This window comes from Gadus chalcogrammus, chromosome 9, assembly GCF_026213295.1.
Source record: "Gadus chalcogrammus isolate NIFS_2021 chromosome 9, NIFS_Gcha_1.0, whole genome shotgun sequence".
NCBI lineage: Eukaryota > Metazoa > Chordata > Actinopteri > Gadiformes > Gadidae > Gadus > Gadus chalcogrammus.
Window position 1 is genome coordinate 594,075 of NC_079420.1, and position 71,287 is coordinate 665,361.

Here is a 71,287-nt window from a genome sequence, read left to right on the forward strand (position 1 = left end):
CACCATGTTCTGGATGGGCGAGTCGGCGGTGAAGGTGGGGAGGTCGTAGGTCACGGAGAGGTTGAGCTTGGGGGGCTGGGGTGAAGGGTCGCACTCGGCCCCCACCCGGGGGCCCGCGGCCCAGAGCACGGCCACCAGACAGGCGGCGTCCAACCAGAGGAACTTCATCCTGCTCCAGAAATAAGGAAAGAGGGGGACACGTGAGAGGTGACTCGGCTTAGACATTCCTGCTGGTCCACACGGCAAAAAAAACATCCATCATAGAGACGTCCCGTCCAATTGGCCACGGTGTCAGGGAGGCAAGTGTGTGGGACATCTCTGGGAAAATACAAGACGGCATGGAGACTAGGAGGAGTCAAATAGTCTGAAATGTCCTCTATACAAATTGGGCTGTGTATTTGCGCTGTATAGTAACGGATAAGCACACAGAAACACGTGCATATTCATCAAAGCAGTAAAGCCACCAAACCCGTTATGAACGGATGACATTTATAGCGACACATTTCAATACTGAGTCGCCTCAGCGCTATGACTACACACTCAGAGAGAGCTGTGAGGAGATGACGAGCGTGAACGCAGCACAGCCTCGACCGCGCTGCACTTCTGTGGCCAGTGGTCGCGTTTTCTCCCGCAGCCACATTGCAATACAACGGGCTGAATCACCCAGCATGTGAGCTCGACACGAGCACGCGGCTAAGTTTAGACAGAGTCCCTTTGGGAGAGGAAGAAAAACTCAATAAACAACATGAGGCATTGAGCCTGCTGCGTGCACCATGATAAATAGCCCGAACGCCTAAATGAAACTCCACAGGGAGATGGTTTTACAGCGTGAGGGCCAAATTAAGATTGAGAGTAACTGAGTGAGTGAGTGAGTGTGTAGATCGAGGAAGTTACTTAGTGCAACTAATTTCCATGAGGACCTGGTGGTTATTCATAATCAAAGACGAGCAACATATTTCAATAACAACTACAACACGTATTCTTTGATGTTAAATAATGGAAACAATAAATACAATGCATAATCGCATTTTCTTTTCCAGAAATACTTAAAGGATGATAATGTACCAAACAGGTGCGCGTTACTGATAAACATGCTGAACTTGATCCTTTGTTTTTGATGTAAGAGCATGAGTAAACGGTGACTCAAAACGTCAACTCATGCAAAATGCGCACCTGCAGTTGGTACAATCGATTTACGGATAAAGTCCGTCTTTTTCAGCACACAATGGCTCCAGAAATCAGGGAAAGGTGTCTATTTGGGAGACAAATGAGTCACGGTCGAAGGAAACATGCTTTGGAGAAGGCTCTTTAACTTGTTGTTAAACACAAAGCAATTCGCTGACAACCTCAGTTCGACATCATTTATCTTTTGTACTCCGGCCAAAATTATGTTGAAAGATATCTCAGGTCTACGTGCCCAAATTAAATCTGAACTTCAATAACCCGTTAAAGTCAATTAAGTATGAGATACAAAATAAATAAATACAAAAAAGTACGCACCTGTAACTTGTAAGAATGCTTTGGTTTAAATCATATTCCGTCTGCCCCCCCGTCAGTGGGACTTTATTCCGAACTGATGCGGAGGAACGGCCCAATCTATGCTCTCCGTCTGCTTTTCTCTTTAAATTGAAAATGATTACAGCGAATCTCCGTCGTTTCCAGTCGCAAGACTGTGACTCTTGGCTTCACTTGTTTATCGTTGATCTCCAGCAGCAAAGTACGGACCTGTGTGACACGGGACGGGACTTGTGGGTCACCCTGGCTCTCAACCCGCTGATGTCGAAACTCCCCATCCAGAGGCGCGCGCGCGCGATGCCCCGCCTCCTCCCCAGAGGAGCGACTTTCAGGAGCGTGTCAGTATAGGATGACTTATGCGAATTTAAAAACAATGAAGAACGGTTGACTTGAAGAAATCATACGATATGCTTATTAACACGAGTATAAAAAAGTCTGAAGTAAAAATGGGCTAAAAAGGCATTGGGGATTCGACCCCATGAGTCACAGCGATGCTGGTGGTGTTAAAACGGCTCACTCGAGCGTAAATGATGAGGTAGGTTGTAAAGGCTAAACCATTCGAGAGTGTCTGGAGCATGAATCACACACAAACCCCTTTGTCCCGCTTCCTGAAAGCCGAGCAGTTGGCGGGGATTCGATTGGAAGTCTTGATAACAGGATAATACATTGATGCAACCTCTTGATGGGCTACAGAGTTTCAGTTTATGGGTTAGGGCCTACTTGGTTTTGGATAAATGCCCTGTGTGCGCAAAAAGATGAAGCGGGACCCAACATCGACAAAATGAATTAAAACATAATGCTACAGAAATGTGCAATACACAGTGCATTGCTTCTCACCTATAACCAATGCGCTTGAGACGCTACCGTGTGTGTGTGTGTGTGTGTGTGTGTGTGTGTGTGTGTGTGTGTGTGTGTGTGTGTGTGTGTGTGTGTGTGTGTGTGTGTGTGTGTGTGTGTGTGTGTGTGTGTGTGTGTGTGTGTGTGGCAGCGTGTGATGGTTGTGTTCTGCACTACCTCAGGGTATTTCTATCACTACTGGCGGGGTGTGTCTCGTTCAGGGTGTGTTGGTGCCATAAAGGTCACCCTGTGTTTATTTGCTAAATATTTGTCTGCAATACGGAGTTGTGTTTCCGATTGCATATTTTTGGTCTCATCTGGCTACCATAATCACTCGTTGGCGGAGCGGCCCGTGGAATCTGCGCCCCCGCCCCGGCCCCACCCTCCCCCCAACGAATGACACGAGCTGCAGGAATGAACCGTGAACGCTTAAGAAACACGTACGACCGCCGCGCCGCGAAGCGCGCCATAGACACCTGGCCTACATATAGCTTTCGGATATAGTTACTACACTTCGTGTGTGAGTTCATATGTTTGTTGTACTTATTTAAGTATGGCGATGATTGGCGCTTCAAACCGCGCTGCAGCGAGCGTAACGGCACCGTAATGGCGCCATCTGCTGACAAATGTTGGCTTGGGTAAGACAGCAAGAGAGAAAAAGTCAGTCATTTTCTGATGTACCTCAATACTGATCCTAGCCTGTGGCTAGGATTCTTATCACCCGTGTGTGTGTGTGTGTGTGTGTGTGTGTGTGTGTGTCTGAGTCGTGTTAGAAAGCACAGTAGAGCGTAGGGGAGGTCCTACACCAATGATTTATGTTTTTTCCCATTAGTTGATAGGTTCATTCTCCAGATTAACTACTCTCCTGTAAATATTTCTCTCTGTCTTTCTGTCTCTCTCCGCACCCAGAGTGTGGGTCCCAGATAGTCATCATTCCCTGGACACAGTTCAGGGAATGATTACAACACATAGTTTTTTTAAGCATGAAGATCACGTCCATAATGCCGTTACGTTAAAAAACAAAAACAAAAAAGAGCTAATACAGCAGCTGTATAAACTTGCACCACTACGTTTCAACATACCTGTTGCATTATGATCATGGCCAGAGAGAGAGAGAGAGAGAGAGAGAGAGAGAGAGAGAGAGAGAGAGAGAGAGAGAGAGAGAGAGAGAGAGAGAGAGAGAGAGAGAGAGAGAGAGAGAGAGAGAGAGAGAGAGAGAGATTTCCATTACTCACCAATGTCAATAGCATACCTGTAATACAACAGGAAATCAAAAGATGTCGATCTGAAGATGGTACTCTCTGGTGCAAAGAGGAAAGCTGCCTCACGGCTGGCCCAGTTGACCGCTGGCTGGTGGCCCGGGTATCAAATCTAACGATACGAGGAAAATAATGAAAGCGTGGTCAAGAGGCTCTGTGGTTGTAATAAAGGTCCAATAGAAATGAAAGAAGAAAAATAACAAGAAATCCTCAGGTTTATGAAGTAGGCATATAATCACTCTGGGAGATAAGAGTTTATATATGAGAGCATAAGGGAAGATTGATTTCAGTTTGAGTTGAAGAAAACTTGCCTAGGATATAAATATTTTTTAATACATTGAATACATAGCATAATTGTAATATTTTCCACCATCCACATATCTGAAGCCGAATGAAGTTTTTGATGTAAACAGACTCATTCCCTCACCACGTGTGTTACCCCCTCTGGGAAGTAAAGTGCGTGCTATCTGAACGGTTTTTGCACCCCCTGTAAGAGCTTCTAAACACTCCCATGCAAGTTGTTTAGGTGAAGGAGTCTGCTAAAATAAACCACACTCAACCCCAATGAAACCCTCCGGTACAACACCGAACTGACCCATGACTCATATTCTGCTGCTGCAATCAAAGTTGATATTTAAGTTTCATTATTAGTTTCTGGTGATTTCCTTGCATTCATCTTCGGACAGTACCCTTGCCTGACGGCAGACTAATCCAACTTTACATTTTCAGTCGCGTAGGTTTTTATCCTACTGTAGTTTTTATTTTATTTTATTCTCTTATATGGCCACCATTTGGAACCAGGTTAGGTCAATCACAGAGCACCATTTGGTGATCAGTGGTTTATCAAACCCACCGGGCTACCCCTTCTTGAGCTGGAAACAAAACAGTGGGGTTTCAGCGCATCACAACGTATCATAGGATTATGTGTGACCATACTGTGAGGACTCAAGAGAGTTGTAGTCCTGTGACCTAAATCAATGTCCATTCACCCTCTCGAAGGCTAATGGAAACTTTGTTTTTCCACTACTCACATGAGAAAAGCCGAGGCAGATTCACCCACAACAATAGCTCCCTATTAATAATCACAAATCATTTCACAACGAATTACTAAACACATTACCAAAGAAATATGACCCAGTGCCAACATACTAACTCACATTCAAACGCTCCTTTGCTCCCAGAGTGGCGCCGTTCCGTGCCATGTGACGTGACGTGCATGCCCCTAGTGATCTTTTATAAAGCACATTTCTTCATTTTCACATGATTTATCAAGTGATTAATATGTGTTGTTTTATCTCTGTGTCACCAACTTCTGCTTCTGCCCTGTAGGTATGTGGCAGTCTGCTGATGACTGATAGTGTTTATCAGGTTATTTGAATGGAACAAACCCCATTAAGCACAACCTTGGCACACAATAGAAGTTCATATGAAACTAAATTAGACTGAATAAACCATTTAAAAATAAAGTTTCACCATACCGGCTACTTGTTTAGAATTCATCATGAGAACATCCGAAATACAAATTTGAGCTCAACAAATGTTTGTTTTATTTACAGATACACTGGCAATGTAAGTTCTACAGCATTGTTGCCATCTTACAATATATAGTGATGGACGGTGGATAATTACAATAAAAAAGAGGGAAAATGTAAGTTTGGATGTAGGCCCAAAGTATGAACAGCCGATGTACATTGGCGAGTGCAGAGTATCACAACATATATACCGTTGGTTTAATTAATGTAATTTAAGGTAATATGTGCAGGGTGAACGGCACACGATCATATGTACAGTCGGTTGCGTGCAGTAACATTGTTTAGGTGGTTCAGTCTGTTCGACATCAATAACATGACTAAATAAACGAGTGGTGGCCTTCTGCTCTTCACCTCAACCTCCGTTGTGGTTCAGGCCACTACTCTTTGATTTATAACAGAGACATGCATCGTGCGTGACACATGTCTGTTCCAGGTGGAGGAGGGCTGACGTGAGGCCAGAGAACCAGGTGCTGGTAGGTAAACATCTGACAGGGGTGGTTTGGTGGTAGACGTTGACACCCTGGGAGCTTGGCTTCAGGCCCGAGCCAGGGTATCTCTGTGAAATCTTTTTTTTTTTAGTTCCCTGCGCCCAAAACGCCCAAAGGTTTTTTGCTTTTTTTGCGGACCCTGGAGCCGGTTGGGTACGTGGTCGGTCTGACTTGCACTCCGTACCTCCTTCGTGCCCGCACCTGTTGGTTCCAGAGATCCACGTCACGCTCAGCTGTCTCTCGTTATTTTGTGTATCATAACTCTCCTCATGCACGCCTAGTTTCAATACCGTCTGATGACACGCTCTTTGTTCAAGCCTCTGCCCATGGTGTTCTACTTCCTGTTGCGTCCCCCTACCTGGTCTGTAAATAGACCCATTTCCTGCACCTGAACCCTGCCTGTGGAGAGTGTGTAATTGCAGACTACCAGACTTGTAACATTCATCAGCCAGCTGTGTAGCGAGGAAACGGCATCGCCCTCTCTGATGTCCCTTGATTTGAAAGGCTAAACAGGGCGAGACCGTCAGATGTTACTGCATGTTAGATCAAACATGGCCCTTCTCCTCCCTCTGCCCAACGTGGTCCTCTTTAGATGGCGGATGCAGAGGGCGGCCGGAGGAGTCCTGGCTTGTTGCCTCTGCAGCTTATCCCCAATAAGTGGAGAGTGCGACTGTGAGTACTGATGTCAAACATAGCAGTCAGGAGGGAAGGAGCAGTGGGAAAGGGGAAAGGTGGAGAAGCCTCCCCCTCCAGGACCACACAGAGAGCAGCCATCCATTAGAGGTCGTCTCTCACTCTAATCCATCCCCTCTCAAAACAAAACACTAGAAGCCTAAAGTGACTCCGATCCGAGTCTCTCAGGCGCCCCTTTTAACCTGCCGGTGTTTTCGCCGATCTCGGCACGGCAGGGTGAGCTGCGCATTACCGCAAGCCAGTGTGACGTGTTGTTCACTTGGATAGGAAGCAGCTGGCTTAAAAGTACCACCTTCAGGGCACTGGGAAGCCTTCCATGTTGATGTTCATTCTCTCCCTCGTCTTTTCCACTGCAGACGAACCAATGGCACACACAATGAGTCATGGCAACCTGAATGGTAGCCCAAAGACTTCAGGGCGCACGCGCACGCACGCACGCACGCACGCACGCACACACACACAAAAATAGTTCAAAGATAAAATGAAGGATGGTCATTCATAAAAAACACTGAAAAGTAATAATTTGCATGATTGTTTATTTCGGTAGCAAATATTATAACACCTAGGCCTATATTGAGTACTTGTTTGTGCATCTTAGTTGCCTATTTTCACAGGCCATGGAAACCAAGAACATTATTTCAACAGATTATCTAAATCCATGGAAATGTATGGTCCAATGTTTTAGCAGAAGTGAAGAATTGGTTACAGTTAATGATTACAGATCCCGTCACAACTGGCATATATTTTGACTCGTTGAACACATGACAGATTTGACCATGACAAAAACATTCAAATTAGCCATGCTTACCGATTTTGTGTGTTAAATTACTTGTATTAAATCAGAACAAAAAAAAAATAGAGAGTCCATTGTATAATTTAGAGTATTCAAATATTAAAAGTATTTTCCAAGTTACCGTAGTTCGTCCAATTTTGTTAATTATTATCCATATGCGTTGCGTTCTCTATGTATACCACTAGAGGGAGACACTCTGCCGCATATCACAGCAACAACAATACAAAGATGTTAATCACACTTTCAGTTAAACAAGCCACTTAAAATCGTTTACTAGCCTTTTGTCATTTTACATTAAATATCAATGTTTATTTAAATAGTATTGGTTAGGTATTTTGAAAGAGCTAATTTAAAACTGTTGAAAAATATTAAATTAGGCAAGAATATTACTGCAAGAAATTCCAAAAATATCCTAGTGTGGGCGGAGAAGCCCACATAAAGAATCTGAACTGAACATTACACAGGGGGGCGGCTGGGGTTTCTAGGAGGGAGGATAGGGCCCTGTCCCATTTGGTCCGGGTGTGCCCTACAGTGCACTATTTAGGGTGTCACCATTAGTGTTGTCTGAAGTCTCAGGCTTACGAATCAGCTCACTTGTTTCCTCATACCCTTATAGTTCACTATTCAGGGAATATGCATACTACTATATAATATACTTTGACTTGTTGCAATAATATGAGACCTGGACGGTCACACATGGTCTCACAAGTCTCCCACTCAAAAGCAATTTCCCACCTAGGCGAAAGTTTCTTCCATGAGCTCACTCTGTGGCAACATAACTGTCACGGGGAGCTCGCATGTGCATGTTAAAGCCCAGCTTTAGCCCTGCCAGGCCAGCTTTAACCCTACCAGGTCAGCTTAAGCCCTACCAGGCCAGCTTTAACCCTACCAGGTCTAATTTAGTCCTACCAGGTCAGCTTCAGCCCCGTCAGGTCAGCTTCAGCCCTGTCGGCTGTGCGCGTCATTTTGTCCACTGAAGGCTAACAGCTCTACAACATTGTTTTTGTTTTACCAGGCTTTAACCATCCGGGAACAGGATTTGAATGTTCTCACCAAGGCAAGGACCTTCCCCCCCCCCCCCCGCTGTCTGACTCTCCCTTTCCTTTTTTCTTTTATTTCTTTGTTTTCAGCCTTAGAAAAGTGCATAGAGACATGAAGGCGACAGGGAAGAAACCTGTACACACGAACACCTGAACACAAGTTACACCCGGATGGTGGGGGTGTCATCATTAGAAATAGCTCCCTTATTTATAATAAGGTAGAAGTGACAAACCAGCGAAGACACACAATCGTACCTACAACAGACAATACTTGAACTGTTAACTTTACTGATATGAAGTGTGTGCTGGGCGCTACACACACGCATTTTTGATGATCACTTACCCCTTGTCGTTGATCCTTACCCATTATCGGTATAAACCTAATATATAAATATAAAAACCCTCTTCTGCCAACACACAATACACAGCAAGATGACATCGTTTCTCTCAACGATTGGTGTTAGCATCCAATCAGGGGCTAACTGGTACGGCCTCTGCCAGCTGTTGCCTTGTGGAGTTTAGCGTCTAGCGGAAACTGTGACGTAATCAGGACGTCGAGGGTCCCTTTCATGCCAAGGTTTATAAAGACAGGTGTGGTGAATAACATTAATATTTGATATGCATCTGTCACAAGCATCAGCATATCCAATTTGTTGTGGTTTGCACTAGTTGCCCTGTCCATACCGGTCATAGTCCTTCATTGATTGAGTAGTCTTCATTATAATGAATTATATGTTTGTTAAAACTGTGATTGTGCGCCCCCTCTTGGTACACTCCACTATCCTGAACCCCACACAGTGTACAGTTGTGTGTTCATTTGACGTTATATATATATGTGTATGTGTTTGAATAAAACAACAAACAAAAGACATACGATGAGATAAGATTATATTTTAATGTGCACAGCGTGAAACAGAAAAAAGCAGTAAAGACATATAAAAATAATAAAAGTATCACCTTTAATATCTCTTCATATCAATGACCAACTCACAGCCAGACCCGGGCGGCGGGATCGCAGAGTCCCCGACCCACGGGGTCGGAGTGGGGTGGGGGGCGGGGAGGGGGGTTTCCACAGTTCAGAAGCAGGACCGGGGACCAGGCTGTAGTCCACAGGACCGAGACACACCATTAAACACCAACTAAATGGACCGGATGGCCTCCTGCTGGAGTACAACAGCCCCCTCCCTGCTGGAGTACAACAGCCCCCTCCTGCTGGAGTACAACAGCCCCCCTCCCTGCTGGAGTACAACAGCCCCCTCCCTGCTGGAGTACAACAGCCCCCTCCCTGCTGGAGTACACCAGCCCCCTCCCTGCTGGAGTACAACAGCCCCCCTCCCTGCTGGAGTACAACAGCCCCCCTCCCTGCTGTAGGCGTGTGTTTGAACCCTGGCAAAGTGTTGTGACCGCATGACGACTCAGGGGGGACAATACTTGGTACATGGACATGTTGTTGGGGAGCCTTTAGGGTTTCTAATGCATAAGAGTTATCACACAGCGGTAACAGTACTTACTATGTACTCACAATGCTTTTCATCATCGTTTGACGCGCGTGTTCACTGGGAATAGTGCTGTTGCAGGACGCGACATCAACCCATTTGGTGCACACACACACACACACACACACACACACACACACACACACACACACACACACACACACACACACACACACACACACACACACACACACACACACACACAGACACAGACACACAGACACAGACACAGACACAGACACAAACACACCCACACCCACACCCACACACACACACACATAGCCACAAATATATTTAAAGTTAGCCCTCCTTTCCCCTTTAAAGTACTTCATGTTGAAAAGTGTAGGAAACACATGTTTTGCCGGGACGGCTGCAGATTCACTGAAACACAATACAGTTCAGATAAAAGATGAGTATACAAAAACAAAAATATAAGGTGTCCTAAAAAACTTGGTGAAATTGAGCGTGTTGTGGGAGATGCAGAGGACTTCACAGAGATACGAACGCTATCCTATAGAAGCGGAGAGTGAATACGGACCCCGAGGAAGAGGGCGTATCCACCGGGGGGGGCGCCAATGTCCGCTGTTGTCATGGAGACGGTGGAAACAAGCAGGAATGAAGTCACCGTGTCAGAATGTTGGGACTGGAGGTGGCATTGACCAGAGGGCTGGGGGGGGCAGGGGGCATTGACCAGAGGGCTGGGGGGGGCAGGGGGCATTGACCAGAGGGCTGGGGGGGGCAGGGGGCATTGACCAGAGGGCTGGGGGGGGCAGGGGGCATTGACCGGAGGTCTGGGGGTAGGGGGTGGGTGGGTTGGGGGGGGCAGGGGGCATTGACCAGAGGTCTGGGGGGGGCAGGGGGCATTGACTGGAGGTCTGGGGTAGGGGGTGGGTGGGTTGGGGGAGGCAGGGGGCATTGACCAGAGGTCTGGGGGGGGCAGGGGGCATTGACTAGAGGGCTGGGGGGGGCAGGGGGCATTGACCAGAGGGCTGGGGGGGGCAGGGGGCATTGACCAGAGGGCTGGGGGGGGGCAGGGGGCATTGACTAGAGGGCTGGGGGGGGCAGGGGGCATTGACCAGAGGTCTGGGGGGGGCAGGGGGCATTGACTGGAGGTCTGGGGGTAGGGGGTGGGTGGGTGGGTGGGGGGCAGGGGGCATTGACCGGAGGTCTGGGGTAGGGGGTGGGTGGGTGGGGGGGGCAGGGTCACATTCTGGCTGAGTCCAGGGACACCTGGTGGCTCTCCCCGTGGACCAAACACAGCCAGGGCCGTGCTAACGCTATGCTAACGCTATCGGAGCTGTGAGGGGAATAGCTTGAAGAATGGAAGGAATGTACATTGTGTCAGAAACATCCTCTAGCCTGGAGAAGTGGAGAAGGGGCCCACTGGGCAGCCATAACAATGGGGGATGAAATACAATTAAAATAAAACATGTCAAGAACACAAACAAATGAGCCAAGTCACCCTAAAGAACGACCACCTGACTCCCTGGGCCCTTGAGTTGGTGTAAACCAGTGATGGAGATTGAGGAGTAAAAAACACCGCTTTAGACGGAAACATGTTTAGTAACAGAACGCGGAGCGCGACGGGGAGGCCACAGACCAACACAAAACCAGTTCTTAAAAATTGTTTTGCCTCCTGTTTCTTCTTCCCAGGGGTACATTGCCATCATCTTCTCTGTTTAAAACAAGAACCCCCCCTCCCTCAGCGTTGTCACACGGTCAACCCTCCCCTCCCCCCCCCCCCCCGACTCTCCATCCCCCCTTCCTCCGCTTCAGACGCCCCCCCCCCCCCACCACCACACCCTCTGGAGAGGAGCAAGCGATCAGGTCGGCGCTTCCCTGGAGCCTAGACCTCCTTGATGCTGCTGACGCGGATGCTGCTGCAGCACTTGCCCATGGCCTCGAACAGGGGGTCGAAGAAGGTGTGCACGCAGATGGAGTACACGCGGCTCACGCAGTGGATCTCGATCAGGAAGCTCTTCACGCAGGGCACCACCGCCCAGATGTGCAGGAAGGACAGGATGGCGAAGAAGATGCCCCAGATCAGGGCTAGCGGGAGGCCGACCAGCGCGGTGAGCAGGCGGTAACACCAGTACTTGGTGACGGTGAAGGTGGTGAAGCTGGCCTTCCACACGCCGTCGAAGCTGTAGGTGCCGGGGGGCTCGGCGATCACGTCCTCGAAGTCCACCTGAAGGAGGTCGAAGGGAGGGAGGGAGGGGGATTAGGGGCCGTGGTTTAGGGCACGCACTTGGTCTAGGAATGGGACGGTTGGGGGCCATTGGTTGCTACTGAATGAGCGGCGGCGAATACGTTATTAGAAAACTGAACAACTACTTAAAAAGCAAAACTAACTTGTTAAGTTACCTGTTACAACAAAGAAGTAATCTGACTCTTAATAATAAGTAATGTACTCTCCCGTGTTACTTTGTAGCACGTAACCCCTACCACAACAATGGTTCACCAATGATACATTATGGTATAAGTATATGGAGGTACCGATACCTTCCCATACCAGGTTGGAAAGTATACAGAAGCAAATATTTATCGGCCAACCATTGAAAGGACCAACATATGTGTGTGTGTTTAGGTATGCGTATATATGTGTATATGCATCACCCATCTTGATGTTGGTTCTGTTTGTCTTGTTTTTGTCCCTATTTTAACTATAAGCGTCTACTTATGCATTAGCACTTTGTATTTATTGTATTTATTACATTGTTATTTTATCCTGTGTCCTTCCACTGCTGCTGGGCTGTTCTGCAACAAACACATTTCTCCTACGGGGGATTAATAAAGTTGTATCTTATCTTATCTTATCTTATATGACAAAAGCTTAACTATAACTGTCTAACTAAACATCAATGACTACTTAGCCCATAAACGCGATCAGAATAGATACCATCAGACATCGACCATGAGAGTGCTTGACAGTCAGTGTTCTATGCATGTGCGTGCTTGTGTTTGTGATGAGCTGTTACCATCCAGGGACTGGTACGGTATTCCCCCACCCACCCCTCCACACATACTTGGTGCTCCACACTGAATATCTTGCATCTGGCATGTTCCCATACCTGCCCCTCGTCTCTCACGTTCTCCTGCTCCTCCTCACCATGAAGATAAGATAAGGAAGAGACGGATGGTACAGGTCGACCGGTCACTTTGTTCTGCTCTCTGGCTCTCTTGTTCCACCCTCTCGACAGCCTTCCTGGCGTTTAGTAAATGTTTGTTTAAAGGTTCCCTAGTCCATGTGTCTTGTCATAAAGTCCAGGTGGTTGGTCTCTGTGGAAACGGATACTCAGGACTAAAAACCGCCCATAGGTCACATGGGTATGCTGTGATGAAAATGTCATCTAATAGCTGGGACCGGAATTCAGAAAATGGTCCCAGGTTGAAACAACGTCTGCTTCTACAATGGAGTGCGTTGTTATACTATCTAAAGAACTGTTTCCCACTTTTCTGTGGGAAATTGTAATTCAGAATGCACAGGTTGTTAAATCAAAGTTCATCCAACAATGCTTCGGGTTTCTGACCGTTTAGAAAGTATTTTGATTAAAAGGTCAGACAAGAATTGGCTTTTGCTCACATTAAACCATTTCAGAAATCTACTTTTGAGATATTCGTTTGAAGCTCTACCAGAACAGGGTGTTCCTTCAGTTCTTTCTCTCTGGACCGGCAGGTCGGCCCCATCAGAGCGGGTTCTCCTTCTCTCTATGCAGCCTTGTCTTATAAATAAAACGTCAAATCTCATAGCAGCCACAAAAACCAGCACGGCGTCCATTTTGTTTTTCCACAGCTCTAAATTTAAAAGAGGACCCACTTTTCCCCAAGTTTCCAAAACTGATTCAGAGTAAATGAGAGAGAGGGGAAAACTAAATGAATGCATGACTGAGGCAATTAAAAAAAGAAAGAATTGAAAACAAGGAATGTTTGGTGCCCATGATTTTTTTAATGTCTGAGCAGACTTCTATCTTTTCATGGATATCATCGGGAATAAAGAGCTATTCATGCCTTGAAGCTAGTTATTTAATAGCTCTTAAACAGCACATTGACTCTGCAAGGCATATGTTTTGTTGGTGCCGGCCAGTGTTTAAACAGACTGCAGTTTGCTGAGGGCCCATTAGCTGCTCTGTGGAGACTCTGCCACATTACTACAATAGGACAAAAAACTCACATCAATGATCTTCATTTGTGATTCGATAAGATATGCCTTTTTTTAAACATAGATTTTTTAAACCAGTGCCTGATAAAAATAACTAATCCCGAGGACCTCTGGCCTTTGTTATTTGAACCAAAAAGCACAATATCTACCTTAACTCTATACCTAACAAATAATTTTGTAATGAAAACAATTAAATCAGTGAATATCTAGATAGAGCCATGGTTCCCAATGTAAACGTAATAGTAACCGTTATAGTAATGTAATAGTGAGTAAAAGTAATAGTAGTAGTATTTTGCACTACAGTATGTTCACCGCCAAAAGGTGCGATCCCATTCGCACGTTGCCTTAATGTCCTGCGCCAGGGAACCAATCACAGCAGAGACATGAAACAATGGCAGTGTGTGGTGAGCATTGGACCAAAGCAGGGCGGTCACTGCCCTATCTGGAGACAGCTGTTTCCTACAGGCTGTCGGGCAGGACTGTGAGTGCATGTTTATGTAGGAACAGGTCGAAGTGTGTGTGTGTGTGTGTGTGTGTGTGTGTGTGTGTGTGTGTGTGTGTGTGTGTGTGTGTGTGTGTGTGTGTGTGTGTGTGTGTGTGTGTGTGTGTGTGTGTGTGTTCACACTGTACAGTGATTGTGTGTTGGAATGCCTGTGTGCGTGTGAGAGTAAATGTGGGTGTGTGTATCACGGTCAATAAGTGTGTGGGCTTATAGATGAATGTGCCTACATGAGTGTGTTTATGTGGTAGTGTGTTTTTGTGTGTATGCTTGCGTGCAGGCTTTAAGTACTAGCTAGGGTCAGAGCGCTAGTGGCTACAGCTAGCTAGGGTCAGAGCGCTAGTGGCTATAGCTAGCAGCTACAGCAGGGAGCTAAATGAGAACCGTGGAGGGGGCTGCACCGTCCTCCTCCCCAGCAGCTGAGTGATGTGGCAGGCTGATCGAGACCAGCTGCAGGGCAGAATACCACGGCTACATGTGTCCACCCAATGTGGGAATGATGTCAGGGTGTGTGTGTGTGTGTGTGTGTGTGTGTGTGTGTGTGTGTGTGTGTGTGTGTGTGTGTGTGTGTGTGTGTTTGAATTTGATAATGTGTGAGTCTGCGTGTGAATAGCTGTGTGATTGCAGGAGTATGCATGTGTGTTTGTGTGTATGACCATTATTGTGTGCGTGTGTCAATGTGTGTGTGCGCGTGTGTGTCTATGTGCGTAAATGTGAGCATGCGTGCAAAGCGGGGAGGGGGTTGGCAGTGGGGAGCGAGAGGGAATCCCTCCTCGGGTTTCACCGCGTCACGGGACAACAGGACACCCCTAAACCCCTCGCCGGAGCTTCCCCCGCAGCCCCGAATAACCCGGACTCCCTCCCCCTCCAATCCCCCAGCGCCGGGGGGCGCACGGAGACGCAGAGAGCCCTCTGCCACGAGCAGTCCTCTCGTTAATATGAGACAGAACGGTAAAGGCTGTGGAGCCAGGCAGTGTTTAAAAAGTCCTTTCAACTGTTGGTCAATATGAGACAACAGAGCTGGTCCTGAAACTTATTTTCAGGATTTATTGTTTTTGCATCGAGATTAGATCAGGTGCTTTGGTGATTGTTTGCTTGAGGAAGGAGTTCCCGATCAACCGTAAGAAAACTGTTGTTTTAGATGATAGACTATAGGTCACTGGTCACTGGTCACTGGTCACTGGTCACTGGTCACTGGTTTCTGTGGGCCTGAGACGACGTGTTCCTCAAAGCCCTCATGGGAGTTGCTGAGGCCAGAAAGAACTTTTAATAGATTTGCTATTGAAGAGGACTGGCTGAAAACGGGCATTGCATTTTGGTACTTTATTGGTTGTTTGGTAAGTCGATTAAAGTGGTCAGCCAATCCTGTGAGGCTGAATTCTATTTATAGTCAAAGGCAAGAGTATGACTCTCTTTCACAATGGAGGGGGAAAGAGAGAGGGGAAGAGAGACAATGGTAGAGAAGGAGCGCATAAACTGGAATGAGACAGATCATGAGAGATAGAAATAGAAGAAAAAGAGAGAGAGCGAGAGAGAGAGAGAGAGAGAGAGAGAGAGAGAGAGAGAGAGAGAAGTAGGCCTATGCACAGAGCGTGAGATAGCAGCCATTTCTTCAACCTCAAAAATATATTTTCTTTTCTCAGAAGATTTCCAAATTAAATGAATTACTTATTAAGTGATTAATTGTCCTATTATATTTCTATAGCCAGTGATTAATACATCTAGTATGCATGCATTCCAGTGGACCCTCATGGAGGTCTCTGCATAGGATGGCGGTGAGTGGGTGTGGTGCTCAGAGACATCGCTGCAGCGCCCCATCAGCTATCTGTTTGGGAGTTTCCCTGTTTTAACAAGGCATGTAAGAGATGTCAGGCATTTCAAAGCCAGAATCCCTGCAGCGAGGCGTTTGACCCCCGTGTAGATGAAAATGCATGCTCAGCATGACAAGGGGTTAGCGCCAGAGCTGCTGAAGGCTCCCGCTGAACAAGATCGTCAGGTGTTTATCAAGCATGCCACGCCTATTATTAGAGAGTCTCAGAAAATACTATGTAATATGTAGGCCTACAACAAAGTAGCATAAGGTAGTGCTGTTCGCGCTACACTGATCACGTATGGTGCGAATTTCGGTACTCCCGACCATTCGGAAACAGAATGGGTTGGCAAAAAAGGAGGAGGTGTGAAATTGAAAGTGCGTTTCGACATTTCTACAGGACATTTACAATGTTTCCACTTTTAAGACGTCGGGGAGAAGTCCATAGGATGTTCAATGTAATGGCGTTGGGACTTGACACGGTGGACAGGGCGTTATACTAAAGTCCAGACTTTGATACGAAATGTTTACCTGACGTGGAAAGGTCATTCGGGGTAGACTAGCGCGGAGCAGGAGCGCGCGTCCCGTGCACCAACCCGTGCGCAACGGTGCCGTGACGCGCCTGGAGCGCACGCAGCAGCTTTTGGTGAGGCATGTAACACCTACTGAATTTTTATTATCAAGACCTTCAGCATTTTTAAAACGCATTATAATAGTATTCCAAACTGAAAGTTTTAAAAAATTTCGTCGACACGACCCTATTTAAAAAAAAAAAAACTAAATGGACACTGTAACCCAAAACAGACCGTACATGGAGATTGTCAACTAAAGATTGACACTGTCAGAAGGTATAGCCTTCTATGGGATCTCAAGTAAACTGTTCCCTCGAAGTCCACATGTAGGAAAGAAAAGTTACAAAAAATGTCTTGCTCACCCTGACAACGTCGTCGTTGATGCGCTTCGGGTCCCGGTTCACCAGGTCGATCTCTTTCGTGTGGACGTCCTCCATCGTCTTCCCGTTCAAACTGTCGTTTTCCATCTCTTTATTGTTGGGTTTGTATATGTTCCCTTGCTTTCGGATGAACGGTGATAGAAAGTCCTGTAAAATCCGGAGGGGAGACGGTTGGCGTGAGAGAAAGTATTGAGGGAAGCCGGGCAGTGTGTGAGTGTGGTTGAAAGAGAGAGAATGGAGACAGGAGCGCAAAGTTAGTAGCCTGCCCCAGCCTGGGATGGCTTTAAACGTATTGAAATAAGGCACCACACCCCTCGATCACGGAGATCCCACTTGAGCCGCAAGGGGTCGTAGCCCAGCTGAGTGCGTTAGCAGCCAATGATAAAAGTTTTCTCCAAATTATATGACTGGCGTTAGCTCGTCATATTTGTCCGTCTAGTGTCATCTAACTGTAATAATCCTATTTTCTTTTGTGTTAAAACGCGTTTTTCTTTTTGTTGCCAACGTCATCGATAAATGCGCAGGTCAATCAATTTACAAGGAGTGACCAAAGCCGAAGAGGATACGCGCTCACACCCATGTGAATGAAACGTGTTCCAGTGAGCTTTCCCATACCTCACACGGGATCGCTGCGCGGAGCATCCCGTCCTAACCGGAGGTGCGGAGCTTTTAATGGCCCAACTTGCCATATAGAATGCAAAATAGCTTCGTAAAGTTTCGAAAGTCGTTTGGCTTCTGGTTAAAGTCACTCGCATGCATTCAACCAATCAGAAGTCAAATAGCCTGGGAGAATATTTGACACTGGTGTGAAAATTGCTTTCTGCTAAAAATGTAAGCACGCACACACTATGACGCGCTGCTGCAAAATGCCTGAAACGAGAAGGTGCCACTTCGGGATGTGTAGCCTACCTCGTCCGCCTCTCTGTCCTTCAGTCCGCCTGTCATGCTGCCCCTGTGCCTGAAGCGTAAACCCTGCGTCCCGTAAACCAGGAGACAATAAAGTGAGCTGCTAAAGTGAGGAAGCGCACGGACTTCCCACGGAGGCTCTTCCAAAATGTTTAATGACTAAATCCCTGACTTTTTTTTTTTTATTACGTAGGCTACGTGACACGCATATAATGGCAGCGCCGGTGGGAAACCTCCGTGCGCGCTGGGGTCCGAGGGGCGACTCAACGCATCCAAGGGGCACCTTGCGTGGAGGGCGGCGGCAACGGTCGACCCAAAAACGTAACCCACAATTAACCTGTCAATCAAAACATGCCCAAGCACGAGTGGCCGACACACTGACGTGATATTACTAAATGCTCTATTTGGTCTGTTGGATTTGGCAGTCATTGGAATTATGATGAGGATGTGGCAGTCACTTTTCTATGGTGCATAATTAGTAAATTCATCCATCCAGTAAATCTTCCGAAGCACAACTGAGTACAAAATCAACTGGAGAAGTCCCTTGAGGTCTATTTACATCTACCTGTTAGCCTCACAAATCGTTTAGTCTACTCGGTTGATAGGCATGTGCCATGGTTAATTTAGCACAGAGAGGGTGGTCATTCTTTGAGTGTCAACGTATACTAATCTCATGAGATTCATGAGATTAGTATACACTGACACAGAGGTCGCAGAAGGCCACGAGGATGCAGCAACGCCTGGAGGCTGAAGCTATAGGGTCTGAAGATGATTGGCTCCATGAGAACATCCGGGGGCCTGCCCAGACTCCTTTCTAATGAGAGTAATGGAGACTGTGGTGGGAATCAAACGGTGTGTTAATGGTGCTGAGTCTAGACTGGCAAGCTTTCATGTTCATCTCATTCTGTTCGGAATAACGAGGGAAACGCCCGGGTTATGATCCATATAGACTCGCGGTGTGCATACTCTGTTGTGCTTTTAACCCGGGTATGAAATGCAATATGGCTGTTGAGGATATTCAAATGTTTATACTAATCATCAATTTAGCATTTTCCTGAATTTTACTTCTGGGATAAATAAAGTGTTATGCGACAGCCCCATAGCAACAACAACAACAACAACATAAATCCTCATGATGATGATTAATGAATTGTTTAATTACTGTATGACTGTCTTATTCGTCATCACTGTCGACAAATCAAAACAGTCCAAAGCGCATAACAGGGGGGCTCATGAGGAATCCTCATGAGCCAAAGCAGGCAGGCTGAGCAGAGAAGGCTGCGCAGACCTGCCGGGCCAGCAGCAAAGCCCCTGGTCATTTTCCATTGAGCTACAATTTGTCAAGGAAAGTGTCTTGTGCAATCTCACGTAAATCACGATTTATGTGAGACGATCTGGCAGCAAGATGCCTACCATGCACTCCTGTCGGGGAGAGGAAATAGAATGAAGAGGTCACACATTATCTTCTGATGATACAAATATTTATTTTGGTCAGGACATATTTAGTTTGTCCAATGAGGAGGAAGACACTTGGTCAGGGGGAACCACCCTCCCCTCGGCTTATTGAGGATTGGTTCTTCAATAAATGCATTCTCAAAATGATGCACCGGACATTATACATGAGCTGAACCCACTGCTGTGGAGAGATTGGACAATATTGGAGTGAAGGGTTTGAAGGTTTTACACACACACACACACACACACACACACACACACACACACACACACACACACACACACACACACACACACACACACACACACACACACACACACACACACACACACACACACACGTCTCGGCAGTGGTCCAAGAGGCATGTCTGAGATGTGGAAGCCCTCTGGGTCTGTCACATGTGACTTGTTGTGTCTCTATCATCATCAACATCACTCTAAGGCACTCTTTGAAGTGTGCCACGTGGCAGCTGATAGGAGGAAGACTTGGGTTGCATTACAACAAACTCCAAATACCTGACGCAACTCATATAGTCTTCGACAAGGAGGAAGCGTTTTAATTCCACTGTGTGATGACTGTTGAATGGTCTTTACCTGCAGATAAGCTACATAAGCAAGCGGCACAATGCAAACATCCGCAATGTACCTGGATGCTCAGTATCACACAAGTTACATAGAAAATACAAAAAGCCGTAGTTACACACATTATCTAGAGACCATAGGTACTTTTAAAATCTTTATGGTAAATTAAGACTTGGTAGTGTTTGTAGAAAATAATAAATTAGAAGGCCATGTTTAAGGAAGAGTCAATATCCTGATGAACTCAAAACTTTAGATGTCATTCAACAAAATTCATAAAATCTTAAGAAATATTTAAATCTTTTACCTTTAGGGTAACCTTGTCTCAAACTCAAATGCCCCATTACACTTTCAACGGACTGTGACATCAGCACCCAACAATCATTGATCATAAAATAAGCCTGTAAATGTGTGTGCAAAAAAGCTGCATTTTAGCATCTAGAATTCAGCATGCTACTCTAAAGCCACTTCACCTCTCGGTAAAAGCCGCAGAATGTGCACAATAGTTCCTTTAAGTAAGAAGCAAGATCAGCATGTACAAATAAAATCTCTCTTGTCTAACAGTTTCACTGAACTTCAGTTCAGATTCCCTAACAGCAGAACTCTGTCCTTCCATACTCTGTAGTCCGACACCCAAACCCCCCCTCTGTAAAGTCACCGACTCATGGAATGACTGGAATTTACTTTTTGGTCACAGAAGGTAAAATCACTGGCAATCTTGGGGAGTTGATAACTTGTATTGACATACTGTTATCCGTCTTAACCAAAAATACTCATGATATCATTGTTGTTTCTTGACCAAAATGTTGAAAGGGGATTTAAAGGAAGTAGTGGATTATGCTGCAAAAAGTCATAATGGGCAATTGGGCATATAAGGAAAGCAACGTAAATATTTCGCAAACGTATCTCCCTTCCTCAGGGATGGAATAGATCCTTCATGCTACGACTTAGCTGGCTGCACATTACAAACAGCTCATAGACTCACACACAGCCCAGACACCACGTTAACCCGTCCCCTGCTGGGGCCAGTTCTGAGTCGGGTCCTGAAGGAGGAGGAGGAGGAGGAGGAGGAAGAGGAGGAAAGGGGAGGGGGGGGGGTTCAGTTATATGTTGTCTCAACGTGCACTGAGGACAGGCTCTTGCCCATGCTGTTGCAGAGTGGAGACACAAACATGTCCATCAGACTCCTCCACACCACCCGGGCGGACGGCAGCACCATGAGGAAGCTCTGGATCAGCGGCATGGCAACCCTGGAAAGACAAAGGTCAAAGGTCAACCCGGAGGATAGCGGAACACAGGCGTACTGTGTCGAGGATCAATGATCTCGCCTGAACTCAGGACGCCGCTAACATGTTTGTCTTGTGATTGAACGACTGAACTCTTAAGTCAACCTCCACCAGGTGAAGCAAGAGTGACCTCTTTGTACTGTCTGGGTGGAAGGAGGTTTGAGAGTGTTGCATGATGGGGGATTGGGGACAAGCTTGGCTGCTAATGCTGCTAGGGTTCGGCTACATAATCCAAATAATGTTATATTTACGTAATGCGAGGATATATGTGCCACCTATGCTAAGGCCTTTGAGGGGTCTCTATACAGGAATGAACAGAAGCTTTCTTTCTCTTTGGCTCTCCTGATAGACTTCGGGGCTATTCGATGACTTGGAGAGGCTATCCTATGGCACGTTTCCACCGGCGGGTGCGGGTCGGTTCAGTTCGCTAAGGTGCGGCACGGATCGCGTTTCCACCACCAAAAGTGGTCGTGACCCGGACTGAGCCGGAGTGAGCCGTACTCGTCTCGCTGTACTCGCCTGAAAGGGTGCCGGCAAGTTCGAGCTACAAACGCCGTACGTTGATTGGTTGACAGAATCGCGACTTGGGGATAATAACGAACAAACACAGTAGCCTACCCGCAAGGTATTTCTGGACGAGGACGAAAGCTTTGTTTATGGAAGAAAATGTCGCGCAAAAGTTTGCCGTCCTTCTTGGACGTCCTACATTGTTGATCTTTGTTCATTGTGCCGCGTTCTTCTTTTTCCTCGGATTTATTAGCAGGCTACACTGTGTCGGGCTGCTATGAGATCACGATGCCTAACTAGCTGCCGCGGCTATCGCCATCCGGCCTAAACCCCCCCCCACCATAAGGGTACTGTCGGCGGTGGAAACGCAGACTGCGCCGAAACGCACCTTCACTACTCCACCAAGCCGCACCGATCAGACCCGCACCCTCCGGTGGAAATGCGCCACTAGAGAATTTGCAGTGACATTAAGAATATTTTTAATGTAGGAACAGAACTGAGCAGGAGGGAACTATTGGGGTGGTTTTTCTGACTTCTATTCTCATATTTTTTTAATTTATGGTGTGAATCTGAACAAATAAATCGTCTGCCTCTTCTACAAAATTGGCTTCAGGGACGTGTTCTGTTGAAGCCACGCATGGAGGAATGTAAAACAAAGCATGTGATGTTGGCACTGGCCCAACTGACACAGGCTTCATTAAAACCAAACCAAAAGATTGTCTTTGTGGCTCTATCTTTAACTGTCAGAAAAGATTTGAAAGTTACAGAAGGAACGCTACTATTTACCAGCCGTGTTCGTGCTTGAGTCGCCTGGTTTACAGTTTACCACTGGAGTAGGTCAAGTATGTTACTTAAGACTGAAGTGGGACATTCTTCAAATGCAGAAGATAACTTTCATCACTGATGGCCAATCTTTTTTTTTTTCATCACATATTCAAGGGCTTCACAAAGTGTTGTTTACATGACGAAATAGGAGCTCTTTTGAGTCACAAAATGTGGCCTTTGCCCCGCATGTGTTGCTTGGAGCATGGCTCTCTTCCACCAACCGGCTCGCCACACGCAAAGTTCAAAGGTCAGCCCTTTGGCTACGACCCCACCTTATCCACTCCTCTATTGATCGTTCCCTACATTATGTTTCCATCTGGGGATCAATCCTTTAGCAGAGAGAGAGAGATAGAGCGAGAGAGCACAAGAGAGAGAGATAAAGAAAGAGCGACAGACAGACAGACAGACAGACAGACAGACAGACAGACAGACAGGCAGCGAGATGGATAGGTAAACGTATCTCAGAAGGACTAAAGGTTATGTGAAGGTAACCCTGAAGTTCTTTAGTCTATCCCTAGAATGTCACACATCTTAGAGAAGCTCTTCTGAAGGACCAGAATGCCTCCCCACTCATCCGGTCTGCTTAAGGTTATGAAGGCCTTTTTAACACCGCAGGTGAGACATGTGTCAGTCAAACTTTCATTAGAGTGCTCGCGTTAAGTTTAAATGTCACGTTCTTTCCTAAAAGTAATACAAATTAAAAAAAATTGCAGTGCATGGGAGCCAAGTGCATTGCCTTCCTGTAGAATCGGTGGGCAACTGCATAGCATAACTCTATACGTGGAAATGTCATGCCATTGAGCCATGACATCATAATCCAAATAAGAGCAACAGCAACACTTTTTAGGGGTTGCACGAGTGAGGTAACCTGTATCTAAAAGGGACAAGAACAAATACGAAGCAATGAAGCGTAGTGGAACACTCGGCATCGAGCCAAGAGCTCTAACAACAACCTTACTGCGTGGAGCAGCTGGCACACGTAAGGCTGGCTCAAAGCTGACATTTTAGCCGTACCATATGTGAATACAGCTGATAACCCCGAAGACGAGTCCCAGCAGGAAGGCCATGGGGATAGCCAGCAGGGTGCTCAGTAGGCGGTAGAAGACGTATTTGGAGAGCTCGAACACAGCGTGGCTTCCTATCCAGACCTTGTCGAAGCTCTGCGTGGAGCGCGGCTCTGCGATCACATCGTCAAAGCCAACCTGTCGAGTGATCAAACTGCTTGTCAGACAAATGGGGCTTCGACCGATCAAACACATTGAGGAGATTGAATCGAGCAAAAACAATCACACATTGAGAGGGGGCTTGACAATGAACACAGCTTACATGAACGATAACACATGTTGGAGAGCCTGAGATGATGCATTGGTGCGGCGCACATGAAAACGCAGGGGAAACGCGTCCGGCTACGCATGGCTTGAATACAATACGGGTAATCTCTGTGATCAGCGGGGGCATTGTTTCTTAAACCTATTTCAAACAAATGATAATATGTCTAGTTTAAACAGCATCTCATTCACACTGGCACAATGTGGAGTTTCGCTTTACCTTCAAGTGCGCGTTTATGTCGTTTGGATCTCGGTCCGGCTCCTCCACGTAGATCTTCCCTTTCTTGGATAGCATTGGCTCTATCGACCTGTTGAACTCGTCTTCGTCCATCATTATACTCGTGTCTGATCTCTCCTTTTCGACCCCCATTTCAGTTTAGCGGGAGATGGCTGAGCGAACTCGCGTTGACAGTTGCGCGCTGATTCTCCTCACTGTAGCCTACACGCTACAGACGCGCTTTAGTGCGCAGCAGGGAGAGACCTGACCCACGCCCCGTGCTGCCGGGCGCGGAACAGCAGCACTCTCACACACTCACTACTGTTGACCGAGAAAAGGTCGCTTGAGTAGATATCCTCAAGGCTGTGTGGTTTTTAAGATGAAGACACCATGTATCAACATCCAATACAGTGTTTCAGTTCAAGCAACTTTTATGCTGTTTATTCATGCTCTACTAAATATCGAGACGATGCACGGGAACTAGTTTGGTGTGATACACATCCTGAGTTATGTGATGCAAGCAACAAGTGTGCACTACCCAATGTTGCCCTGAACAAGTAATAATGCCCACTGGAATCAAACGAGCGGTTCCTCCCGCAGCTCTGTCGAGCTTGAACACAACGAGGAGCCGCAGTGCGTTCTCCATATTTGGTAGGAAACTCTGCCTGCACAACAAGCGCAGTCATATTTCCACTTGCACCCAACAAAGCCCTCTGAAACAGACCGCATTTGTGCTGTCGGTGGGAATCTGGGGGGGGGGGGGGGGGGGGCTGGCATTAGGCCTGACCCCCTGGCCGTCTCACTCTCCCAACGTTAACATTGTTCCAATCACTGGATCTCCTCCGAGGTCCAATCAACGGAAGCACAACAGGAAAACCCTTTTCCAAGCCGCCACCAGTGCCATTGTCTCGTATAGAATGAGCTCACTGTCACTGAGACCTGTAGGCTATGGGCTATACCCCGACCTCTCAGGCCACATACTTGCCCTCGGTGCTGCTGGGAAATACTGGAAACCTACATGTCTGTGGAAAATGTTAATAAATGTAGTGGATGGGCCACTCTGTCTGTCTGTCTGTCTGTCTGTCTGTCTGTCTGTCTGTCTGTCTGTCTGTCTATTTGTGCATAGGTTTCAGTAGAGCAACAACAGTGAACAACATCGCTGTGTCAACAGTGGGTCAACTGCAATGTTGTTGACAGTGGGCCAACAGTAAACTAGTATACTATGAATTGCATGGAAAACACACACAGACACACACAGACTCACACACAGACACACACAGACTCACACAGACACACACATCTCAGCAGAGAGATGCTGCCCCCCCCCCCAATAATCCACCTGGCTCAGCTAACAGGCGGCTGCCGACAGCCCTGCTTTGGTAGGGGCTAGCCCCTGTGTGTGTGTGTGTGTGTGTGTGTGTGTGTGTGTGTGTGTGTGTGTGTCTGTGTTTGTTTGTTTGTTTATATCTGTGTCTTTGTTTATGTGTTTTATTTTATGTGTGTGTGTTAGTGTATGTGTATTATTTCATGTGTGTGTGTGTGTATGTGTTTGTGTGTGTAACGGCATGCATGTGTGTTTCTGTAAAACAGGGAGTTCAGATATGAAGAGATACAGCATTAACAAACAATATTAAAGTTTATGAATTCTAGTTTACAAGCCTTGCTTTGTAGGATATTGAGGATATGTACAGTATATGTATGAATCATTTCAAAGCATTATTTGTCATTCGTTTTCAGCACGTCAACATGATGGCCAGGGAGGTCATTCTTATCTTGTCTTACCTGACAGATTGCATTTCTGTGACATCTGCTCCTGAAAGCACCCTCACTCTATAAAGTCATCAACAACAATGGAGTGTGCATTTGATTTTGTGTATGTCTACGTGTGCGTGTGCGTGTGTGTGTGTGTGTGGTCATTGTTTGAGTTCCTGTGACCTGCATACTCTTCTATCATGTTAATGGTTAATGAATTCTCCAAGCAGCCACATTCCAGATTGTCCAAAGGTTCCATGTGCGACTTGGCTGTGGAATTCTTGTGCGCCTTAATGGGGAACAAATTCCTTAATGTCCAATGTTTTCCAGGGGGAACAATGATATCAGCCCACCTGCAGTGGTGGGGGAACTTCCTGTTACACCCTTGTAGAATGATCTTATCTGTTAGGTAACACACACACACACACACACACACACACACACACACACACACACACACACACACACACACACACACACACACACACACACACACACACACACACACACACACACACACACACACACACTTTTTAAGACAAATACTTATACAGAATGTATGTATTGGGGACTATTTACGGAGCACTAGTTTTGAGCCCTCAGATGGACAGGGGCAAACTCCTAACAACACGAAGCAACCTTGACCAGATAGGTGCTACCAATGAGAGGATCCTTAGAATGACAATTTATGCGGATGATGCACACAGAAATACATGAAAGTGGATTACATAAAATAGATCATGAATACCTTCATTCTTATTAGCTTGCATAAATAGCTTCCCTATGCCCTCCCGCTTATTTGAAGAAGGGGGTTGCTTGTAAAAAAATAAAATAAAAAAGATTTCTCGATAACGAGGGATTAACCACATGAGCCATCCACCTCACTGACACCAATACCATCATTAAACAGCACCCGGTCTGGGTTGGGTGCTGGCAACACACCACAGTATCAGTTCTGTTCACGCCTTCACATTCCAACTACTCTTACTTTCACCCAGTGCAGACATGCTTAACCAAAAACTGGAAATGCGATTGTGTTGTCATTGCTGTCTCTAAATCCAGTCCTGCATGTCCATGTTACAGGTAGACCAGGGCCTGATGACAGAGGATACACCTGTGCACCAGATTAGTATTACTCTCTTTCACTGAATCTCATTTGATTCAAACTGGATAGCAGTTTGTCACCAATAGTTGTATTTTAGACAGACAGACAGACAGACAGACAGACAGACAGACAGACAGACAGACAGACAGACAGACAGACAGACAGACAGACAGACAGACAGACAGACAGACAGACAGACAGACACAGAGACAGACAGACAGACAGACAGACAGACAGACAGACAGACAGACAGACAGACAGACAGACAGACAGACAGACAGACACAGAGACAGACAGACAGTCAGACAGACAGACAGACAGACATAGCCACAGACAGACACAGAGACAGACAGACAGACAGACAGACAGACAGACAGACAGACAGACAGACAGACAGACAGACAGACAGACAGACAGACAGACAGACAGACAGAGACAGACACACACAGAGACAGACAGACAGACAGATACAAACACACACACACACACACACACACACACACACACACACACAGCGGTAATATTGTCTGAATAAATAGTTAAGTCTTAAATCATGCAACATGCTTCAGGCATGCAGCTGTGTTTTCTTAGCATTTAAATGAATCTAAGTAGTTTTTTAAATTTTTATATGCAATGTGATTTTGTATGCATTGAATCTTATTAATGGTTGAATGAAGATTACACACTAAAACCATTGAATCACTCCATTACTTTATTAAGCCCTCCTTCATGTTTTGGCCCTGGGCACCTTGTGTTTACAGTGCTCTCAAATTAGTTATAGGCTGCTTGATAACTATAATAACTATCTTTCTTTCTTTTGGGTAAGTCCACTGAACTGGTAAACCCGCCGGCCTTTCTCTGTCTCATTGAACCTCTGCCATCCCAGCCGCGTGAGGCAGGGGACATTCTGTCCAGTTCTAATGAACGCTGCCTCTTGGCACAGGACAGTAAGTTAGGCTGTACCCGGAAGAATTAACTACTGTTTGATGTCAGGCTAGCAGGTTATGAGGAGAGAAGTGAACTCCTGAGATTTGATTATACAAATATACTTATACAGCATTATACAATTTAAATCAAAGCCAAGTCAAATATACTGTGCATCAATATGTGTGCGAGAGACTTGAGTCCAAACACCATATCATTGAAGTGGTGTCCCAGGGGAGCTCTTTCCAGGGGAGGATTATGGCCAGGTGTGCCCAGCTAAACACTCCTCCAACACTCCTCCAACACCTCCACCACCACCACCACCTCCTCCACCACCAACAACTCCACCACCACCACCACCACCACCACCACCCCAACCACCACCCCCCACAGCCACCACCGTAACCCCCACCACCACCACCTCCTCCACCACCACCACCTCCACCACCCCAACCACCACCACCACCACCACCACCGTAACCCCCAACACCACCACCACCGTAACCCCCAACACCACCACCTCCACCACCTCCCTCACCACCACCTCCACCACCACCACCTCCTCCTCCACCCCAACCACCACCCCCCACAGCCACCACCGTAACCCCCAACACCACCACCTCCACCACCACTTCCACCACCACCCCCACCACCACCACCGCAAGCCCCACCACCACCTCCACCCCAACCACCACCACCACCCCCACCACCACCACCTCCACCAATCCCCTTCCGGGCACCATAACTTGAGGACCAGGGAACAGCAGGCTCCCGTCATACTGTTGAATGATGTGCTACAGGGAGAGAGTTCCTTCCTGTTCGCTTGTATGGGGGAGGGAGGGAGGGAGGGGGAGGGGGGAAGAGAGAGAGACAGAGACAGAGACAGAGAGAGAGAGAGAGAGGGAGAGAGAGAGACAGAGCTGCAGACGGCCTCCAGAGCTGGCCTGAACCACCAGCCCCTCCACCCAGCTCAGCGGAGGTCCCCCTGCAGGCTCTGCGGCCCTCGGCGGCAGCGCTGGGTGGCTGCTGAGTGCTTGGCGGGCCGGGCCGCCTGTGAGGCCTGCAGTGTTTATTATCCAGGCGCTCAGAGAGCGGGTGAGGAGTTCACCTGCCTGATCGGAGCGCAGGGAGGAGCAGCAGTCCCTGGATCAGTCCCACGGCCCTGCAGTCAAATGAATCATTTGCAATGCAAACAATGTGTTAGCAGAGCTTCAGGGAACAGCGCGGGTGTGTTGAGAGGGGGGGGCAGCCACTCAGCGCAGTACACTGTGACATTGAGAGAGCCCAAGAGGACCACTCAAATTAAGGGCAGTTCTGTCAATAGAACATCACAGGCAGCCAATCACACAGCAGCGTTTGATCCTGATCACAGCTTTAATGTGATTATTAATACAAGCAATGTCCTTGAAAGGGACCCCTTTATGGTTTGTTATGGACATAAAATGGAGCATTTTGTGACGGTAGGATGAGTGTTGAAGGCTTCACCTGCCAGGACCTTCATGTTCATTAAAGGCAGACGTACCTCTGGGGTCAGCCATCTCTGGTCCAACATTGGCCATTGTGTCTTGGCTGTGATTGCACCACTCTCTTTATCTTGATGTTAAGATTCAGTCGGGCTGACGTCATGTCCTGTTTGGCAGGAAGTAATCAGGTGTTTGGATAGCAGACAACAGGAAGCGGCTGTGCTCCACCGCCTGGCAGAGGTCCAAGTACAAGGCAAACACTGTAATGTTTTAGTAAGGAATATCCTGCTATGGCCGTTAATGTAACCCCACCTCTAGTGTTATCTGTTTTAGAATCCAACAACCCCAGTGATGCTTATGGTCACATAGTTAGTAGCAACGAGCAAGGCTGAAGGTGTGTCAACCAGCTTCAGCCATGATGGTTACCAGTTGAAAAAGGCATGGGACTCCAAGGCCTGCTGGACCTTGGTCATCACTTGATTTATTCATGATTTATTAATGACTCATTCATCATTTTAATTGTGCTTATTGAATAACCATCCGTTCTAGTATTCAATTGTGTGGCTCAATTCACGAAATGCATTAATGCAATACAATCATCCATAGACCAAACAGAATTAAGTCTCAATGGAAGAGGGAGTGCAAGTTGACTGCGTGACTCAGAGCAGCACAATGTCTTGTTTTGAGAATCTGATCAGAGGGCTATGCTCCGATAGGTTGCTAGTTCCAATCCCCTGACTCTTTGCTGACACAGTATCTCCAGGAACAGCAGGTGCGAGCAAAGAGAACTATGTGAATGTAAAAAAAAAAGAGAAGGGCCCTACCCTCTCCCTTCTTCCCACATCCTCTTCAAAAGACCTCTGTTCTCAGGGTTTGGCGTTTGTGAAGAGAGATATACTAATAATTGCATCACCACCCTTCTTCTTAAAATGGAAAGTATGACCTCATGCTCAGAGACCGCGAGCGAGGCAGGGTGAGCGAGAGAGAGCGAGAGAGAGCGAGCGAGACAGGGCGAGCGAGAGAGAGCGAGGGCACCTGTAACCCTTTTTTTATTTTTAACGAGTGGAACGATAAACACCCGCCTCGGGCATGGAACACAAAGGCCGGTGGTAGGTGTTATTACATCTAGCGTTTAGCCGACGTTTAGCCCCGAAGATCGATTGCTGAAAGAGACCAAAAAAAACAAAAAAAACAAAGCATGTGCGGAGCTCCGTAATGAGCCCGTCACGCACAGACGGGGGGGGGATTTCACGGCTGGCGTCCCGGAGGTGCAAGTACCTCTCACGGATGGCGGCAGAGGATTTGCACTCTTAGGAGTGAAGGGCCATGCTCTACTCCACTGTTGATGAGGGGTTTTATCCGTAGCCTACGTCTATCTACCTTTCTCCCCCAGTCCAGTGGTTTCTGGAGGCTGTGAGGACAGCTAACGCGAGAACGCCAGGCTACAGCTAGGGGAGGTATGCAGAGCCGCTGTTGGGTCATGTAGGGCCTGCGTTGAGAGGGTGAGGTACTGGAGAAAGACTTTAATTACACTGGAAAACATTCGGTGGCAGCTTCCCGTAAGACATTCCAGCAGTGGCGTCAGTTTGTTTTTAGAAGTGGTGGGGACAATAACCATAAGCTTGAGTGTGGTCTGAAAAGTGCTGGGTACCCTTATGTAAGCTATTCATCCATTCAACGCTGCATTACAATATGCTCTACAGTGTATTGTCAGGTGTTGAAATTATTAGAATATTCGAATACTGGTTCGGAAAATTAGTATTTGAAGCTTAAATCAGTATTTGGAGCTTCGTTATATATTTTTTTCCAAGTAGGCCTGATTCCAGTGATGAAAAAACACAAGCAAACCACGTTTTGGAGTGTAAATGATTTAAGAAGTCTTTCATTATAGTACGGCTATATAAAAATAAAAGCTATACAGCACTTAGCCTATACATATAAAAAAAACCTGCTATACAGATACAGAAATCGTTTTTGAGAGATAATTACATGTTTTTATCATACCAAATATGATTTATTTATAATTTAATATAGTACTATGTGGTTGTTTGAAGGAAATAACCAACTAACTAACAAAACATACTTTCAGCCTGACTTTAGCACAAGACTAAATGTAAATATGTGAAGGGGTACGAGTTCACTGCCATGTTCAACGACCCTTGACCTGAAGGTATAATAATGTGTACACTGTGGTTGTGCATGTACCCACTCAGCCCGTCACTTTAGAAACCTTTTGCCTGGTGGCCATATTTCATCCAGTAAACTGCATTAATGAGAGATGCCATAACAGTAGAGCATGAGAGACATCTTACACTGAGAGACGAATACATGCAACAAAGCATGCATCCAATATGTCTTACGATTCTCACAATGATCTTTCAATTATTATGTATTATTGTCGTGTTTCCTAATCATGCTCACCATGTGTTTTATGATAATACATGATGCTATGGGAACATTGGCTGAATGATTGCACAGCTCGATAAGACATTGCAGAAATGTCACATTACCTGTATTCATATCCTCCCCATAATGCAATTACACACACACATACGCACACACCCACACAGTGACACGCAGTCACACACCTCCCACACACATATCTTGTGTTTTTCTTGGCAGTAAAATGACAGGTGTCTCTAGCTAAATGCGTCTACATTACAAACATTGTTTCCAAAAATCGCACAGATAAGCCGATTTCCAAACCAGTTTGTTCACTGATTCTGATTGAGCACTTTGAGAGATAATTACCCTATTGTTGTTACTGCTTCATTACACATTGGACCTCAACTCGAGTTACTGACTTACTACTGCATTATTTAATAATAGTGCAATGTCACTCACATTACATGTTAACATGTTAACATAAAACATCATCTATGAGTGTGCGAGAGACCCATTCTGTGGGCCCTAACTCCACTCATACGAGTTTTAATCACCACTTCAAATGTGAATTATGGCGGAGCATACTTAGCAGAAGGAGAAGAGCTGCAGAGTGCTGTGGGCTCCCCCCTGGAGGGACCCCCCCGCCAGCCCCTCTGCTCCACGCTGACTCAAGTGTTTGGTTGTGTGGGACACACCCGTCTCCTCTGTGTCAGTCCCCCCCCCCAATCCTCCCACTAGCAGCCCCACCTTCTCCAGAACCGCGACCACAGCGTAGGGAGCTCACAGGCGCGCTGAGGGACCCGTTAAAGACGTGCGCGTGATGGAGCTCCATCACTCTCCTGTCAGAGAGACAAATTACATCGCTCGACAGCCTCGGCAAAAAACTCAACTATGCAGCCAGAAATGCCTCTGAGATTCCCACCCTGGACTGATTTATAGTTGCTGTTCCCAAACTGCTTGGGAGTTCAATGATTGTAGCTGATGACATACGAATAGCAGAATGCTGTAGGGCAGAATAAAACAAAACTATAATTTTGGTTGGTCTACAGGGCCCATTGGGAATGGATTAAATAAAGGACCAGAGAATGGCGTAACGTAATAACAGTACAGTTGATTTGTGGGTGAGTCTTGCTGCCGAGGTGACCCCAGATGACACACTGGGTAGGGGCTGGGGGGCTGGGGGGCTGGGGGGGAGGGGGGGGGCTGTGAGCCAACATGTTATGTCGGCATGGCTGCCTCCCCAGTAGTTTTCCAAAGAGGGGGCGGAGCGCGGCGAGGTGAATGATGCTTTCACTCGGCGGCTGGGAGGCGTTCGGAAAGCCACAAAGATTCCCTTTCAGCGGGTGAGGAAACCTCCGCTTCTAATAATGACCCTGTGCTCTCCGGGCGATCCTACGGAGCGGGGTACCTGGCTGCCTGGGCCGACGTACCCACACACACACCAAGGCCACTCGATGCCATCCACACTTCGCTGTGAAAGAGACCGATGTGATCAACGTGCTAAAGAATGAGCCAGAGCTGAGGTCGGACTGATTGCACGGGATTCTCATAACAAGGGAACGTGTTATGGCAAGAGGATAAAATACACACAGACGCTCCCCGGGCCAAACCTCGGGTAAGACACGCCCCGCTACTTCCAAGGGCTGAGAACCAGCGGCGGTTGCCAGGGTAACGGTGAGGACGCTGTGAGGAATGCAGGTCTCATTTGTTACAGGAGATACGATGTGCCTCGGAAGAATCTCCCCGCTGCCGGCCAGCGACCGAGGGGCCGTCGATACTCTGAATGGCTGCCATGTTGGAAAGCGACCGCCGGGTCGGAGAAACATCTCTCTCTCTCTCTCTCTCTCTCTCTCTCTCTCTCTCTCTCTCTCTCTCTCTCTCCCCCTCCCTCTCCCCCTCCCTCTCCCCCTCCCTCCCTCTCCTCCTCTCTCCCCTGGGGTTGACTAAAAATATATTTTGAGGGTCAACAACCCCTTCCTCCTCCCCTCTTCCCAAAACAAGCCCCGAGCCCGGCTTGTGGGAGCGGTACTCTGTAATCTGTGCTCTGGGTACGGTCGGACCGGGCCCGGCCCCTGGCTCTCTGCTCGTTACTGTTTTGGCTTCACAGTAGGTGGAACCATGAGGCTGCTGGGGGTCCTCCTAATGCTACCGCTTACAACGTCATCAGGTGCATGTTTCATTTGACCTTTGATCATTGGACGAAATCTCAAGGGTCAAACCGGCGTTTTAGTGTTTACTTTGACGCACACGATGTCGTAAACAAACATGGGCGCTCAATAATCAAGGTTTATGGATATATTACCGCGGAGGGATCACAGTATAAACACAGTGCAAGTACCACACACGCACACCCTCATCCCAAGCTTCAACAACCCAGTCTTTGTGCGTGTGAGGGCGTGGGTTGCTTCCGGGAGTGGCATTGTTTACGGCAGAACGTGGCGAGAAGAGGAGCATTCCAGGAACGCCGGGCGTGTCCTGGAATATGTATACGAGAGAGAGACACAGAGAGAGAGAGACACAGAGAGAGAGAGAGAGAGAGAGAGAGAGAGAGAGAGAGAGAGAGAGAGAGAGAGAGAGAGAGAGAGAGAGAGAGAGAGAGAGAGAGAGAGAGAGACAGAGAGAGAGAGAGAGAGACACAGAGAGACACAGAAAGAGAGAGAGAGAGAGAGAGAGAGAGAGAGAGAGAGAGAGAGAGACAGAGACAGAGACAGAGACAGAGACAGAGACAGAGACAGAGAGAGAGAGAGAGGACTGAAGCCAGACACCACCACGCCCGTTTACTCCCCACAGGAGGAGAGCCGGGGGGGGGGGGGGATGAGGGAGGGATGGGAGACAGATGTTGAGGGATGGGAGAGGGGGAAAGGTAGGAGGTTAGATGAAAGCTATTTAGAGTTTGGCTCCAAGCTTTTTATGTTCTTTCTTTCTTTCTGTATAAAAATAGCTTTTACCAGATGTTTACTTAAAACTCAGCACAAAAACAAATACCGCTTCAAGGGGTCTGTTTGTGGTATTTCCTGATTTACAGCCGTTGTAGGTCAAGTTGTTTCTTTTCCTAGAACCAAACGGGCCATTCTGTCGGATTAAACATGTGTTGTGATGCTTGTGAACCCCACTGGGCTATGAAGCTCGGCTTTGTTGGAGAAGAGGAGGCTAGGTCACTCCCAAAGGTCATGAGGAGTGAAAGGACACATCCGCACAATATGGACTGTGTGGTACTACAAACTACGGATCCTAAACAGAAAGCAGCCTCGTACCTCAGGATGTTGCTCCAAGATACGGGATGCTTTGCATGAATCGTTTTTCACAGAACACCCACAATGGAGCCTAGGCTTTGCATATTCCTATTTGCTTTGCCAGTTGATATCAGCAGAACAGCACCAGTTGTTGGTTGGAGGAAGTTGTAACGATATGCTCAGGTTGTGAACGTAAAAAACATTATTTTACATGATGAAAGACTTTTGTAATTATCATGTTAAAGTTCATAAAGCTACACCGGTACATTTGTGTAAAATGTAGGAACAACTGAAGCCAATCCTCTGTAAAAAATGAAACAGCTTTTTGGCTTTCAGCAACATTTGGCATCAGTAAAACACTTAAAGCTAGGGTAGGCAACTTGGAGAAGCCAACCAGAGGAAGATAAAAAGTCCCACTACTTCGTTCAGGCCTCTCTCCAAATCCACTCCCCCCAAAACACATTGTGAGCATGCTCACATTAGGTCTACCTCATCGTGGTGAAGATTCCAGTCATGAGCAATGAGTGCACAGATAGAGTGCGTTTGCAGGCAGTCTGTCTACCTACCATAACAGGCCTGCCACAGGCACAGATATTAGATTGTTTTCTTTTTTTAGTCAGAGCATTTGATATAATGACTGGTGTGAGGAAGTAAAGAGAAATTCAACAAATGACAAACAAAAAATGCTTTTGAAATATATTGCTACCTATCTTTAAAAAGGGCAGGCAAACAAACTCACTTGTGACCGGAAAGCATATTACCAGATTATGTATCATTGACTCAAGCTATTAGCTTGTGTTTATGAAGACTATTTTGAGACGATAGAGACAAACCAAAACAGAGGCAGAGAGACAAAGACAGAGTGAGAAAGAGACAGAGAGTCAGTAAGAGAGAGAAAGAGGCCGAAAGACCGAAATAAACGTCCTCAAACTGGTTATGTACAATAGTTCTTGTTTTTTTCGGCCAGGAGTGCATCTCTGTGAAATGTCTCCATCGCCTGCCATAGGTCAAACAGCCCAGAAACAGAATCATTTGTCAGCAAACATGTCAACATACCCTGCATGATGTGTTAACTCTGAGTGTGTGTCAACATACAAGTTAAGTGAATATCAGTCATTCAATGTAAGAGCCCAATGCCTATAGAGTAGGCTTTGAATTTACATTTAATCTTTTTTAAATAATCTGTTCATATTTAAGACAAGGACACATACAGCATTGGCTTTTATACAAAAAAAGTGAGAAGAATGTTGAAAGAGAGGAACAAACAGCTAAATGCAATATTTAGCTCTATTTATGGAAGTAATTCTTCATGCGTTAGTCACACATTCTAGGCCATTTAACATTGAAGAATTGCATATGCTTCACTATAGTCTCTTTAGTTGTGTGTGTAGAGTAAAAATACAGATCTTGCTAGCCGTTAGCCCTCTCCCTTTACGAAGATAACAGGTTGGGACCAAACCCATGACCTTTTTCGGCCGGGAGACAAACTGCCTCATTTCCAAGAGGTTGTCAAAACAAATCATTCAGCGAAATCATTCAGCAAAAACAAATGTTAAGGATGCAATTCAGTCTCGACAGAGAAGGAACCAGCAATGTGGACCCTTTACTTTTTCCTATGACAATACTTCTCAATTCTGATGGCCTGATGAGTTAATGAGCAAACAGTTAGTTGAATGTGTTTAGGTTATCTTATGTTACACTTTGCGGTTACACATTACTGGACTACTGCTCAATTATCTACCGTAATACTTAAGAGATCAAGCTGTGCATGAGCTCATTGGACTGGAATCCTCTCCCCCCCCTCTCCCTCTCTTTCCCTCCCTCTCCCTCCCTCTCTCCCTCTCCCTCTCTCTCTCCCTCTCTCTCCGACACCTTCCTCTGCATGTCGCTTAGGAAGTGGTGAACAGAAGATAACAAGACCATGCCAAAGTGATACAGGGTTCACCTCATTGTGCTTCTGCCTGGACCGGGGAGAGCATATGTTGAGCTTGTGTACTATAGCACTTTGTATGTGAAAACGGTGTGTGTGAGTGTGTGTGACATAAAACAAAGGACCAGCATCACAAGGGCTCATTAAACCAGGAAGCACTTCATTTGTGTTTCTTTGAGCAGCCAAACAGTGGGCAGAAATCCAGCTGCTTTAACTGGACCCTTCATGATCCGGTCCACCGGGCGTGGAAGCAGGCAAGGAGAGAGGGACTTCATCCATGTTTCTGAAACCCACAGGAGTCAATCCTAATATGGGCGGGGAAGTGTTGCCATCCTGAGTGGGGCCGGTATGAATCATAGTAATAACCTGCCCCCGCTGATTGACCCTTTCGTTACCTTTGGTTAAATCTCGAAAGACATCCTTTGTTGTACGACAAAAACGCACATCTTTGTATCGTGTTGTATCATTGTCTTCCAAAGGGAACCGTTGTTTCGGCATCCCATTTGGCTTCCCAGCCCCTAGTGGCCGTTTAGGAGAACTTCTCCCAAGGACTTTCCCTGCTGGCCTGAAGTGTGCAGGTGGTGGTGGTGGTTCTGTGTAATGGAGGCAGGCCTGCAGATATGTCTGTGGTGCAGTGTGATGTCATGTAAGGCTTTCATTCATCTCCCAAGGAAAAATACTAACTTGTTCAGCCTTTAGTTTCCCCTGCTTTCCACGACTCAAGGTCTGGAGCGGCCCCAGCAGTGTCCCCTTCTAGTCCCCCAGAGAGCACCATGGATTCAAAAGGGGATGTAGAAAAGAATGCTAGGAGAAATAGCACAGTTGTGTGCGTGGTGGAGGTCCAGCTCCCTGTTGCACTCACTGGGACACTGCTGGGTGGAAGGCTGTCTCCTATGAATGGAAAAGGGCAATCGACTGTAATCAGAAGGTGAAAGTTGTTGTGGCACCACTTGTACCGTTGGTGTCTGTAGTGACGTATGACCCCGGTGTTTCAGCAGGGGGAGGTTTATCGAGGGAAGGAATGTCTGAAAAGTTTTTAATTGACCTGTAAGCATGACTCACCGTAACTCTTTAAGAACCTGAATCTGTTTTCAGAGCAACATTGGATCAAAGCGTTATTCTATTCTGCATCAAGTACGCTTCTTATCTGGTAGCTCATGGTCTGTGCCTCAATCACTCAGTCTTTTGCTTTTAGCGTGACTCTTTACAGTTCTACTGATCCACGCACACATTATCTTGGTCTTCTCTTCTACTCATGCCTCTTCATCACATCTGTTCATCAACCAGCCCCGCCATCCCTACGCCCTACTCCTTTACATGCTCAGTTTGTGGTTAGCGTTAGCAGGGCTATATAAAGCATGGCTCTAGCCCCCCCCTCCTCCTTCCCACAGTGCTCTCTGCCAGAGCCAGCGCACACTTTCCTGGCCCGGGTTCAGGAAATTGCCGCTCCAGAGGCGTAGGATGGAAACTTGGAGACGGAACAGCGCCTTGGATACAACAAAACACACACAAACACACTGAGTCAGAGAGAGAGAGAGAGAGAGAGAGAGAGAGAGAGAGAGAGAGAGAGAGAGAGAGAGAGAGAGAGAGAGAGAGAGAGAGAGAGAGAGAGAGAGAGAGAGAGAGAGAGAGAGAGAGAGAGAGAGAGAGAGAGAGAGAGAGAGAGAGAGAGAGAGAGAGAGAGAGAGAGAGAGAGCGCTCCATCAACCTCTCCAGGTGACTGTCTCACTGAAGGTACTAAGAGACACACTCCTTGTGCGTGTCTCCTCGGTGGTGGGCAGACAGCGGGTCTTTCCTTGCGGGCTTGGATCTGGTGACTCATTCTTCCCTTTCAAAACAGAGTTCCCTTTCTCTCTTACCCAGAATGCTCCTTGCCCAGAACGGCCGGCTCGCTCCCTATGTTCATGCTCTCTCTATTCATGCCTACGTCTCTCTCCCATCTCTGTCTCTCTCCCTGAATTCTGGTGTGTTAATGTTCATTCATTTGAGTGAGACCGCCGGAGGCAGCCATTTTGGATCTTGGGAGTTTGAGTAGATAGCTGATCTGCCAGCGGTTTGATGGGGACTACGCTACGATTCTGCCCCCCCATCAGGAGAGATCTACAGGCATCCTTCACACAAACAGACGCAAACATGCACAGACAATCAAGCACACGCACAGAGGCTAAACTTGTAATAAACCACAGAGTACAGCTAGTCTGTACCTTCACTGCTACACACCTGTGAAATTGTTTTACTTTCTTTCTTACAGTCTCTCTTTCATGTTGAAAAGCTGTTGGCAGTGGGTTGCTATGGGAGTAAACTATGTTGCCAGGACATCTGCCAGTTGTCATGACAGCTGCCGTGACAGCTGCCGGTTGCCATGACTGCCGCGGTTATGGTGGTCACATAAGTAAGTGGTGACTGGGTCTCTTCCTCCACAGTGGTTCTGGAAGATTATCTGGTGTGGGCTCCAGGATAAACACACACACACACACACACACACACACACACACACACACACACACACACACACACACACACACACACACACACACACACACACACACACACACACACACACACACACACCTAAAGATTCCAGTCATGCCATAAAAGTTGTTCAATTGGTTGAGGGAGGTTTATGGATATTCAATAAAGACTACTTTGTCTGATGGTATGAGCCTTGAAGTAGACAGACTACAATAATGATGCAGTGGTTGGAGAGGCAAACTGACCCCTGGGGCTGCCATAATAGTGCCACGTCTCAGTCTGCCAGCCTGGCCTACAGCCATGCAGAGTAAATGCAAAGCCAAAGGCATTGAACTAGACGGTTGTTTTCATTCAAATCCTCCATGCGTGTTCAGAGAGCCTTATACCTTATTCATTCGGTATTCAAACTGTTCAAGATGTCATCTGATAATTTCAAGCCCGACTCGTTTACAGTCTCGTGATTTTCTTGGGACTGAATGTCTTTAAAAGTTAATTGCAATCTGACACGGATAACAACCTTTTCCTTCATTATAGACTTCCTCGCCAATAGATCTCACCCAGTTTAGAAATCCATTCATGCACATACAAAAATGTAGTACAGATTATGCATATAGTTGTCACATCATGGCCAACATGTCTATGCTGTTAGTCAATCTGCCTTGATTGACTAAGTAAGCGTACAAAGAGGGGTACTTCTATTGGGTGAGAGCGGCCGGTCGTGAGACCTGAGCCCGCTGTGGTCGAACATCAAGCAGGAAGAGCGAGGCGGCAGGAAGGGCTCAGAGACGGAGCACTGTGGACCACATGAGAGGGAATTCCACTGGAAATAGAAGTGTGTTTGTCAGGGGGCCTGACCGGGAAAACCCTATCATTCCATAACACACACACACACACACACACACACACACACACACACACACACACACACACACACACACACACACACACACACACACACACACACACACACACACACACACACACACACACACACACACGTCGTGAAAGAGGGCCATATCGCCCACCATCTGAGGACTCCCCTGCCAGCCGCGTGGTTCGGCCGTCCCAGGCCGTGTATTACCACGGGGAGGGCGGCGGGGGGAGAGGAAACAGGGATTTCCTCAGTTCGTCAGAGGAATGCGGCCTTGCTAACGAGTCGTCACTGAGTGTAGTACACACGGGTAAATCTTTCCGTGGCCCTCTGCTTCTCTTTGTGCCACAAGGCGCTCGGGGGGGTGGAAACAGGACAGGAAATGACATACTGTATCCATGCCGACGGTCTCATGTTTTTGGAGCTCTGGTGTTACGGTGAGAACGGCCCCCTGGGGAGCCCTCGCCCCCTACCTACGCAGCTCCAGCCCGGGGGGCTTCCGTGTATTGTCAGCACCGCCGCGCGACCTTGAGCGAGCCACACGCCCCCTTGGCGTGTCAGCCAATAGGGGGCGAGCATGTGTAGTCAAGTGAATCCCAGGGAGGGTTTTAACCACAGCAACGGCAAAGTTTCCATCTTGATGGTGCATGTGTGTACGTGTGTGTGTGAACGTGTGTGTAGGTGTGTGCCATGGACCGGAGAAGGAAAGAGCAGTCTTAAAGTCATTCCACCGCCACTCGGATCTGCTCAGTAGCGGTCGGATGAAGTCCACATCAGACTGGATAAATGTTTCTCTCTCACATACACTCTAGTGAAATGATCTTGCGTGTCTTTGGCTAGAGAAACACCAGTGGATGTCCAACACATGCAGATAAGGCATACACTAGGACTGATGTCGTAGACAGAACACCATCTCCTTACCACTAACTCTCCGAGTCCCTCTTGACTATAGATTGAGAGACCAATGATGTCCGTGTCACCACATCAATCAGTCAGTTTTAAATCATGCGGCGGATATTAAAGCACGAGTCGTCACAGGACAACAATGAATGAACACACCGCGGCTTGTCTCCGAGGCTCATGTCGAAGGACAAGACAAGACTCCTCATTGTCTCGTGGTGCTCAATGATAAGTGGCGTAATGCCGCGTGGGCCCACACTGGCTGAACGCTTTGGGGTTCGGCTCTTGACGAACAAACCGCGTCATCTTTAGAAAGGCTATCTGCACCGATCTCATGTCAACACATGGCTTAGGCAAACTTAAAAAGGAACATACAAAGGCATGCACACACACAGGCATGCAAACACACGCACAGATGCACGTGCAAGAGGCACGTGCGCGCAAACACACACAAAACAAGGGGTGGGAGGCGGATGCCTGACAAGGCATCTCGGGATGGGAGTGGAGCCACAAACGATGAGGACAATTTCTTAACTGCTGCCGGAGGTTGAGCTACGGCCCAGGGCCTAGGCCTTCCCGCATGGGCTTTCCATTAATTCCATACTGGATTCATCTGGTGCTGCCTGTCATTAAAGTGTGGCATAACTATCCCTAGTTGACCTGCAGCTCCACAAGAAACTCCTCCTCCTCCTCCTCCTCTAAACATGAGCTTCTGGAGCCCATTAGGTGGTTTCCCGAGATGGTAAGTTTCCAGTCCTGGCTGGGATCAGAGAGCTTAAGGCAGTGTTTCCCAGTTTATGGATCGGGGTCTCACTTGGGGTTTCCTGATGCTAACCTCAAGGACAGACTTTAAGGATTTTACGGATACTTGGTTTTCCTTTTTCTAAGACTAGTCAATGCACTAAATGGCAGAAGGCAACACCTTTGCTAATTAAGTTCTGAGATATCGAACATCTAACTCACATGACCGGTTAGCCGTTTCAACTGTTGGCATCTTCCAGGACGTTCCATAACGGCCCAACTCCTGCCAGATTGGCAACGGCTCCTTTTCACTTTGGGTAGGAAACGATAACACATGGGGCAAAGGATTGTGGGAAGGCTCACACACAGGCGGGGCCTTGTAGCACGTCGAAGTGGCGGGGAAGAAGTTGAACTTCAGTCGACTTTATGCAAAACAAGCGGGTAGGGTGGAGTGTTTCGGCTTTGTGATTGGCCAATCGACATTCAGTGAGCCCTGGAGGAAATTACAGTGTTGAATTTAATTTCCTTGTTTCTTAAAAACATCGTCAACGTCCACAACAGCAATCAGAGCAGGTGCTCATTATCGACCGCTGTCCATCATGAGAAATCCCCTCTGGTCGGGCGGGTCGAGGCATTGGTTGTGCACATCCTAAGAAATGAGAGCGTAGTCTTACACACACACATGATCGGCAGGGGCAGCATCGGGGTGCGACAGGGGGTTCAATGGAAGGCCGTTAGAGCAAGTATCGTCTTAAAATGTTGTGTAACACGTAACATTTGTACACGTTAACGCAACAAGCATGGTGACTAGTTGTTTCCGGTGGGTAGCCTGTTCTTCTTCTACTTTTTATTACAGCCATGCCTAAAGTAGCCAATACCGCTCACCTTTAACGAAACTACAAGTTGATGGAAACATGCATAATTCTTAATATTTTATGATTTGATTTTTTGTGACATAAGTCAAGCAAAATGGCATGACTGGAATCTTTAGAACTTTTTGCCATTTCAATTTAACTTGAAAATCACACGGAAGCAAGGTTTATGATGCAGTTGTGGACTAGGTTAATGAGGCTTATGTGGAAGCAGATGAACAAAACATGATCTCTAATTGTACCGCGAGTTGTAATGCATCTGTGACTTAATGTTGTTACAAAGTTTCTGACAAACTTCAAACGATTGCATTCCACAGAGATTAGTCTGCGGGTTATGGACCATGCAGTTTCATTATATGTTATTGTTGAAGCTATAAATCATAGTTACAAAGGGTATGTGACATTACAACAATATATTCAGACGAATGCACCTTGCTCCAGCCTAGGGTGTTTCCTTAAGTTACACACACACACACACACACACACACACACACACACACACACACACACACACACACACACACACACACACACACACACACACACACACACACACACACACACACACACACACACAGTTTGTGAGGAAAAAAAAAGTCAACATGGATATTGACAGAGAGCGAGAGACAGAGACATTCCTAGTCAGAGTATCTTCTGTAGTTCTGTAGTTAAAGGCCAGCAGGCAGACCCAAGAGCTGTAAATCCTTCGGACTGTCCCTGCAACATTGTGTGAGATCTTATTTATAACCCTACTCATTACACACCCCTAGCTACACTGTCAGAAGACAAGAAACACACAAATACAGAGGGCGGTGGATGGTACCTCTCCTATAGAAATGTAGATCACCAAACCCACACGCACACACATTTTCTGCTCTCATTTTCTCAAGCTCATTGTCTGTTCCATTTCAACATCAGCTTCTGGTCATCTCCACTTCTTGGCTCACTGCCCCCCCGCTAACAAAGATAAGTTAGGACATTCCATTCCGGACCATCCCTGAATCGCCACATGGAACAAACCAAATGAAGGTGTGTGTGTGTGTGTGTGTGTGTGTGTGTGTGTGTGTGTGTGTGTGTGTGTGTGTGTGTGTGTGTGTGTGTGTGCATCTCCCGGTACATCATCCTGACTTTATATATGCAGCCATTGTAAAAACACAAGCTCATAAATCAGCCCACCATTCAGCTTCTATAAGTCGGCCCTTTGTGTGAAGTCATTGAGGAAGCTTTCCATAGTGTGTTCATTCCTCTTCCCCTTAAACTGGGCTTTTGCACACGGTATAACGAGTATAGGAAACTACACAGAATTCGGTACAGACTTACCTCATGCTCATGATTAGAATCTTTCAATGACTTTGAGTCTAAACGGTTTATTTTCACATTGCTATAAATGAATCAAATGTTTTTATCTTAATCTCCCATCGGGGATTTAACTGCATAGCGGCCACACAAAGTTGGACTTCGTCAAAGCCATCATCTGGATATCTGGACTTCCACAGAGTCTAAATGTGGCCATAAATGAGCCAATGAGGATAATGTGGAAAGAGTGGCCGGCTCAATGGACCTCTGTCCCCCACGGAGCCCAGGGGGAGAGCCGGGGGCTTCACGCCACCACCATGTGGAGCATTCTACAGCCCTGACCCTGACCCTGTCCCCCACGGAGCCCAGGGGGAGAGCCGGTGGGGCTTCACGCCACCACCATGTGGAGCATTCTACAGCCCTTTCACCTGACCCTGTTGTTGGTGGATAAATATTCTAAAAAGATAGACATTTTAAAAAGTTCCATTTCATCTAAAGCACTCTCTCTGATAGACTGAATGTTTGATTGTTTCCAAAGCTCAAAAGAGTTTGTTTCATGAAACCAATGGATGAATGGAGTGGAACAGCTCCATGTGATGACTGGATGAATGGAGTGGAACAGCTCCATGTGATGACTGGATGAATGGAGTGGAACAGCTCCATGTGATGACTGGATGAATGGAGTGGAACAGCTCCATGTGATGACTGGATGAATGGAGTGGAACAGCTCCATGTGATGACTGGATGAATGGAGTGGAACAGCTCCAGGGGAAGGTATGCAGCAGACACAGAGAAGCAGGACGCCGAGACAGGCTGTGTTCTGCCCGCCAAGGCCCGCGGGGGAAGGCACTCCGCAGAACACCCTTCATTTAATTTAATTCAGCTTCAAGGAAACCAAAAACATTTGGATAAAAGATTGATTCGATTAACGTCTTTGATACATGCCAATACCTGCTCGTATGTCATGGATTACACACACTTGCACATCGAACACACGGCAGACAAATGACGTCATCCATTTTCCGTGAAAGATACAGAGATGCCTTCTCTTTTGCTCCATTGCAACCACGTGATAACATCAACTCTGAGATCTCGAAGCGATGCCTCAGAAAATCTGGGAATTCCAAGTGGCTCGTCCACCACAAAGAAAAAGAACCCGCTTCAGAAGGGGCTGTGCGGCTGCCCCCAGTGCCAACAGACAGCTCATGACAGAACCCACAGGCCCGGCGACCGGCTGACTGACTGCTGGGAGATGCCTTCACTGCTGGAATATGACGGGTATGTGAAGAGAGAGAGGCCTCAGTGTTCGGGAGCCTCAGCATTTGACAGGTGAAGCAGAGCAGGTTTACAATCTGGGACGTCCGGATGTGGAGCGAGGCGCTCCAGAGCCAGGGACCCGTCTCACTGGAGTCTGGGACCCGTCTCACTGGAGTCTGGGACCCGTCTCACTGGAGTCTGGGACCCGTCTCACTGGAGCCAGGGACCCGTCTCACTGGAGCCAGGGACCCGTCTCACTGGAGTCTGGGACCCGTCTCACTGGAGTCTGGGACCCGTCTCACTGGAGTCTGGGACCCGTCTCACTGGAGTCTGGGACCCGTCTCACTGGAGTCTGGGACCCGTCTCACTGGAGTCTGGGACCCGTCTCACTGGAGCCAGGGACCCGTCTCACTGGAGCCAGGGACCCTTCTCACTGGAGTCTGGGACCCGTCTCACTGGAGTCTGGGACCCGTCTCACTGGAGCCAGGGACCCTTCTCACTGGAGTCTGGGACCCGTCTCACTGGAGCCAGGGACCCGTCTCACTGGAGTCTGGGACCCGTCTCACTGGAGTCTGGGACCCCTCTCACTGGAGTCTGGGACCCCTCTCACTGGAGTCTGGGACCCGTCTCACTGGAGTCTGGGACCCGTCTCACTGGAGTCTGGGACCCGTCTCACTGGAGTCTGGGACCCGTCTCACTGCCAGTAGTCTGCCAGCAGAGCCGACCCGAGGAAGGACCGTGGGAAAAGGCTGCTTTGGTAAGAAGCACAGCGGTTGGTTGGTTTGTGAGGTGGTGGGGGGGAAGGGGGGGCTGCCAGTTAGTGACACCTGCTAGTTTACTTAGCCCCACTTCCTAATGGCTGAGGGATGTAAGGAGGGGGGAGGGAGGAGGCCGTGCTCCGCTCTCTCTCTAGCGCAGATATACCCCACAGCACCTTTAAGTTGTGGGGTGCCTTTTCCCACTACATCTTTAGATTACGTTTAGCTCAAATTAATTTGCGGTGCGCATTACTAGCCTATATTTTGCTTTACTTTGGCCTACAAATTCAACAATCATCTTCCATCTTGCATTAAACAAGACATAGCATATCTATAGAGAGAGCATTGAAATATCTGCTCTTAGCTATTTGAGAAGTTTTAAAATGGAAGTTAACCTGTGACTCTTATTGGAATTTTAACATGGTCGTAGTCATATTCTAAACGGCAAGAGGGGTGACACGAACACAGTCCCCCTCTAGGTTATCCTGAAGAACTAACCTCCACATGAGACACTTAAAGGTCATGACATGTGATTATCCGTTACAAGCCGTTTTGAAAAACTGCCCCTTATGACATCACAAGAGGGCGTGTCCACCTAGACATGGGACCTTTGACCTGCAATCACTTAACCCCTACCTGGGGGTGCTTCCTCTGACCTTTAGGATAAGTTACAGTCCAACAGGGGATTCACAGTTTAGGCCCCTCAACTGCACACCACTCTGCAGCCCCCACCACACACACTGAGTCATACAGACTAACAGTCTAGAGAATGTAATGAGCTGGCGTAAGGACTGTGTGCTAGCTTGTCCTTTTGAAACAGAGAAACCATCAGAGGAATGTGATGTTGATGTTTGTCATTGAGTCAACAATCAGCCTCAGGCTGCAATAATGAGGTGTGTGTGCATGTGTGTGCGTGTGTGTGTGTGTGTGTGTCAGTGCCAGGCTCAAGGGCCATAAGGATTTGAACCCACAACCTAAATTTGTATAACGATCCTTGGGTTCAGCGCCATCTCTTCTTTAACCCTGGATCTCATTACCGTTTGTGTGATAGAACTTCCAGGGTGTATATTCTCACACACACACACACACACACACACACACACACCCCCCCCCCCCCCCCCCCCCCCCCCAAGTTCTGGTCCAACTGATAATGATGACACACATTGTGAAGCTTCTGGGAGGTCAAAGAGTGACAATCCTAGTTTTACAAAGTAGACGGAAAGACTTCAGAAAACAACTCCACGGAAAAACATTCTTTCAGCAAGTATGGACCGGTGGCCCGTTTGTAAGCAAGGACGAAGAAAAAAAGGAAAAGCAAACTCAGAAATGCAGACTGAAGTATCTAGGATGTTTATTGATGTCTGAGTGAATAAGTGTTCAAACAAGTCCATCATTTTGATGCGTTGATAATGATATGGCAATAGGCAACTAGTGATCGCTCTCAAGTGATGTTTATGAGGAATACAGTAGAACTGTATTGCACTCCCCTATGAAACGAGTCCTGCCGGGATCCATGAAATTATCTTGTTTATAAGGAGTTTCCTTTCCAGTTAAGACACAGCTCAACCGTTACGCTTCTTATCAGTTAGTTCATTGTTCTTGTGCTCGTTAGGAAGCTCATGATGGATGAGAGTAGAGCTTGATGGGTTCTTTGGCTGCAGTACGTGTGCGTGGATAGGAAGCCAACCCCAATGAAACAAACATGGAAAGATCCAGTTAGGGGGTGAGGAGGGGGAACTGTGGGTTTTTGCACGAGTCGGTAGGTAGAGGCTTTTAGGTGTGAGGAGGGGTCAAAGGTCGCAGGTCGAGTTCAGGGGAGAACAACCTCATAAATAAGTCACAACATGTGTTAGGAGGATGGTACCAAAATCCATGACCGTCATTCTGTCCGTCTCCTCTATGGTGGAGATTCTGGGATGTCGAAAACACTCGGAAAGAATCGTGGTATCAGGAAGAGTTAAACTGGAGAAAGAAAGAAAAGAAAGAAAGAAAGAAAGAAAGAAAGAAAGAAAGAAAGAAAGAAAGAAAGAAAGAAAGAAAGAAAGAAAGAAAGAAAGAAAGAAAGAAAGAAAGAAAGAAAGAGAGAGAGAGAGAAAGAGAGAGAAGGGCTGAGACGCTTCCTCTTCTGAGTCTGAGAAGACCAAACAGTGCTTCAGAGTCATAGACATGAGTCCTCTAAGTGGGTTATCAACCAGAAAGCGAATAATAAAGTATTAATATGGTAACAAAAAAAGGTCTACGTCTGCCTACAGGTGTGCTCACTCGAGGTTGGGCGATTTGTTCTCAAGCACGACAACTTTAAAAACAAAATCATCCTCAGCTTAAAACATAGCATTTTTGGACTGTGCCGCAAATCGATCGGATGGCGCGTCAACTTTGAAGTGATTTGCGGCACTGTGCCCACACGCGACGGTAAACGCATTAACGGCAGTCAGAGTCAGATGGGTAACACTTGTACCGGTACGATTTGAGGCGCCATGTTGAAACTAAGAACTTCCAACAGTGCGATATATAATAATACGTACGATGGAGTTATTGAGATCGTCCAATAAGATCAAAGGGAATCGTAGTACCAGGTCGAGATACACACAGAAGAGAGATATTTTTTAAATGTCTCCAATACAATTGACATGCTGTTCATTTTCCTGCCAATGTGGATTTATCTGCACTTGGATAGAGCTTTTTGAATAGTTTCTCTCTCCCTCTGTCCGTCTGCCTGTGTCCAGTAGTGAGAACAGAAACAGAACCAGTCTCTTTATGACCGTACATGGCGGCCTGGCGCGCTGGTCCCAGGAGCTCCTAAACACTGGATCCCGGGTCGTGCCAGAGACTCGTGGGAGGGGAGGGGCGGCTCAGTCCGTGTCTCCACAAGTGAGACCCAGTTTGAGGTGAACCGTTAATATTGAAGCAAGATAGAGTTTGGAGTCTTCTATGGTTACCTTGTGCAACAATGTCAGTCCTAGGCGAGGGTTTACCCATTTAATCTGAGGAAGGAGCCTCGATCAAGAGCAGAACGGTTCTGGCTTTCCAGTTCATGAGCCAAAGTAATCAGTGCTCCCTCTCTAAATGATAAGTAACATGCATATTGTTTCAGATTCTGAACACATGTTGTGTTCCTTCATTCTTGTCATGTCATACATTGCACCGTGTAGACGCATATAAAAGTAAATAGAATCAAACTGCCACACAAGCAGTTATATACAATCCTGCTTGCAGATATACAAACTCTCTCTCCCTTTCTTCATGGTTTGCAAACTGCCACCTGTTCAGCAGATGTGTCTTCCAATACTCCATGACTGGGATTCCGTTTTTTCGGAAAAGTCTTAGATAGCAACTTAATCTAAATCTTTAACATGCATTAAATGAACTAACACGCACCACACACACAAAGGTCAAGCATGTCTATGACTAACTACCAACTGGTGTAATCGGTACCTTGCAACCAGGTAATCAGTCCCATGTTTTGATCTAGGAATCATCTGCACTCTCCCTAGGGGCCGGGGGCATCTCTCAGGGGCCTCCCCTCTGACCTGAGAGGGAGCTCTGAGGGAACAGAGGCCAGGACTGTTCCAGCGCCAGGCTTCCAGTCATGGAAAGAAAAGCCCAATCCCACAATGGCAGGAAAGGGAAACGTGTGCTGGAAGTCTGTCCGCTGTTACAGTGTGGGCCTGGGAGGAAGTGGTCATCATCAGCACATTATAAACGTACCGTACATAGGCCTGGTGTCAGAACCAGACAGGCCTGTTACAGTGTGGGCCTGGGAGGAAGTGGTCATCATCAGCACATTATAAACGTACCGTACATAGGCCTCGTGTCAGAACGAGACAGGCCTGTACTAGGGTGTTAATTGGGATACTGCAATTTAATTATATATAAATGTAATTGTCTGTTAGGAGGTCTACGTTTGCAAACATAAATGGAACATCTGAATCACTATACAATATATGTATTTCCACCATTTAAATTAAATCATGATTCCCCCCCATCATTTGCTTTCAAATATCCCAGTCAATCACAACCCCTGCTCCTTGCATCAGCCTCCCATTCGCCGCTCACCGGGGCAATCCCCCACGGACATGCTTCTGGGAAATGAGCAGGAGAGGAGGTGACAGAAGCTCAATCGATTATCGAAGCAGGGCTCATTATACGCCCTCACACAGTTCAGGAGTCTGTACTAGCAGTCATCTCGAGCCAAGGGATCGGGGTGCAGACGGAGAGCCACACCTGGCAGAACTCAACATCTGGCTGAAGTGTTACATGAACAACTCTCACTGAACTCTGATTCCACATCGAGACATTCCAGCATGGTCCTTTATCTTAGCAACGTACCTTTAGCCTCATTGGACTGAACATACCGCAGGGCCTAGGATAATCCCAACCCATTACCGCAAAGCACACTATTCCAAACAGTGAGGCAGTGTGTACCACTGCCCACCTCGTCCCCCTGTCCTGCCCCCCCCTCTCCCTCTGCACCCCATGACCCTGCTCTCCCAGGAGGTACTGCTTGTTGTAAGGACTCCAGACACATGCCATTTGGTTTCCAAGATGATGGAAGCATGCTGCGCTGTTGTTTCTCCACATTCCTAAGACGGACAGGTGTTTAAGGATTCCAGCATTCCTGCAGATCTAAACTGGGATCGGTTCCATCCCAAAGACCCTACAGTTGGAATAGTACACTATATCCAAGTTATTTATGAGGCATGTTAGCTTTTGATATACATCAAGATTCTTTACCAAATTAGTTTAGTATTCAGTATTAAAAGCAATGAGGGAACATAAATGAGAATAAAAATAATTCATGCCCAAAATTAAATCTCAAGTTAGAAAAGAAAAGAAACGGGTTTGGGCGAACCTCCCCAACACGGTCTGTGCCTTTGGACCTGGGACTCAAACAGGTGCTGTCCAGCCTTTATACAAGATAGGCTAGGACCCCAGCGAACAGGCTCCAGATGTACTGGCTCCTCATCAGAAGGCCTTCTTTTTGTTGCAATTCTTGATCTAGATGGTTTGATTAACATTTCTTCCCCCACTTTTAGCACAGATTAACCCTAAACACTATGAATACTACCTCATAAGGTTCCTAATTTAGGTTAGCTGAGTTTAGCTCAAACTGATAACAGATTGTCTGTAGATGTAGGAACGTTTAAAACAATTCAAATAATGGTTAACAGTGTGTTGGGTTGTTTACTCTTTCAAAATCAACAGTAGAATATCACCAAAAAGAGTATTTTGTCTGGTAGTGAATAGTTAGCCTGTGGGATAAGTGGTTCTAACAAAGCCACATTGAATTCCCCAATTCCTTGTAATGTCTGATGCCAACGTGATATCGCTCCCTTGGTTGAGATCATGACTCACTGCTGAGTAACAGAGGAATAAAGTCACATTACTACATTAACAATCTGTTATGAGTGGAGACTTTCAAACTGTTTTCAGTGATAGGATACTGAGATAAAGTCCAACGAAGCACACAAAACAAGGTTTCCCCAGCAATGGAAAATAAATCTTTAAATTGAATCATTAATTCCATTTCAGAATAAAAACGGACACTGCTTCATTGTCATGTGTCTCATCTTTGAACCAGAGTTTGTTAGAGGAACATCTGGGGTATCAACATCTCTATGACCAAGGGGTACACCGACAGGACAGCAGTACGGAAGAAAAATGTATTCTACTCCCGAAATCGATCTCATATTCATGGTTAACCCCTCGTTTGTTGCACTTAACTATAGATGTGTGAAACCAAACGAGAAAATGATATTGAAGCAGACTTTGTGGGCACTAATAATAAAATAAAGAATGCCTGCAATGTACTTTAGTTAGTGCAGCTCCGCATTGTGATTGAATTATTTGGCACCACAGGTCTTCGCCATTGCCAAACCCAACCCATCTGGGACAAGAGAGCAAAACTAGCCAAGCATGTAGCATGGTTCCTATCAACAATACTGCCTAACCTTAAACCAATGTAGACCCAACAGAAAAGTCAAAAACCGGGTGTGGAGAGGCGAGCGTAGCTCATGGTCTGTGGCCAGAGACGTATTGGAGCTGCACTCCTGCGTCTCATCATTCTCTGTACCAACCGTTAGGCGGCCCAGGGAGACACAGACAGGCACGAGGGCTTGGTGGAGGGCAAGACTAGGGTTGTTATGGAAATGGAAACAATGCAAATTCCTTTGTGAAACCTGATGCAAACCTGATGAGTGTGAATGACATCACAAGGCAAAGCCCGACAGGCAGAGATGTGTCCGGACCCACACATCACCTTCAAAGCAGATTAGCGCGATTCATGTTTAGATCCATCAGCATTGTTTTGGCAGTGGTATTGAATATAAAGTACAACTACTTAGAGGGATCGTCGAGACAGGCAGACAGTGGGGCATCGTGCCAGTGAGGGTAACGTATTCCATGACAGGGTATTCAGAGTTTCACTGCTTGAAGTCAGTCGTTTTCTAATGTGCATGAAGACATGTAGCAGAGTACTTGGGTTGTTGCAGGTCCAGCAGCAATATTCTGCACAGCAGGGGGGAAACGGGAGCAACGCTTTAGGCTGGCTGCCACTCAGGACAATCGTCTCGCTGAGGCAGAGCTTCCTTGAATTGTGCGCTTCCACTCAGGACAATCGAAGACACGGCTGGGCCGCCTGCGGAAAGCTTTTCCATGCCGGGCCGTCCAGCATCACTTCTCCTGGAGCCGGGCGCTCCCTGAGGTGTACGAGTGCTCACACTTCTTTCTAAATCAGCCGTGCAGAGCTTCCACCCCTCTGCATGTCCCTGCCGATAACCCACTCCCCAATGTGCCCGACTACACAGCGGTGAACCGGGAGCACGTGGTCTAGGGAAACAAGAGTGAGCGCTCCAAGGTGAAAGGATGCAGTCAACTTTGACAGGACTGCAATGGCCAATCTTATAACGGTTGCATTGGCGCAAACCATAAACAAAACTGAATGCAAAGCTTAGTTGAATTGAAACAAACTAGTTCAACAAAGACCTCCCGACAGACAATTGAACACTGTCAGCTGACTGTGGCCTATATAAGTGACACTGCCAAAGGAAAGTTAAATACAGCATTGCACAGAATGTAACCACATTGCACCATATCTCATCAAGCTCTTAAAAAACTTCAAATTATAGCATGATAACATTCTACCAAGACCAAACCAACCAATTCAACATGAAACCGAACCTTTACACATCCACAGTCATCTAGTCAGTATCTTCCGACTACAAGAAGGGATGGGGTGGGGTAAATAATCCATTGATCGACCATAGAAACCATCCTTTATTTTGTGGAAGTCCTTCACTTCACTTGTTTGTACCAGGGACGATATTTTGACACATTTCTGGTGGGTGCGCTTTTGGCCCATTTTGACCTGGAAACGCGCTTCCAAGTGTACCTTGTAGATTCCAGAGAGCAGTAATGGCAGAATCTGCAGAAAGGGCTGTGCGATTCTCCAGAGTGAATTGTGTAGTTGATCCCTGTTTGAGTTTTGATTTGTCTACTTACCCTCCACTTACCTATTGGTTCGCTCAACAATTCCAGAGGACAAAGAATGGTTAAGTGTATGGGCTGCACAACAATAAGCTGGCATTGGAACAGCATGGCTTACTAGACATCCAAGTGGCCTTTGAGCAGAAGGGCTTCATTCTGGAATATCTTCAAGCAGCTTGTAGGAATGCAAGACACCAAAGTGCTGTTGGAACCGCAGGGCATCAGTGTGTCATATACACGCTACCAAAGTTACAGCCGGTTCCACAACGTTCTTTCCCCATAGTTGCAAGTGTTTCCGATTTGTTGCCAGTTACTAGGGCACACATTCTTCAGTGATATCTCTGATGATATCAGCTGTCAGTTAGCTTGTCAACCCCAGTCTATGCAAAAGCTAGTATACACAACACTGCACAATCTACATTCAGAAAATCGTATTGCCTAGCTCTTCGTTAAAACTAATGTAAAGTTTCAGGTGAGATAACAGGGATACAGGGAAGAAATAAGGATAATGTAATCTGTGCATGGTGCGTTGTCAGACCTAAACCCATGTCACACTCACTTGAGCCAGGGTGCATAGCCAATGGAAAACTACCAAAACTACTTAGCCTGAAGTGGGAGATTGTTTTCAACTGAATAAAGGGATTTTCTTACTTATCTTTTGAAGAATACAAATTGGGTTACTCACTGTTGTGTTCCCCGTTGAAGCTCCACCATTGGCGGCACTGTCACCAACCGGTGCCAGATCCATAGTGCACATGAATGGATATCACTTTGCGGCACCTTTACCATGCATAACGAACATAGAAAGAAAACAAAAAAAACGGCCAAGAAAATATAATACCTGACCTCAACTTTATCCGAAATATTTGATTGGCTGCTAATGGTAGCTTTCGTAACATATATATATACATAAGTTTAAACATGTAGCCCATACGTGTTGATATTTTTATTAATGTATATAATTATCCACTTCTTGCCGAGTTGTTTTTTAATAGCTTGAATCACAGCAATAATGCTGTTGTATAAAATACAAATACTTCTGCCCACGTGCAGTACGGATCTGGGTAGGCAGAGTGTTCGGTTAAAACCACACAAAAAAACGAAATGAAATGAGGGGTGCTACTTGGACTATACTATGCTAACAACGGGGTGAAAATGGCAAACTTGCTAAGGCGAACACAACTTCAATTTCGCAATACAACGCAAAAGTGAAACAGGACCAACGTGTGATTTAAATAGTAGCGGTAGGCGACACAGGTGAACTTAATTGAGTGTTTAGGTGAATAACGCACTGTGATTGGCTGAGGGCAAAGAGCTCGAGACAAGAAAAGGGGATTAACGAGAAAATTAAAGCACTCCGATTATCAGGCGATTTATTATTTTGGATTGGGTTGTATGGCAATGTTATAATGGGATAGACTCCACGGCATATCATATGGATCGAACATGATTGGGAGTATAGTATAGTCTGTGCTCCGTCATCTCAAAACTTTGAAACCACACAGAAGTCGCTATAATGATCCTTAAGATGCGATGCGCCATCTCCGAATTCATTGGGGGGGGGTCTAGGCTTTTGGGCATTTCAAATTTGCAAGCAAGTTGCCAGCAGCCAGCGGCAGATCTAGAAACGTTCACTTATAGGTGGCAAAGGGGTGGAAGGAGGTGGTTGTTTGTAGTTGCATAGAGAGGTGGAAAAACAGATGATTCAGCCTATAAAGTAAGTAAGCCTTAGGAAAAGCCACGACTTTGGCTGCCTTTAGAAAAAAATAAAGCGTGTTTAAATGATAATAGTATTGAATGAAATATAATACTACTGTATTTTATCACTGCGTAAATTGCTGCTGCAGGCCCATGATTCACAAACGAAGTTGCCTTGGATAAAAGTATCAGCTATGATTAATTAGGAAATTGCACGATATTGGAACGGAAAATATATGGCTAAAGAGATACATTATGCATTTTTCCTAGGGCTTGTTCAACACAATATGGCCTTTTGTTCTATAGTTGCATGCGTTATGCTCATGGTTGTCAGGTACACCATACACCATGTCACCTGAGATTAAATGAAAGATGAAAATGTCAAGACATTTGTTTTTTTAATAGAAAATCTGTCGATTACAAAATGGAAACAATTGAAAATCAATGAAAGTATATCAAAAAGTAATTGTAGAAAATGTGTTATTAAATCAATTGAATTTGATATTTTGTCATTAAGTTGTAAACATTGGGTCATAATTGGTCATTACTAGTATCCAATGTTGCCTTGAAGACTCTGAAGTCTATACACTTACAATTTTTATCGTAAGATTAGAACAATATGAACAGCAGTTTATTGATCCATATCTTTTTTCAAATCAGCCAAATGAAGAACCTTCACCACATATGGGAATGGTATTGTTAGTCTGGAGAAAATCAGTAGTCTGGGCCAGAGATGACTCACAAGCCAAACAATATTAATCTCATCAGCAAATGAAAAAGAGAAAAGAAGCTAAGAGTGAAGCTACAGAGATATTCGTGGGGAAAGTGTGCCACCTAGTGAAGGCAGTTTAGAAAGGCGATGCATGGATATTGACTTTATCTATCTCAAATACTAGTCACCGTTTATATAGGTGGATTTTTGGAATTGCAAATTCCAGAGATGTCAAGCAATGCCGTTGTTCAGAGTGAACGGGACCTTGATCTCCCACCATCATCATCTGCCACATCTTGTCCACACACACACACACACACACACACACACACACACACACACACACACACACACACACACACACACACACACACACACACACACACACACACACACACACACACACTCTCTTTGATTGCGCTCGGTTCAGTATCTTGTGCCTGGCCGCCGCTCAGGCGGGCGTCTTCTTCTTGCACTCCACGGAGCAGAAGAGCTTGTCCTGCACGACCATGAAGCGCTCCCCCATCAGACACTTGGCGCAGCCGGAGCACTGGAAGCAACGGGGCTCGCCGTGCCAGTGGTAGTCCCCGTAGGACACACGCTGGGCCTCGGGCTCCAGCTGCTGCTGGCAGGAGACGCACCGCTGGAGCGAGAGGGAGCGAGAGGGTTGGGGGGGCGGGGGGGCGGGGGTTAGAGACGGCTGGACGCAGGACGTCCGATTCAACTCAAAGTCAAACAACTGTCAACAAACTTCATTTGTGGTCAGGCACATACAAGCAGGACATACTTCAACAATAGAGTTAGTCATCATGTAGGAGAATAAATCAATTCTTAAAAGCTAAAAAACCCTTGGGGTAGGGGTGGAGGTTAGGGTAGGGAGGATGAGTGTTGGTAGGGGAAGGTAAACAGGTTGAAGTCTGGACTGATGGGTTGGGTTAGGGTTAGGGTTAGTAGGGGGAGGTGTAAGTAGTTAGTAGTGTTAGTAGGGGGAGGTAAACAGGTTGAAGTCTGCAGTGATGGGTTGGGTTGGGTTGGGTTAGGGTTAGTAGGGGGAGGTGTTAGTAGTTAGTAGTGTTAGTAGGGGGAGGTAAACAGGTTGAAGTCTGCAGTGATGGGTTGGGTTGGGTTGGGGTTAGTAGGGGGAGGTGTTAGTAGTTAGTAGGGTTAGTAGGGGGAGGTAAACAGGTTGAAGTCTGGACTGATGGGTTGGGTTGGGGTTAGGGTTAGTAGGGGGAGGTGTTAGTAGTTAGTAGGGTTAGTAGGGGGAGGTAAACAGGTTGAAGTCTGCAGTGATGGGTTGGGTTGGGTTGGGGTTAGTAGGGGGAGGTGTTAGTAGTTAGTAGGGTTAGTAGGGGGAGGTAAACAGGTTGAAGTCTGGACTGATGGGTTGGGTTGGGGTTAGGGTTAGTAGGGGGAGGTGTTAGTAGTTAGTAGGGTTAGTAGGGGGAGGTAAACAGGTTGAAGTCTGCAGTGATGGGTTGGGTTGGGTTGGGGTTAGGGTTAGTAGGGGGAGGTGTTAGTAGTTAGTAGGGTTAGTAGGGGGAGGTAAACAGGTTGAAGTCTGCAGTGATGGGTTGGGTTGGGTTGGGGTTAGTAGGGGGAGGTGTTAGTAGTTAGTAGGGTTAGTAGGGGAAGGTAAACAGGTTGAAGTCTGGACTGATGGGTTGGGTTGGGGTTAGGGTTAGGGTTAGTAGGGGGAGGTGTTAGTAGTTAGTAGTGTTAGTAGGGGGAGGTAAACAGGTTGAAGTCTGCAGTGATGGGTTGGGTTGGGTTGGGGTTAGTAGGGGGAGGTGTTAGTAGTTAGTAGGGTTAGTAGGGGGAGGTAAACAGGTTGAAGTCTGGACTGATGGGTTGGGTTGGGGTTAGGGTTAGTAGGGGGAGGTGTTAGTAGTTAGTAGGGTTAGTAGGGGGAGGTAAACAGGTTGAAGTCTGCAGTGATGGGTTGGGTTGGGTTGGGGTTAGGGTTAGTAGGGGGAGGTGTTAGTAGTTAGTAGGGTTAGTAGGGGGAGGTAAACAGGTTGAAGTCTGCAGTGATGGGTTGGGTTGGGTTGGGGTTAGTAGGGGGAGGTGTTAGTAGTTAGTAGTGTTAGTAGGGGAAGGTAAACAGGTTGAAGTCTGCAGTGATGGGTTGGGTTGGGGTTAGGGTTAGTAGGGGGAGGTGTTAGTAGTTAGTAGGGTTAGTAGGGGGAGGTAAACAGGTTGAAGTCTGGACTGATGGGTTGGGTTGGGGTTAGGGTTAGTAGGGGGAGGTGTTAGTAGTTAGTAGTGTTAGTAGGGGGAGGTAAACAGGTTGAACTCTGGACTGATGGGTTGGGTTGGGCGACATAGGGGCGGACTGTTTTATTGCATTCAACAGACCGATTCAGACAAAGGGTCAGTCCATACGTGGGTTTGTTTAATGTGGTAAGGAAGTGAATATTGGGAGTGGGGAGATAAGATACCGATAAGGGTGTCTTGCTGATCCTTAATGATCCTTAATGTCTGATTAACTAAGATAATGAGTAACTAACTTTACAGCGATATATCAGAATGACCAGCTGTAAGGCTAGGATGGCCAGATACAGAAAACCTGACCCACGAAGCTATGGTATCATAAGCGGACAGAGAGAAAAACCAAGAAATGCTCAGAAAGTTAAACAAGCTATCAGACCTACATGTGCACACATACGTAAGGGATAATGTATAGACCACCGGTCATTATCGAAATGACCGGTGGTCTATACATTATCCCACTCATTACACGGCAACTTGCCGAAAAAATAACTTTACACAGTGTGTCCTTTTACAATTACCATTCATAGTTTTGATCAGCAGAGAATTAGTCTGTCAAAGACATTGACGTCGCTTAGCAACCGAATACGCTGGGGTTGATAAGTTACCGGACTAAAATCTCCTTTCCTTGACAGCGGTCATTATATGCTTAGCAACGGTCAAAAAAAGAATTCACTCCAGGAGTCGGGAAGGCCCATGTAAGTGAACGGAGCGTTCCACAGTATTGAGAAGAGCCGTGACACACACACACACACACACACACACACACACACACACACACACACACACACACACACACACACACACACACACACACACACACACACACACACACACACACACACACACACACACACACACACACACACACACACACACACACACGTACCACGCTGTAGGCGTTAATGTAGCAGGGTCTGCAGACGGGCTTGCCCTTCTCCATCACGTAGGTCTCCCCGGCCAGAACACAGTCGCACTCAAAGCAACAGAAGTGCTTCAAGTGCCAGTTCTGATCCTCGGCCTGCGTGTACTCGTTACTGAAGATCAGCTGTACATGAAAGACCACATACACACATACACAGGGAAACACACAAACGCATACAAATACACAGGGAAACACACACACAAATACACAGGCGAAACCAACAAACAATACACAGGGAAACACAAAGACACAAGGGAAAAGAGTCAAACAATGACTGAAGATCCTTGAACAGTAACACTTACAGCTCCATCCCAGGAAAAATAATATGGAATACAACAGCAGTCAAAAATTAACCATAACCCCAAACCTAATTTCAACCTTAAAGTGATAAGACAACCTGGTCTAAAAACCAATCACAAAGGGATGCACCAACTACTCACCTAACAAACATCTTATCAGGAAAGTGTCAAAAGGTATATTAGACGGATAATCCATAGACTGCAATGATGTGAAATGCAATGGATTTGATCGAGCGTGATTTTCTGATGCATAATGCACACCTTCATAGCCCTTTATGACATGACCAGAAGTAAATAAAAGGTTTGTGTTGTCCCGAACCCCCCCCCACCTCGTCACAGCCCCCGCAGCGGGGCTTCTCGCTGTCGCCATAGTGACGGCCGCAGTACAGCTTCCCCTTCTTCCAGAAGTAGATCATGTCGACCAGCAGCTCGCTGCACTTGCAGCAGACGAAGCAGGCTGGGTGCCACAGCTGGTCGTAGCCGGCGCGCTCAGCGTACACCGCCGGCTCGCCACGACGCATGGGCAGCTGGCAGTGGCTGCACGACTGGGGGGGAGGGAGGGAGGGAGGGAGGGAGACAGAGAGGGAGAGGGAGGGGCGGAGAGGGGTAGACAGAGCGAGAGTGAGCGAGAGCGAGAGAGAAGGTTGATCATTTGTGAGATCCAAACCAAGGGAGGCCCCCGACGCTCCTGCTCTGTCTGAGGGGAGGAGGCCAACGCTCCCCGGGGTACTCACAAAGCTCTGCTCCGCTGCGCCCACGTCTCCTCCAGGGACGCCCAGGGCTCCAGCCCCCGCAGCCTGGGCCACCTCTCCCAGCCCCGGGCCCCCCACGGACCCAGACCCAGGGGCCCCGTGCCCCCCAGGCCCATAGCCAGGGGCCCCGTGCCCCCCAGACCCAGGGGCCCCGTGCCCCCCAGACCCAGGGGCCCCGTGCCCCCCAGGCCCATAGCCAGGGGCCCCGTGCCCCCCAGACCCAGGGGCCCCGTGCCCCCCGGGCCCATAGCCAGGGGTCCCGTGCCCACCCGCCCCCGACCCGTAGGCTGAGTCTGCACCGGCTGGGGCCCCGTGCCCCCCAGACCCAGACCCAGGGGCCCCGTGCCCCCCAGGCCCATAGCCAGCACCCCCCCCGGCCCCCGCATGGGCCGGTCCTGAACCGGCCCCTGAAGCGGCAGCGCCGAACCCTCCCGCTCCCCCCGGCCCTACGACTCCCCCCGGCCCTCCCGGGCCCCCTGCCCCCCCGGGCCCCCCCGCCCCCCCCCCGGCCCGCAGCAGGGCCATCTCCTCGGGCAGCCGGACGTCGCCCATGCCCAGTGCGTCGTCCTTGTACTTGCGGACGTACTGCTCCATCAGCGCCACCTCGGCGGGGCTGAGCTCGTGGCACAGGGCGGGGTCCTGGTCGTGCTCCGGCAGCTGGACCGCCATCTGCTGCCGGCGGTACTCGGCGCCCTCTGAGCCCTTCACCGGACGCTTCTCCGGGGGCAGCAGCTCGATGTAGCGCACCGCCTGCAGAGTGGAGAGAGGACTCGGGGTGAGAGGTGCGCCCACAGACCCAGGCCGTCCCCTGAGCCTCACCTTAAGGCCCTAAGGTCCCCTGACATGCCGCCAGGTGTGGTGTGATTGGCCTTACTGCCCCTTATGACATCACAGGTGGGCGTGTCCACCCAGATGTGTGCTGATAGATCAGAGCACCGGCCTACCCAGTGGGCTGTAGCAAACGACGCTCATCTATCCGTCACACATCTAGGTGGTCATAAGGGGCCAATCACACTCACACCTGGTGGCACGTCATGGGACCTTTAATATCGCTGGAGTGCATCAGGAGAGCCAGACCATCGCGCACAAGGCAGGAGGCGCTGATACCAAGGCTAAGGATCGGCACACGGGATCTCTCTCACACACACACACACACACACACACACACACACACACACACACACACACACACACACACACACACACACACACACACACACACACACACACACACACACACACACACACGGGGTCTTACCATGTATTTAGTGGCCCCCGGGGGCGCCCACTCGTACGTCACAGACGAGGTGCCGGCGTTCACCGGCACGGCCACGCCCTTCACCGGGGTGATGGTGACCTTGGCGGGGGGGGCGGGGGCGGGGCACTTCCCAGACCGGCCAGGGGGGGCGGCTGCCGCCCCGGCAACGGCACCGGCACCGGCACCGGCACGGCCGCCGATCGGGCCGGACGCAGCGTTGGAGGGGGAGGAGGCGGAGGAGGAGGAGGAGGAGGAGGAGGCGCCGAAGGCGGGGCGCACCAGGGAAGAGGAGGCGGGGCTGAGCGTGGAGACGGCCGCCATGTTGCCCCTGTAGGTGGGCACGCCCTCCGTCTTCAGCTTGGCGATGAGCCCCGTGTACTTGGTGTCCTCGAACAGCCTGCCCACCTTCTTGCTCTCCTCCGACTCCATGTGCACGTTGTGGTCGGCCAGCCCACATTTGCAGTTGCGGCAGATCTTCCTGCGGACGAGGAAGATGGACAGAAGGAGGGGGGTGAGGTTCTGAGGGTGGGGCGGGGGTGGAGGTGTTAGGTGGTGTCTGAAGGAGGGGGTGAGGTTCTGAGGGTGGAGCGGGGGTGGAGGCGTTAGGTGGTGTCTGAAGGAGGGGGTGAGGTTCTGAGGGTGGAGCGGGGGTGGAGGCGTTAGGTGGTGTCTGCATCACCCAGACATCGTGGTGCTTCACGGTGATAGTTGGACCTCATTTTGTAACATCAGGTCATGACTTGTGCAGTCATTGAAACACTAACCCTTCATTTAGAGTATATTATAATATTTAACAATTATTCACCGAAGGCAAAGTGAATAGTGGTTACTCCCCACGATTCCTGGAGCCTGAGGTGAATTATTGTTACAATATTCTACACACTACTCCCAAAATAAAAAAATATAACACTTTTTGCCGGGATTTATTTGTCTATTTATTAGCGACGACCATCACGCAATATCCTGAGTTTGATCATGGGGTACTGCCCAATATCCCGAGAAGCGAACCAATCAAATTGCGCCATCTTAGGGGGTTCACGTGTAGCATTTACTAATAAGAAGTTAAGAACTAGAGGGATGAGGCAGGGAGGGGGACATTCAGGGTCACAGAGGAAGGGGGCATTCTTGTGGGACTGTAGGCTCTCCAACTGCTCTAACCTGCAAACCAATGTCCCTCCCTCCATCTCTGCTTTATAGACCACTCCCTACAATTCAGTGCTCAACCACAGGAGGGCGTGCAGCTCAAAGCCCTGCACCCCGTTTTTGAGGTTGGACCGGTCATGACATAATATGTCATGTCTAGCATACTTGCAACTGCAATATTGCTAACTGATGTGCTCATTGTGGTAAATGTTTATGATTAATTACATTTCACTTTAGAATCATTGGGTTCGTGGTAGTGTGAGCTCTTTTTGCTCTACCATATATGCAATCAATTATCTTTGTAACTTTTCTGCAAGTATGGGCCTACCTTGGGTCACACTTTAAAGCTGTGTTTTCTCTATTAACATGATTAAAATATGAACAAATGTTCTCCAGTTAAAACTTTTGCATTTCCATAAATCCTCAGCCCCTGGACAATATGACGGGCCAAATATAATAATCCTCTGACCATGGAAGAAGGTCAAAAGACTATGGGTTTATCATACTAATTTCAATGCAATAAGAAATACATTAAGAGTGTATATAGGCCCATAGGATTATGATGAGAAGACATGCCCTTAAATGATAAATAATGAGGTTGGAAGAGTTATTGAGAGAGGGCTGTGTAGCTTTACATGTTAGGACAGGTTGTGTTATGTGGGTTGTGTTATATGAGAGAGCAAGAGCGAGAGAGAAACACACATCTGTTAGCTTTCAATCCTGCTTGCAACAGATTTTAACCCTCCGATCCACAACCAGGCCTGGATGCCTTTATCTGCCTGCTCCCCGCTTCATGATTCTGATTATATGAAGGTCAGGACTGGGATCACACATATAAAAGATATGTTGAGATTCAGTCCGCTCTTTTACACAGAAAGGTAGTGTATTATGAGCTAAAAAGCTGTTTAATAACCTTTCACTGTAGTCGATATGGCCCAACCCTGCTTTACTGTAAAGGTCCCCTGACATGCCTCCAGGTGTGGTGTGATTAGCCGTTACAAGCCTTTTTGAAAATCGGTCCCTTATGACACCACATGTGGGCGTGTCCACCTAGATGTGTGCATGATAGATCAGTCTACCGGCCTACCCAGTGGACTGTAGCAAACACTGTTCATCTAACCGTCACACATCTAGGTGGACACGCAGATTTTCCAAAAGGCTTGTTACGGCCACACTCCTGGTGGCATGTCACGGGGCCTTTAACATGTGAGGGCCGGTGTGCCTGAGTTCATGTGCGTGTCTACTTGTGTGTGTGTGAGACTCACCTCCAGAAGTGCAGCTCGAAGCCCTCGCACTTCTCCTTGCACTTGAGGCAGGCAGCCCCCGCCCCAAAGTCATGACCCAGGGTCATCTGGTGGGAGAGGAGAGGAGAGGAGAGGAGGTTAGATGAGAGACCCATTCGATGGCCTCCATGCATGAAGCTGGACACATTATTTAATAGCCTCAGGGTTGGAGATCTTCTGTGACCCGTGCCCAGAGCCAGTACTTCATATTATAACTAAACAAACATACTCAGTTAAATATTAACATAATATGGAGGCTAAATTGTGCATCCTAATTATGGTTTGGATGCTTGGGCAGAGATGGTTTAGTAATGAAATGTAAGGTAACAGGATTGCTCTCTCGCTATATAATTGCTTATAGTCTACAACGCAGTAGTTCTTGGGTCCTTAGTTACTCTCTTGTGTCTGAAGAACGACCCTGACGAGGCATAGTTGGAGGAGTGCAAACTACCACATTATTCATATTGACAGTTCTTGGCGCGGCGGCCGCGATCCAATCCTCCAACATCTGTATCAATCCTCCAACATCTGTATCAATCCTCCAACATCTGGATCAATCCTCCAACATCTGGATCAATCCCTGCTGGGGCAGATCCTGAGCCGTCCCATCTGATCGTGACCATAAATGGTCATGTATCCCATGATGTCTGTCTGGCCCCCGCAACCCCGCCCTCTCTTAGCTCCCCTCGTGTCTGAGGGAGTCCTTTTGACCCACATTTCGTCCACTACTGAGGAATGCCCTTATAAGAGCATGGCTCATACAGCCCCCCCCCCCTCCTCCCATCTGTCAATAAAAACACAAATATACTAAAAAGCAAGGACCCCAAAAAACTATAACTTAATAAACTTAATAACTCAAATTGGTTAAAAAAAAGGTGGAAATGTACAAGAAGCTCTCATCCTAAGTTTCTACCAAGAATTAGTAAAACTGTAGCAGGAACCCATCTCTGTAGTCTTACCCATCTTAATAGTAACTGTTTCTCAGCAAGGCAACTCAAAAGAGTGAGATCCCTCTAACCTTCAGATGCTGGCCGGCTGCACCATTAGGTGATGAATATAAAGCCTGAGCCAACACATTCTCCACACTTCAGCCACGTTATGTCATCCCCCGCCCCTCCTGCCTGCTTTTAATAGTGAGTGTAATTTAAGGCTCAAATCTCAAGGAAGCATAAGCTATGACTAGACTGCTTTGTTGATCACTGCCATGTCTGCGACACAGCATTCAAAACAGGAACTACTCTGTACTCAGGAGTGGTTAGACCCCACCATGCCTATATTCTCCTTTTCATTTGACAAAGCTTACGGTCACTGTGCCTTGTCTGCGTCCCCCACGACAGCAAATCAACCAGAGTATATAATTGTGTGTGCTCATAAACAGTGGTTTTAAAACCAGCACTAATCTTCTGGTGTTATTGCCACTGGCTGTTGAGTACAATACAGAAGAAAACACCCATTAACCCTTTTAATGCAAATGTAAATGTTTGGATATCAGGAGATTGATGGAGTCGAACCATAACCCTCTCTGGATGTTTTGTTCTTCCACGGCAGAGTTTAAACTCAGTCCACTCCTCAAGGCAGGAGTGGACTGTGCAATAAACGGAGGTTGTACGGTCAGGTCACTAGTAAGTACAAAGAAGTTATTCACAGTGCTACTAGTTGCATTGAATGACACCAGAGTATTCTTACGATTCTTCAAAAGACAACAAAAAGGTTTTCATTGTAATGTGTATTTTTTCCCAAATTGCAGCAATCTTGCACGCTGTGTAGGACTATAATATATACTGGTATACCGTTTTAAAAAGGACCTGCAGAGCTCGGGTTCAAATGATAGTGTTTAGTGTCTGAGGTCTCCAACGACCAGATGAGCCATGATGTACTCTAAGCATTGAGCTCAAAGATTGCATAAACGTCATCATATTGAGCAAACATTGAGACGGATGACTAAAGACCGAAAATCTGTCACAAGGGTGGGTGTATGTGTGTGTTCGTGTATGTGAAAGTTTGTGTATGTGAACGTGTGTGTGTGTTCACTCTGAGGGAAATGCATTAATATAATGGGACAACCAAACTATGTCACACACTTTTATTATTAGAAAAAAAATAGGCTTATGCCTCACAAAATATGCAAACGCTATTCCTTCTCGTACTTCTTCGTATGAAGGTGATACGCATTTTTGCCTGCAGGAAAACGAGTGACTATTATGAAAATAACATTTGCTGTTGTTAAAACAGTACGCTGTTAGAACAAATCACGGGTTTCATATCGACCCCTAAGGAACCGCAACTGTGCCATTGAATGAAAAGCAGCGTAAGCTGCACTGCAGATAAAGGCAGTAAAGTCGCGACTCCGGACATTCCGTTTATAGAATGAGGTAAAATGTTATACCATGAAGGTGAATGGCGGTGAAACTATTTTCGATTTAAAAGTGTTTAACGCCACCTGCAACAACCCTGGCACATCTCCCAGGGCGTCACCGGATCCGTGTAGGTCGGTCAATGAAGGCGGGATACCCTACCTTTTTAACTTCTCTCTCGATCTCCATTCTTTCAGCTCGACCTCCTTACGAGTGGACCAAACACGGCGCTTATGTCGGAGGTACTGTCAAGAAAACATGCAATGACACAAAACTTTCGGGATGACACACAGCCCAGATCACACTCTCATTCCACTTCGGGCTTCCAGTCCGGTTCAATCTTCCTTCAACGTGGGAGGGGTAGATCACTTCCGCCTTTGGGGTTCTCTCAACTCCGGGCCAATAGAAAGTTAGATAGGGACAGTGGGGGGCCAATACAATGGAAGACAGCCAATCACCGTGTAGTAGGAGGAGTGTTCTGACGACTGAGGCCAACAAAGGCAGAGTCCAGTGGTTGACTTGTGCTTTGTAGATGAGACACACCTACAGAGCTGAGAGTGTGAGGACCGATGTTTGACCTTTTGATTGCATGCACGTGGACATAGTGTATTCAGGAAAAGGATCTGTGTGAAGGATCGACACACAAGCACGCACGCACACACACACTTAGGCAAATTAACTTACATAGTGACACATGTGAATAATGATCTTGCTGTGTGAGAGAGAGAGAGAGAGAGAGAGAGAGAGAGAGAGAGAGAGAGAGAGAGAGAGGTTCCCTCTTTGGCACCCTTTCAGTGAGCAGTGACATTGCGTTCTCCTCAGTCCGCTGCTTCGTCACCATCGTGGGGAAGGAAGTCAAGCAAGTGAGCAGGGATGCGGACCTTGACTTCCTCTCCTCGCCTTGTAGTCCACTCCCATATGAATACACCACTGTCTCACCCTGCCCTCTCAGACAATAGAGCGGATGTAATTATTGAACTTGCCCTTGAACACATGAGCGGCTGGCATTCAGTAGTCTCTTGTTGGCCATTGCCTGGCCCAAAGCAGCAAGACCACCTCTAGGTCTTCAGCATGCAGTTGATAGACGCGCTAAAAAGTCAAAGCTTGACCAACATTTGCTAAACCCTGCAAGGTGAGCTTTTATTTTGCTATTAGCGACGCATTCATTCATTCGAGGGTCCTGCGGTGAGCAGCATCATAGTCAGGCGGTCTTATGAAGATCATGTATGCAGTACAACATGGCCACTCTGGTCATCTATGTAGTAAAACAACATTCATATGATAGTGATGACAAAAAATTAAAAAGCTAAAGTAGCAAATGTATTTTTGGTGCATAAGATGAAACATAAAAAAAGAGATGCACAAAATATGAAGCAATATTTTGTGTCCAAATGTTTTTTTTACAAGGTCAACAGATTCAGATTCAAGTGTTTGAGATCAGCAGCAAAACAACATTTCCCTTCTCTGGACTGCTCGTCAGAAAAGGCAAGCAGATGAGAAATAATCACTTCAGGCTGTCGTACCTCGTGAGGAGATTACATTGACTGGACTAAATAATGAACTGGATGACTAGATAACAAACATGCTGAAGCAGAGGCCAGTTCATCACAGAGTTACCCAGACACCCTGTTGTCTGTGGCCATACAGGCTCACAGGAAGCAAAGCCTGCAATTTGAAGCAATGGGAGTTTATGTGTGCGTGTGTGTGTGTGTGTGTGTGTGTGTGTATGTGTGTGTGCGTGTGTGTGGGGGGGGGGGGGGGCGTTCAGGTCATAGGGAGATTTAGATTTTATTTTTGAACATGAACTTGACATCCTGTGAAGTAAGGAGCAGACAGCAGGTGTAGACCAAACCTCTCATATTATCTCTTGACCTTTTCCTGTACCCAAGTCTTATCAGCACTATTGCCTCATCGGGCTGCTTGTGGGCGTTGACCAGTCGTATCAGCCATCAGTTTGCTTTGCTCAAAAAAGGGAACACCTTTTTTTTTAATTCAGAACAAAATGTACTTAAATAATGCCAAATATACACATTATTAAAGAAAATAAATGACATTCAATAAAAGGCGTAATCTCCCGCTCTGTGTGAAGCTCAGGCTGCATCAACGCCCTGCTGTTGAACGCTTTGGCCTTCTGAACACAAGGTGCTGAACCGCTTCCTGTTGTTGTCTTTGGGTGTGAACAGTGTGAACAAGGAAACTGATCTAATGAAAAGTCTAATTTTTTTGTTGAAGGCATTCAATAAAGGTGGGCTTCAAAACTTTAATATTAAAGTTTTAAAGTCTTTAAACTTTAACGGGACTGATACGGACACGTTTTCGAAACAGCGTCCGTGGGAACCCGAACAGCCGGGCCCCGGTCCGACCCCCCTGAAGCGAGGCCACTACTGGGCCGTCACCACATCAGCCCAGCCCCTGCCCCCGCCCTCCGCCCCCCCGTCAGGAGCTTAAAGCCGGGGGCCCGCGCCGGGGGCCACACTCTCCTCTGCTACCATGAAGGCACTGCTCGTGTTCGCCGCGCTGTCGCTGGCGGTCCTCGCCAGGGACACCTTCGATGGGTGAGTGAGTGAGTGAGGGAGGGAGTGAGGGAGTGAGGGAGTGAGGGAGTGAGTGAGTGAGTGAGAGAGTGAGTGAGTGAGTTAGAGACTGAGATGGGTAAATGTGTATATTAGGGAAATTACACAATGACCTGCAACACACAAATATAGACAAAACAAAACAGGTGCATATCAATGAAAAAAAAGTAACGTGATACTCCAACATATGGATACGTACACTTTGGATGTAGTAAAGCTGTGTCAGTTTGCTGAAAAATACATTTTTACCAATGTAAAAAGACCACTTCCGCCTTTGGGGTTCTCTCAACTCCGGGCCAATAGAAAGTTAGATAGGGACAGTGGGGGGCCAATAAAATGGAAGACAGCCAATCACCGTGTAGTAGGAGGAATAGTATTCCTCCTACTACAGTACCGTGTAGTAGGAGGAATATTAAGACCCATGCCATGGGTCTTAATATTACTTAAAAGCGATTACAAACTGTGTTTGTGTGTTTATTTGTGTGTTTGTGTGTTAATGTTTGTGTGTGTGTGTGTGTGTGTGTGTGTGTGTGTGTGTGTGTGTGTGTGTGTGTGCGTGCGTGTGTTAATGTGTGTGTGTGTGTGTGTGTGTTAATGGGTGTGTGTGTGTGTGTGTGTGTGTGTGTGTGTGTGTGTGTGTGTGTGCGTGCGTGTGCGTGTTCACCAGGCACCAGGTGCTGCGCATCTCGGCCAAGGATGAGCTCCAACTCTCGGCCCTCCGGGACTTGGAAGCCCTGGATCACCTGCAGGTCTCACCCCCTCTCACCCCATTACCCACTCAACCCTCACCCCACTGACCCTCTCGTCCTCCCCCCCTCACCCTCTCCCCCCCTCACCCTCTCCCCCCCTCACCCCTTCACTCGCTCGCCCACTCACACAACACACACAGGGCTTGTTGCTTCATGCAGACAGAAACACACTAGAGATCTGTAGTTAGCTACTCCATTAGGCCGGATTCATGGGCCTGTAGTGAGTGTGACTAAATGCTGGGTCTCTGGTTGTGGTGCTGAACAGGGGCTGTGTGGGGGGGTGTGAAGAAAGGCATAAGGTATTAGGATAGGTATAGGGGGGTACGGAGCACGGGAGCGGCCGAATGGTGTCTGGAGCCGGTTCTCTGACAAGAATATAAAAGGAGAAGATTGTCTTGAAAAACTGTTTTTTTTAAAGCTTTAAAGTAAACTATTCTCTACAGAAAATAAATAGGGTAAATCATTAATACACTAGACACACACACACACACACACACACCATCTATTTTTGTGATGTTGCGGTGCGTTTTCATTTCATTGGAATTTATGACCAATCAACATGCTTCCTTCCCTCACCGGTTAACCCGCCCTCTTGACTTCTGACCTGACAGCTGGACATCTGGATCGGGGTGCGTGATGTGAGCACCCCTGTGGACATCAGGGTGCCCGCCTTCAGTCTGAGCACCGTCAAGTCCCACCTGGACTACTACGAGATCCAGTACTCGATCATGATCCGGGACCTGCAGGTACACGACCCCGCATGAGAACAGTACGGAGGTGCAGCGCTGAGAGAACGAGCGGACGGAGATACGGGGTCAGAGTTGGCACAATCGGACGTAGTTGGATATGTTTCAAGGGACTTATTGGTATATTGACAGAGGAATTAAAAGCATGCCGATCAGCTATTAAAATGCTTCTTAGAACATACATTGGGCTTATTGATCGGATATTTGACGAGGGGTAGGACGATGATAATATTCCTGGTGGTGACACGATTTGTTTCTGAGAACCGTTAGATACACAACTGCAGTGACTCATTTTAACCACTAGACGTCGCCAATTGCTAAACACAAAATAAAAAAAAACTTTTTTTTTTTTCATATTGTTAATAGTTGTACTACGACTGTACTTCTGTTGATCAAACACATTTAGACGTGACGGTACGTAAAACGCAAGATACGATTCCTTAAAGTAGTCAGAGACATATGTGCACTGTTCGTTCTCAGGTTGCGTTGGACGAGGAAGCGGAAGAGATGGACGCTGCAACACGTGATGTTGAGCCCAGAAACACTGACGCCTTCGACTACTCCAGATACCACACCATCGAAGAGGCTCGTAACCAACCAGCATCAAACTCTTAACTAATTACAACATAATAAATAGTCAAGGCAATGCTACAATGCTGTTAGACATTTCTCTAATATATTATACCATAATAAAATATATATAATAATACTAATACTAAAATTAATTATAAATGTTACACATATTATAATATGCAAAGTACATATTTTATTTTTAATTAAAAATTGTAGTGGTGTGGTTGGCGTAGAAGAAATTTAATTTCACCATATACTTACAGACTTTGGTTTTCTTCAGATCTACAATTTCCAGGACATGCTGGTGAGTGAGAATCCCAACCTGGTCAGC

The 71,287-nt window shown here is 47.2% G+C and overlaps 5 protein-coding genes across 6 annotated transcripts in view; 1 reads left to right on the forward strand and 4 right to left on the reverse strand.

The window, feature by feature from the left end:
* met (MET proto-oncogene, receptor tyrosine kinase) overlaps nt 1–1,860 on the reverse strand; it is a 39,924-nt gene extending 38,064 nt beyond the window's left edge. Inside the window, exons 1-2 of the mRNA XM_056598681.1 lie at nt 1,501–1,860; nt 1–169 (exon numbers count right to left, since the gene is read on the reverse strand). The exon at nt 1–169 is cut by the window's left edge and continues 1,041 nt beyond it. Coding sequence (XP_056454656.1) covers nt 1–168 — 168 coding nt within the window. The 5' untranslated portion in view covers nt 169; nt 1,501–1,860. The remainder of the gene's footprint in view (nt 170–1,500) is intronic.
* A 9,588-nt stretch (nt 1,861–11,448) lies between these two features.
* cav1 (caveolin 1) lies at nt 11,449–18,237 on the reverse strand. Of its 2 annotated transcripts, none has more exons than XM_056598832.1 (3): nt 17,983–18,237; nt 17,056–17,220; nt 11,449–11,841 (listed from the first exon to the last, which is right to left on the reverse strand). In XM_056598832.1, the coding sequence occupies exons 1-3, from the start codon at nt 18,016–18,018 to the stop codon at nt 11,500–11,502; spliced, it is 543 nt and encodes a 180-aa protein (XP_056454807.1). In that variant the 5' UTR covers nt 18,019–18,237; the 3' UTR covers nt 11,449–11,499. The 2 variants fall into 2 exon arrangements, with proteins under 2 accessions (XP_056454807.1, XP_056454808.1); XM_056598833.1 differs by lacking the exon at nt 17,983–18,237 and adding an exon at nt 17,689–17,886.
* Nucleotides 18,238–18,900: 663 nt separating this feature from the next.
* cav2 (caveolin 2) lies at nt 18,901–24,832 on the reverse strand. The gene is made up of 3 exons (XM_056598834.1): nt 24,180–24,832; nt 23,646–23,833; nt 18,901–21,263 (listed from the first exon to the last, which is right to left on the reverse strand). Exons 1-3 carry the CDS (start codon nt 24,327–24,329, stop codon nt 21,113–21,115), a joined length of 489 nt encoding a protein of 162 aa, XP_056454809.1. The 5' UTR covers nt 24,330–24,832; the 3' UTR covers nt 18,901–21,112.
* Nucleotides 24,833–55,213: 30,381 nt separating this feature from the next.
* Nucleotides 55,214–66,682, reverse strand: tes (testis derived transcript (3 LIM domains)). Its single transcript, XM_056599320.1, has 7 exons — nt 66,478–66,682; nt 63,944–64,029; nt 61,536–62,013; nt 60,617–61,027; nt 59,855–60,070; nt 59,191–59,349; nt 55,214–56,673 (listed from the first exon to the last, which is right to left on the reverse strand). Exons 1-7 carry the CDS (start codon nt 66,502–66,504, stop codon nt 56,482–56,484), a joined length of 1,569 nt encoding a protein of 522 aa, XP_056455295.1. The 5' UTR covers nt 66,505–66,682; the 3' UTR covers nt 55,214–56,481.
* Nucleotides 66,683–68,765: 2,083 nt separating this feature from the next.
* cpa5 (carboxypeptidase A5) overlaps nt 68,766–71,287 on the forward strand; it is a 4,891-nt gene continuing 2,369 nt past the window's right edge. The window contains exons 1-5 of the mRNA XM_056598997.1: nt 68,766–68,870; nt 69,556–69,637; nt 70,249–70,383; nt 70,864–70,968; nt 71,237–71,287. The exon at nt 71,237–71,287 is cut by the window's right edge and continues 51 nt beyond it. Of these exons, the coding sequence (XP_056454972.1) occupies nt 68,806–68,870; nt 69,556–69,637; nt 70,249–70,383; nt 70,864–70,968; nt 71,237–71,287 (438 nt within the window). The 5' untranslated portion in view covers nt 68,766–68,805. The remainder of the gene's footprint in view (nt 68,871–69,555; nt 69,638–70,248; nt 70,384–70,863; nt 70,969–71,236) is intronic.

Coding starts and splice junctions, on each gene's coding strand:
- cav1 (XM_056598832.1), bottom strand. CDS start 18,018: ATGACAGGCGGACTGAAGGACAGAGAGGCGGACGAG. Junction 17,221..17,982: donor AGGACAGAGAGGCGGACGAG/GTAGGCTACACA, acceptor CGGATTTTACAG/GACTTTCTATCACCGTTCAT. Junction 11,842..17,055: donor TCAACGACGACGTTGTCAGG/GTGAGCAAGACA, acceptor GACCTCCTTCAG/GTGGACTTCGAGGACGTGAT.
- tes (XM_056599320.1), bottom strand. CDS start 66,504: ATGGAGATCGAGAGAGAAGTTAAAAAG. Junction 59,350..59,854: donor GCTGCGGGGGCTGTGACGAG/GTGGGGGGGGGT, acceptor TTTCATGTACAG/CTGATCTTCAGTAACGAGTA. Junction 56,674..59,190: donor ACATTAACGCCTACAGCGTG/GTACGTGTGTGT, acceptor CTCTCGCTCCAG/CGGTGCGTCTCCTGCCAGCA.
- cav2 (XM_056598834.1), bottom strand. CDS start 24,329: ATGGGGGTCGAAAAGGAGAGATCAGACACGAGTATAATGATGGACGAA. Junction 23,834..24,179: donor ACATAAACGCGCACTTGAAG/GTAAAGCGAAAC, acceptor ATCACTCGACAG/GTTGGCTTTGACGATGTGAT. Junction 21,264..23,645: donor ATCAGCTGTATTCACATATG/GTACGGCTAAAA, acceptor TTGTCTTTCCAG/GGTTGCCATGCCGCTGATCC.